Source organism: Somniosus microcephalus, chromosome 1 (assembly GCF_052327205.1).
Source record: "Somniosus microcephalus isolate GS21.2 chromosome 1, FLI_Smic_1.0, whole genome shotgun sequence".
Classification (NCBI taxonomy): Eukaryota; Metazoa; Chordata; class Chondrichthyes; order Squaliformes; family Somniosidae; genus Somniosus; species Somniosus microcephalus.
In genome coordinates, this window is record NC_140987.1 from 355,289,311 (window position 1) to 355,361,207 (window position 71,897).

Sequence of the window (71,897 nt, forward strand, 5' to 3'; positions counted from 1 at the left end):
GACTCAAATCTAAACAAGGGGTGAATGTGGTAAACCACTTTTATCGTTCACTATCGTTACACTATAGTTATCACTGTTATATCGTTACTCTATGGTTATCACTGTTCACACTGTTGTATCACTATACGAGGTCGCCTCTTGTCACGCTGCTATACCTGGGCTGACCACTGCTGACTCCGCCCATGACTCCACCTACCTGCCCAGGTATAAAGGTAGTCGACTGGCTGGCATTCCTCCTTGTTGTATCCGATCACCCACGAGGGTGGGCTCTGTTATTTAGCCAATAAAAACCTATAGTTACTTTCTTAACTCGTCGCTTTTCATTGGATGAATTGATAGGTATATCACAGACCAATTAAATACATACTTTGGTTCTGTCTTCACAAAGGAGGACACAAATAACCTCCCAGAGATGTCGGGGAACATAGGGTCTAATGAGAGGGAGGAACTGAATGAAATCAGTATTTGTAGGGAAATGGTGTTAGGGAAATTGATGGGATTGAAGGCCGATAAATCCCCAGGGCCTGATAATCTACATCCTAGGGTACTTAAGGAAGTGGCCCTAGAAATAGTAGATGCATTGCTGGTCATCTTCCAAAATTCTATAGACTCTGGAACAGTTCCCATGGATTGGAGGGTAGCTAATGTTACCCCACTATTCAAAAAAGGTGGTAGAGAGAAAACGGGGAATTCTGACATCGGTAGTGGGGAAAATGCTAGAGTCCATTATAAAAGATGTAATAGCAGAGCACTTGGAAAACAGTGACAGGATCGGACAAAGTCAACATGGATTTACAAAAGGTAAATCATGCTTGACTAATCTACTGGAATTTTTTGAGGATGTAACTGGTAGAATAGATAAGGGAGAACCAGTGGATGTGTTCTATTTGGACTTTCAGAAGGCTTTCGATAAGGTCCCACATAAGAGATTAGCATGTAAAGTTAAGGCACATGGAATTGGGGGTAAGGTACTGACTTGGATAGAGAACTGGTTGGCAGACAAGAAGCAAAGAGTTGGAATAAACGGGTCTTTTTCCGAGTGGCAGGCAGTGACTAGTGGGGTACTGCAGGGATCGGTGCTTGGACCCCAGCTATTCACATTATATATTAATGATGATCTGGACGAGGGAACTAGATGTAATATCTCCAAGTTTGCAGACGACTCAAAGCTGGGTGGGCGTGTGTGCTGTGAGGAGGATGCAGAGAAACTCCAGTATGATTTGGAAAGTTTGGGTGATTGGGCAGATGCAGTATAATGTGGATAAATGCAAGGTTATCCACTTTGGTGGCAAAAACAGGATGGCAGATTATTGTCTGAACGGCAATAGATTACCAGTCACTGAAGGTAAGCATGCAGGTGCAGCAGGCGGTTAAGAAGACAAATGGTATGTTGGCCTTCATAGCGAGAGGATTTGAGTACAGGAGCAAGGATGTCTTGCTGCAGTTGTACAGGGCCTTGGTGAGACCACATCTTGAGTATTGTGTGCAATTTTGGTCGCCTTATCTGAGGAAGGATGTTCTTGCCATGGAGGAAGTGCAGCGAAGATTCACCAGACTGATACCTGGGATGGCAGGAATGACATATGAAGAGAGATTGGGCCGATTAGGCTTATATTCGCTGGAGTTTAGAAGAATGAGAGGGGATCTCATTGAAACTTATAAAATTCTAACAGGACTAGACAGACTAGATGCAGGAAGGATGTTCCCGATGGCGGGGGAGTCCAGAATCAGGGGTCACAGTCTAAGGATAAGGGGTAAGCCATTTAGGACTGAGATGAGGAGGAATTTTTTCACCCAGAGCGTGGTAAACCTGTGGAATTCTCTACCACAGAAGGCAGTTGAGGCCAATTCATTAAATATATTCAAGATGGATGGAGTTAGATATATTTCTTAAGGCTGAAGAGATCAAGGGATATGGGGAGAAAGCAGGGACAGTGTACTGAATTTGGATGATCAGCCACGATCGCGTTAAATGGCGGAGCAGGCTCGAGGGGCCGAATGGCCTACTTCTGCTCCTATCTTCTATGTTTCTATAAATGTCTAAATCTTCCACTGCTGCAAACCGCACTTTCATGCAAGTCCATTTTCTCTCCCATGGCACATGTAATAAACCAGTGGGTGTACATGCCACTTAAATGATGACAGACCGTGTTAACCTGAACTTTCAGAACTACTTGTTTCCACATGTCATATGTTCAGGACTGTTTTTAAGTGGCCATCTCTTTGTGACAGTCATGTTCTTTTTTGAAGCTGTTGATCTGCTTGTTGACAAGTGTACGTAATAAAACTGTTTTTCATTTGCAAATGTCTCGCAGTAATTCATTTAATTAATTACTCACCTTTAATTCAAAATCTCCAACCAACTGGTAAGCTGTATAAAATACCTTGTATCTAGGCACTATAGTTATGCGGGAAAAAGTCCTACTAAGTGACAATCGGTTCCAATTTCAAATATCCAAATAAAATCTTAAATATTTTAGGCTCTTACTATGTATTACTTAATTCAACATTGAAAATGAAGCTGTTTGCTTTGATCATACCAGGATTGATGTTGGTAAAAATGTAAGCCTGGAATGTGCATTTTGTACATGAGCTAATTTAAATGATTTACAAAAAACATTAACAGTACCAGATCATAACAGGGTTCTGTGTGACCTTACGCTGGACCCCTTTGCTTTGTGCAGAGCTAACCCTTTCAAATACCCACTGGGCAGAATTTCATTTATTTTCAATGATGTACTTGAAATTCTAGTGCAATCTGCATGGTACAGCAGGAACCTGGGTTAACAACGCCTTTCTATGGTAATAGGATTTTGCTACCAGCGGTTTTCTGAGATAACCAAAAACTTAAGACGTTTTAGTTTGAATCTAAATGTTTCCATTTTTATTATGTGGAAAACTTGCCACAAGCCAGCAATCTCATTATAACAGAGGTAGCATTACAGTGACTAGACTTTTGATTGGTCTACTGCAGAAATGTCCAAGCTTTTTCTCTTCACGGCTCAGTTGGGTGCATGCCATAGAGCCTCACAGGACACACGCAAAGGTTAAATGACTGCTCCCAATAATTTGCATATATATCAAGTTGATGAATCAAACAATAAGATATTCTAATTCAGGATTTATCCACCAATGAGACCACAGTGTTATGGGCTAGGAAGTGAAGTCCTTTCCAAACCTTCAGATCCACGTTCTTCGAACAGAGCAAACAAAGTCCAGTAAGATGTACAAGCGCAGATAGAACTAAACTGAAGAGATTTACTAGAATGGTACCAGGGATGAGGGACTTCAGTTATGTGGAAAGACTGGACAAGCTGGGGTTGTTCCCCTTAGAGCAGAGGAGATTTGATAGGTGTTCAAAATCATGAATGGTTTTGATAGAGTAAATAAGGAGAAACTGTTTCCAGTGGCAGAAGGGTCAGTAACCAGAGGACACAGATTTAAGGTGATTGTCAAAAGAACCAGAGGCGACATGAGGAAACAATTTTTTACACATCGATTTGTGATCTGGAAAGCATTGCCTTGGAGGGTGGTGGAAGCAGATTCAATAGTAACATTCGAAAGAGAATTGGATAAATACTTGAAGGAAAACATTTTCAGGGCTTTGGGGAAAGATCGGAGGAGTAGAACTAGTTGAATAGCTGTACCAAAGAGCCGGCACAGGCATGTTGGCCCGAATGGCAGTCTACTGTGCTGTATCAATCTATGATTCTGTGGAAGGGTTGAGAGAAGTGGTGGAGAGGTAGAACTGGGTGGCGTGACGTACATGTGGAAGCTGACCTCTTGTCTGTAGATAATATGAGCATATAGATGAGAAAGAGGAGGGGGCAAAAGATGGACCATTGGTGGGAGTCGAAAGTTGTAGGTGTGGCGGTGAGAAGATGCCAGAGATGCTCTACCTATAATCGGATCCAAGAGTAGAACAAAGCAAGGGCACTCCCACTGAGCTGGACAGTGGAGGAGAGGGGTTGAAGAGGGATAGTGTGGTCGAAATGTCAAAGGCTGTAAAGAGGACAAAGAGTGATAATGCATCGTGGTTACAGTCAGAGAATATTGTTGACGACTGTGGATACCTCTCCAAGTCATATTCATTTCTACTCGCCATATTTGTCTCTTTATAAGCCTTTCCCTCTTTACGTCTCCTTTCCCTCTCTGTAAGGCGGTCATGAATTCCTTCACTGATCTGCTCAATTTCTCTATCTTAACCTTTAATGTAATATGTAGTGAGTAGGTGGTAAGAAATGGGATTGGGTCAGAATGTGCTGATTGGAAACTGGTGCAACACGTACAGATGAGAACAAGTCCAGCAATGGCACAAATTTTAAATTCTCATCCTTGCATTCAAATCCTTTCATGGCCTCACCCCTTTCTATCTCTACCTTCTTCCAGCCCTATTACCCTCAGAGAGTTCCACCAATTCTGACCTCTTGTGCAACTCCGATACAATGGCCCAGAAATTAGGTTCGGGGGCTTGCCGTGCGTGCAAGCCCCCGATGTGCACTCACTCGGCGTGCCGACATCTGAAGCCTGGGCCTGCTTGGAATTCCTGTCACTGGCCCGGTTCAGATGTCGGCGCGCTGTGCTTACCTGATCCAGCGGCGTAGTTAGTTCGATGTGCCGGCTGGGATCAGGTGAGCACTGTGCAGCCAATCAGGGGAGGGGAAACTTCATGAGTTTGATAGTAAGAACTGTCAAACTCATGAAAAGTACGGGCGCCCAAAAGACTAGTTTAACTTTAAATAAAATTTTTAAAAACATCCCAATAATTAAATAAACTATAAATAACTTTAAAAAACCATTTTAAACAAATAATCCAATTTTTGAAAAAAATTATTTTTTTAAAAATCGGGTCTAAAACTACACTTACCTTACTGTAAAGTCCTTAAAAACAATAAAGCTGTGGAAAAAATGTTATAATTTTAAGTAATAGACCACTTACCTTAAAGAATGAAGTCCTTACGTCTCCTTTTTACATTTGTAAAAAGGAGAGGCCCTTACACACGCGCAAACCTGTGGGGAAAAAAAGGAATTTCAGCGCGCACGCGCAGACTTCTGCGCGCACGCGTTCGTCCTCTGAACCCCTTGGTTCAGAGGACAGGAAATGCCGGTTTTCCACGCATGCGCTGTGCATGCTGAAATCCGGCACTTCCAACGGGCCCACGCGTGAGTACCCCGTCCGTACTCAAGCGTTGGGACCGGAATTACTGGCCTAGTATAGATGTAACATTTGCACACAGACCTGTATGCAGACGATGCACATAACTGCAGTAAACTGGGGTGTCCAAATGATGGCTGTGGCCATACCCAGCTGGCGAAGCCCTGCATTCTAGCATACACATCTTGTGCAGTTTAGTTCTTTGCATTTCTACTTCTTACTTGACTTTGTTTGCTGTGTTTGAAGATTGTGAATCTGGAGGTTTGGAAAGTACTTCATTTTTTGATTATAACACTGGTCTCATTGAATATCTTGGAATTAAGTGAAGTGATAATGTGAACCCTGATAACTTAAACAGTTTTATCAAATAACAAAAGTTAATCATGCATCATGTAATTATCCAAATTGTGCGTGAATAAAATGAAATCTTTTGGGGTTCTTTCCCTCCACCTCCGAGAATTGTGTTTCTCTACTTGTGCATTTGTATGTCTTTAGTTACTATTTTTGTCATGTTTAGCCTGTTCTTTGAATAATTTTCAAATCCTCTTGTCAATGCAGCATTACTTCCTTTTGTAGCATAATGAAAGACAGATAGTGATCTAACCTAATGCACTAACCTTGCATCTTGCAGACTGCCAGAATTGTATGCCAGCTGTCAAATATGCAATTGGTTCATTCTGCTAGACCTCAGTTGCCAAACTTCAATGTAGGTAGATGACAAGCTTTGTTTTTATTTCACAGTAGACTTATTTTGTGAAACTTGCAATGACAAGTTTTTCAAATGTAGTGAAAAAATACTATTCAAAAGTAAAAGTTATACTCAAGTGGATTGCTTAGATGTCTAATTTTTCACACCTCACAACTTTTGATTAATACATATAGTACAAAGTATGGCCTTGTGTCCTTTGAAACTTGCTTTCTTCAATCTCGGATTGGCTTTATTTGATGTGATTTAACACAATTATATTAGGTCTATCAAAGGACTTTATTGACTGAAAAGGAAATACCATCTAACCATTGTGCTCATAATGTGGAGTGATGTGAGAAAGATCTTTAACCTTCTATTCATGATGGAAAAGACACATGAGATCTTGATGGTCTGAAGTAATATTTCACTGTCACTGAATTAGATCATTTAGGTGTGAAGACTTTTACTGCAGTATAAGTATATATTCAGTTTATACATGTAAAGTTATTGATTACTGAAAGGAAAATTGATGAAGGTGTAAAGTCTGGATAAATGATCCTTGTTTTTTTTCTAGTTAAAGTTCCAGTGATGAATTTGATCATAATTCTACCTTTATTCTGATATCCACTGACAGACTATTCAAAACCAGGGCACAGAAGCACCATAGAGGTCACTGTCATACAACAGCTTCTCTATGTCCTATTAAACTTTCATCCCAGTTGTTTTTGTAAATTTGTACTCCCATCGATGTGAAAATGTTGATGGTGGAAAAATGTTGTTTTGTGCCCATTATCAGCATCTAACACTGTCTGGTAAAGTATGGCACGAATTAGATATGGAGTAAATCTCCCTGTGCAATGTTTTAGTAATGTACTTAAACCCCAATCTGAGAAAACCACCCGTAATTATACCAGAATTAAGGGCGACATTGGAAAAAAAGACCATTTGATCCAGCAAGCCTAATCCTTCCAACAGACCACTTAAAATTTGTAATTTAATCTCCCCAAAAAGATGCTTAAGCACCGGTAAAGCTTCAAAGAAGACACTGCTCGGTAAATGTCTCCCTGATGTGATGAGGCACTATAAAAATGCAAGTTTTTTCTTGCATCTTGAACTGTGCAGCATGCTATTGCCCTTTAATTTCTTTCTCTTAAATTGCAGTTTGATCAGTATCTTCTATATGCTAGCTTCATTTGCAGGTTGACTAATGATGTACTATGGCAGGAACGTGGCATTTTAAGATAAATTTCCACTTGTTTGGGAAAATATGAAGTCTCTGATATTTTTAATAAATATCTTGTGTGCTTACTCACTTTGTGCCTAAAATATGCCCTTTTGATTTTGCTCAAGGATTTTAATTTTTTTGCATCTTTGGGCCTGATGAAACAGCATTAGTGTTTGGAGCTATACCATTTAATAAGTAGTATTTTAGATCTAATTTTTATTTTCTTGTTAAACTTGAATGTAATTTTCTCTTCATCTGACTATATATCTCTTTAGAAAGCTGTGCCTGTGGATTCTGCCTGGATCTCTGAAAGCATGAGGCAGTCTGGTGTCCTTTCTTGGAAACTTACTCGACCTAGATATCCCCGCTCACAAACACACAGTTTATTCTCCCCGAGAAGGTAGCAGTCGATCAAGTTGAAACCTTCTCTTCCATTCAGTTGGGCCACGATGCGCTTCTACACAGAGAGGATCCTTGAGATTCTCTGCATCAGATAAACCTGAGAGTTACCTCCAACTTAACCTGACCCCCACCCTATGCTTAAATGTATGAACAACCTCCATCTGTCAATATATTCTGTTTTTAAGTACAGCGCAACAAAACAGTATCACTGACCTCAAAATGCATCCATGTATTTTTTTTTAAGAGCATTGTCTGCTGCTTGGTTTGCAAGGCACAAGTAAGGAGTGTGATGGAATACTCCACTTGCCTGGATGAATGCAGCTTCAACAACACTCAAGAAACTCGACACCATCCAGGACAAAGCAGCCCGCTTGATTGGCACCCCCTCAACCATCTTAAACATCCACTCCTTCCACCACCGGCGTACAGTGGCTGCAGTGTGTACCATTTACAAGATGCACTGCAGCAACTCGCCAAGGCTTCTTTGGCAGCACCTCTCAAACTCGCGACCTCTTCCATCTAGAAGGACAAGGGCAGCAGACACATGGCAACACCACCACCTCCAAGTTCCCCTCCAAGTCACACATCATCCTGACTTAGAAGTATATCGCTGATCCTTCATCGTCGCTGGGTCAGAATCCTGGAACAGTAGTGTCAGTGACCTCAAAATGCATCCATGTATTTTTTTTTTTAAGAGCACTGTCTGCTGCTTGGTCTGCACAGAGCTCCACTCCTAGGTCTAATTGGATGGAAATGCAGAATCTGTTCCTAGAATCTCGTGTAATTGGATTCTTGACCTTTTTTGATCTCCTTAAACCAGTCAATAATTTAAAAGTGCTCATTAGATTTTCACAAAATAAAACTTTCTCATCAGCCTGTGTTTATTTTTGAAATTGGCCCTGTGTGGTCCATTGTTATGTAACATGGTGAAATCACATTGATTCGTTTTGGTTTTATGTAGTACTGACAGAGTTAGAAGCTTATATTTCTTTTAAAGTTAGTTGTCAAGGAAACATACTTGTCATTCACCAACACCTGTGAATTAGCCATGACGCCTCCTCAAAAGCGATAAAGTACCTTGTTGGGTGGGAGGAGGAGGTGCGACAGGCTAGCTAGGAGGATCAGAAATCATGGGAAGGAGAAAAATGTCATGAAGAGCTAAAGATGAAAGAAAAATAACTAAGTGGTACTTCTCATCGATGTTTTTTTCTCAACTTGTCAGAAGTAGAACTTTACTACTGATAAGTATTTGAAGCTTTCCAGCATTGTTTACCATTGCCTTGCATTTGTTTAACTGTATAGAATTATACTATAGTGGATAATGATTTCACAGTCATAGTAACTCTCTGTGTATCTCATTGATTTATTGGTCTTCGTCTGGTTTTGTAGTTCTTATCTTGTTTCTTCCATGTAAATTTCAGAATTTTATACACCCTTTTTCCATTGTGAATTTTCATCCACGCCAGTTTTACTCTCCTGTTTGGTCCTCGGCTTGCAAATGCCCAAAAGTGAAAATCGAGAGGAGAGGCTTTTTACACACTCTCAGCTCAGTTCATAGAGTACCTAAGGCCCACAGCATAACTAGGCACAACATTGGCACTAATCTCTCTTAGAGATACTGGCTTCAGGTAGGAATTTTCACACTGGTTCAGTTGAGGTTGCTGTTCTGAGCTTGGAATTAAAGCCGTTAGAATCATAGAATCTTACAGTACAGAAGGAGGCCATTCGGCCCATCGTGCCTGTGCATCTCTTTAAAAGAGTATCCAAATAGTCCTGCTCTTTCCCCATAGCCCTGCAATATTTTCCTTTTCAAGTATATATCCAATTCCCTTTTGAAAGTTACTATTGAATCTGCTCTCACCACCCTTTCAGGCAGTGCATTCCAAATCACAACAACTTGCTGCTTTTAAAAATAAATTCTCCTCATCTCCCCTCTGGTTCTTTTGCCAATTATCTTAACTCTTGTGTTTTCTAGTTACCTGATCTGCCTGCCGGTGGAAACAGTTTCTCCTTATTTACTCTATCAAAACTTTTACTCTGCATCTGGCTCTGCTATACCTCACCTGGGTGTGCTCTGTATTGTCAACCTGGATGGCCTAAAATGAAAAAACGTGTTTAATTTTCCAGTCCTGAGATCCTCACCTGACGGGCACAGAAGTTCTGATGGTTTCTTTTGAGGGGGAAAAAGACAGCAGTTTATGGCTCTGTGACCTATTTGTTTAATTAGTTTGGGAACTGCAAACTATTTGCCAGTGTAGTTTAATGATATTTGATAATATCTTTGTGATCAGCAGATTGCCAGAGGAACTGCAGCCTTAGCAGCACTTTTCATTTTAAAATGCCATTAAATATTTTATGATACTGCTGTATTTTCTTCAGATCTTTTAATGGTTTTAGTTCATTGTTTTCTTGAAAGAACTTGAGGGTAATTCAATTATCACATCATAACAGTGTAGCATATAAAGCAAACAAGAAAGAAGTTTTAATCGTCCATCAAATTGCCGATCAAGAACTAACTTCAGGCTGCTACTATGTAAACTTTGTACTGACGCATGCCTAGATTTGGTTTGAGTGAAATACACCATTACTAAATTTAAAAAGTAAATCACACATTATCATAAAATGTACTGTAGAATATCATTATAACTCCACATTATCTGGATACATTTATGCCTTTCATTAATGGAGAAGCTATCTGTTTGCTATATTTTTTGTTTTCCTCTAAAGATTGTATTGTGGAGACCTTTATTATTTAAAGTCATAAATCAGTAGGTTTTCTTTCCTGTAATTTTCCCCCCCAATAACACTGGTAGTAAATGATTACCTGATTATTTGTTTCGCTTGCAGGTTCAGGCGATTCTGGTGAACATATTTGGTGGCATTATGCGTTGCGATGTAATTGCTCAAGGAATCATTACTGCTGTTTCAGATCTGCACTTGAAAATTCCCATTGTTGTTCGATTACAAGGTGAGAACATTTAAAAGATACACACACACACATCCATAAATTTCAAGCCCTTACTTATAAGTATGTATCAGAATTCTGATGAAGGGCTACACCTGAACTATTCACTTTTATCTTTTGACTGTGCAGAAACTGACTGACTTTCTATGTAGCTTAAGCATTTCCTGTTTTATTTTAAGTAATCAGCACCTTTTGCTAAAATATTAATGTTGCTCTGTCAGTATTTGGTCACTGCATTGGGGAACTGGGAACTAGTAGAAGTTGACGAGAACCGTGTTAATAGATGAGTAGGACTTAGTACTGGATAAGATACTGGCATTGGAATTGTGGGTGAGTTAGAGTTTTTTAATAGGGTGGATGGTGGTTAGTGCACTGAACAAGTAGAGGTGAATAGAAGGGCTAATTATTCTGAAGTTCGCCGAGAGGTCAAGAAGGGCTAATATGCTGTGGTCAGAATCACACAGGATGTTGGCGACTTTGAGAAGCCTGGTGTCAATACTGTGAAGGGATTTGAATAGGGAAAGGTGATTCTGAGGACCTTAAAAAAGAAGGGGGAGGGAAAATGAGCAGTCGTGTGAGAGGTTGGTAAGGTAGACAGTGGGCTTTTTAAAGATGGGAATGATAGCTGTCTTGAAGGTGGAGAAACAACACCTGATGAGAGTTATTAGCAATGTCTGTGAGGGTTGTGTTACGGTGAGTGATTAAAATCATGGAAATTCATGGCACAGAATGAGGCCATTTGGCCCATTGTGTCTGTGCCGGCCGCAAAAGAGCTATTGAGCCTAATCCCAGTTTCCAGCTCTTGGTCTGTAGCCTTGTAGGTTACAACATTTCAGGTGCATATCTAAGTACTTCTTAAATGCGGTGAGGGTTTCTGCCTCTGGTTTCAAGCAGTGAGTTCCAGACGCCCACCATCATCTGGGTGAAAACATTTCTCCTCAGTTCTCCTTTAATCCTTCTACCAATTACTTTAAATCTATGCTCCTTGGTTATTGATCTCTCTCTCCTATCTACTCTATCTAGGCCCTTCATAATTTTATACATCTCAATTAAATCTCCCCACAGCCTCCTTGGTTCCCAAGCAAATAACCCCAGCCTATCCAATCTTTCCTCATAACTAAAATTTCCCAGTCCTGGCAACATCCTCTTAAATCTCCTCTGTACCCCCTCTGTCAATCACATCCTTCCTGTAATGTGGTGACCAGAACTGTATGCAGTACTCTAGCTGTGGCCTAAATAGTGTTTTACGCAGTTCCAGCATAACCTCCCTGCTCTTGTATTTTATGCCTCAGCTAATAAAGGAAAGTATCCTGTATGCCGCCTTAGCCACCTTATCTACCTGTCTTGCTACCTTCAGGGATCTGTGAATATACACTCCAAGGTCCCTCTGTTCTTCGACACGTCTCAGTATCCTACCATTTATTGTGTATTCCCTTGTCTTATTTACCCTTCCCAAATGCATTGCCTCACACTTCTCCGGATTGAATTCCTTTTGCCACTTTTCTGCCCACCTTACCAGTCCATTGATATCTTCCTGCCGTCTAAGGCTTTCTTCCTCACTATCAACCGCATGGCCAATTTTTGTATTATCTGCAAACTTCTTAATCATGCCCCCTGCATTAAAATCTAAATCATTGATATGTACCATAAAAAGCAAGGGACCTAGTACTGAACCCCGCGGAACCCCACTGGAAACAGCCATCCAGTCACAGAAACACCTGTTGACCATTACCCTTTGCTTCCTGCCAGTGAGCCAATTTTGGATCCAATTTGCCACTTTCCCTTGGATCCCATGGGCTTTTACTTTTCTGACCAGTCTGCCATGTGGAACCTTGTCAAAAGCCTTGCTAAAATCCATGTAGACTACATCAAATGCGCTATCCTCATCGACCCTTTTTGTTACCTCCAAGTTTGTTGTAGTGTCAGCTGTGGCTCAGTCGGTAGCACCCTCACCTCTGAGTCAGGGACTGGAGCACAAAAATCTAGGCTGACACTCCCGTGCAGTACTGAGAGTGTGCTGTACTGTCGGAGGTACTGTCTTTCAGATAAGATGTTAAACTGAGGCCCCATCTGCTCTCTCAAGTGGCGTAAAAGCTCCTATGGCACTATTTTGAAGAAGAGCAGGGGAGTTATTCCCGGTGTCCTAGCCAATATTTATCCCTCAATCAACATCACTAACAACAGATTATCTGGTCATTATCATATTGCTGTTTGCAGGAGCTTGCTGTACAACAGTGACTTACACTTCAAAAAGTACTTAATTGGCTGTAAAGTGCTTTGGGGTGTCCTGATGTCATGAAAGGCGCTATGTAAATGCAAGTCTGTCTTTTTCTTCATGACCTTCCTATAACAAATCCATGCCGACTGTCCTTGATTAATCCGTACCTTTCTAAATGACGATTAATACTGCCCCTCAGAATTTTTTCCAACAATTTGCCCACTACTGAGGAACCTGGCCAGGCAGGGGCCGAGGCAGCAAGGGAGGTAGAGCAGGGCAGAAATTTTTAGAGATGAGAAAATCCATGAGATTATTGCACCTCATCCCATCACTACATGAACTCCCCCATGAAGGATCTGATTATATTTTGTGTAACGCCAGTGTGCTTTTCTCTCTTACCTTTTTGGGTAGACCATTTATATTTTGGGAAAGTCGGTTTTCCTTTGTATGTTCTAAATCTCCATTTATGCCCTCTGGTCCTGTTTTCTTGGTATACTTTGAAGTAGTAATCCATGTTTACAGTACATGTACCATTTACTTTTTCCTGCATTTTGAAGAACTGCTTCCTTTCTGTACTATAGAGCTTAATTCTCTAATCTTTCCTCAAGCTTACTCCCTTTAAAATTGGGATCAACCTTATTGCTATTGTCTGTACTCTATCCAATGAAAGTATATTTGAACATCCAAGTCACTTGTATAGATTAGAAACAATGAGGTTCCAAGGACTGACTCCATTCATGACTCCCCTCCGCACCCCTGTAATCAGCAGTCATTCATAAAAGTTTTTTTTGCAAGTCTTAAGTAAATCATATGTGGAGTGTTTAATATCCGCAGAGGTTTGTCTTCCCCCCGCAGTCGCTCGCTCTCTTTTCCCCCCTCCGCCAGTCGCTCGCTCTCTTCCCCCCCCCCCACAGTCGCTCGCTCTCTTCCCCCCCCCACAGTCGCTCGCTCTCTTCCCCCCCCGTCGCTCGCTCTCTTCCCCCCCAGTCGCTCGCTCTCTTCCCCCCCGCTCGCTCGCTCTCTTCCCCCCCGCTCGCTCGCTCTCTTCCCCCCCGCTCGCTCGCTCTCTTCCCCCCCGCTCGCTCGCTCTCTTCCCCCCCGCTCGCTCGCTCTCTTCCCCCCGCTCGCTCGCTCTCTTCCCCCCGCTCGCTCGCTCTCTTCCCCCCCGCTCGCTCGCTCTCTTCCCCCCCGCTCGCTCGCTCTTTCCCCCGCTCGCTCGCTCTCTTCCCCCCGCTCGCTCGCTCTCTTCCCCCCGCTCGCTCGCTCTCTTCCCCCCCGCTCGCTCGCTCTCTTCCCCCCCGCTCGCTCGCTCTCTTCCCCCCCGCTCGCTCGCTCTCTTCCCCCCCGCTCGCTCGCTCTCTTCCCCCCCTCGCTCGCTCTCTTCCCCCCGCTCGCTCGCTCTCTTCCCCCCCGCTCGCTCGCTCTCTTCCCCCCCGCTCGCTCGCTCTCTTCCCCCCCGCTCGCTCGCTCTCTTCCCCCCCGCTCGCTCGCTCTCTTCCCCCCGCTCGCTCGCTCTCTTCCCCCCCGCTCGCTCGCTCTCTTCCCCCCCGCTCGCTCGCTCTCTTCCCCCCCGCTCGCTCGCTCTCTTCCCCCCGCTCGCTCGCTCTCTTCCCCCCCGCTCGCTCGCTCTCTCCCCCCCGCTCGCATCGCTCTCTTCCCCCCCGCTCGCTCGCTCTCTTCCCCCCCGCTCGCTCGCTCTCTTCCCCCCCGCTCGCTCGCTCTCTTCCCCCCCCGCTTGCTCGCTCTCTTCCCCCCCGCTCGCTCGCTCTCTTCCCCCCCGCTCGCTCGCTCTCTTCCCCCCCGCTCGCTCGCTCTCTTCCCCCCCGCTCGCTCGCTCTCTTCCCCCCGCTCGCTCGCTCTCTTCCCCCCCGCTCGCTCGCTCTCTTCCCCCCCGCTCGCTCGCTCTCTTCCCCCCGCTCGCTCGCTCTCTTCCCCCCCGCTCGCTCGCTCTCTTCCCCCCGCTCGCTCGCTCTCTTCCCCCCCGCTCGCTCGCTCTCTTCCCCCCCGCTCGCTCGCTCTCTTCCCCCCCGCTCGCTCGCTCTCTTCCCCCCCGCTCGCTCGCTCTCTTCCCCCCCGCTCGCTCGCTCTCTTCCCCCCCGCTCGCTCGCTCTCTTCCCCCCCGCTCGCTCGCTCTCTTCCCCCCCGCTCGCTCGCTCTCTTCCCCCCGCTCGCTCGCTCTCTTCCCCCCCGCTCGCTCGCTCTCTTCCCCCCCGCTCGCTCGCTCTCTTCCCCCCCGCTCGCTCGCTCTCTTCCCCCCCGCTCGCTCGCTCTCTTCCCCCCCGCTCGCTCGCTCTCTTCCCCCCCGCTCGCTCGCTCTCTTCCCCCCGCTCGCTCGCTCTCTTCCCCCCCGCTCGCTCGCTCTCTTCCCCCCCGCTCGCTCGCTCTCTTCCCCCCCGCTCGCTCGCTCTCTTCCCCCCCCCGCTCGCTCGCTCTCTTCCCCCCCCGCTCGCTCGCTCTCTTCCCCCCCGCTCGCTCGCTCTCTTCCCCCCCGCTCGCTCGCTCTCTTCCCCCCCGCTCGCTCGCTCTCTTCCCCCCCGCTCGCTCGCTCTCTTCCCCCCCGCTCGCTCGCTCTCTTCCCCCCGCTCGCTCGCTCTCTTCCCCCCGCTCGCTCGCTCTCTTCCCCCCCGCTCGCTCGCTCTCTTCCCCCCCCGCTCGCTCGCTCTCTTCCCCCCCGCTCGCTCGCTCTCTTCCCCCCCGCTCGCTCGCTCTCTTCCCCCCCGCTCGCTCGCTCTCTTCCCCCCGCTCGCTCGCTCTCTTCCCCCCCGCTCGCTCGCTCTCTTCCCCCCCGCTCGCTCGCTCTCTTCCCCCCCGCTCGCTCGCTCTCTTCCCCCCCGCTCGCTCGCTCTCTTCCCCCCCCGCTCGCTCGCTCTCTTCCCCCCCGCTCGCTCGCTCTCTTCCCCCCCGCTCGCTCGCTCTCTTCCCCCCCGCTCGCTCGCTCTCTTCCCCCCCGCTCGCTCGCTCTCTTCCCCCCCGCTCGCTCGCTCTCTTCCCCCCCGCTCGCTCGCTCTCTTCCCCCCGCTCGCTCGCTCTCTTCCCCCCCCGCTCGCTCGCTCTCTTCCCCCCCGCTCGCTCGCTCTCTTCCCCCCGCTCGCTCGCTCTCTTCCCCCCCGCTCGCTCGCTCTCTTCCCCCCCGCTCGCTCGCTCTCTTCCCCCCCGCTCGCTCGCTCTCTTCCCCCCCGCTCGCTCGCTCTCTTCCCCCCCGCTCGCTCGCTCTCTTCCCCCCCGCTCGCTCGCTCTCTTCCCCCCGCTCGCTCGCTCTCTTCCCCCCGCTCGCTCGCTCTCTTCCCCCCCGCTCGCTCGCTCTCTTCTCCCCCGCTCGCTCGCTCTCTTCCCCCCCGCTCGCTCGCTCTCTTCCCCCCCCCGCTCGCTCGCTCTCTTCCCCCCCGCTCGCTCGCTCTCTTCCCCCCCCGCTCGCTCGCTCTCTTCCCCCCGCTCGCTCGCTCTCTTCCCCCCCGCTCGCTCGCTCTCTTCCCCCCCCGCCTCGCTCGCTCTCTTCCCCCCCCGCTCGCTCGCTCTCTTCCCCCCCCGCTCGCTCGCTCTCTTCCCCGCTCGCTCGCTCTCTCCCCCTCGCTCGCTCTCTTCCCCCTCGCTCGCTCTCTTCCCCCTCGCTCGCTCTCTTCCCCCTCGCTCGCTCTCTTCCCCCTCGCTCGCTCTCTTCCCCCCGCTCGCTCTCCCCCGCTCTCGCTCCCCGCCCGCTCGCTCGCTCCCCCGCCCGCTCGCTCGCTTCCCCCCGCCCGCTCGCTCGCTTCCCCCCGCCGCTCGCTCGCTTCCCCCCGCCGCTCGCTCGCTTCCCCCGCCCGCTCGCTCGCTTCCCCCGCCCGCTCGCTCGCTTCCCCCGCCCGCTCGCTCGCTTCCCCCCGCCCGCTCGCTCGCTTCCCCCGCCCTCGCCGCTCGCTCGCTTCCCCCCGCCCGCTCGCTCGCTTCCCCCCGCCCGCTCGCTCGCTTCCCCCGCCCGCTCGCTCGCTTCCCCGCCCGCTCGCTCGCTTCCCCCGCCCGCTCGCTTCCCCGCCGCTCGCTTCCCCCGCCCGCTCGCTCGCTTCCCCCCGCCGCTCGCTCGCTTCCCCCCGCCCGCTCGCTCGCTTCCCCCGCCCGCTCGCTCGCTTCCCCCCGCCCGCTCGCTCGCTTCCCCCCGCCCGCTCGCTCGCTTCCCCCCCGCCCGCTCGCTCGCTTCCCCCCCGCCCGCTCGCTCGCTTCCCCCCCGCCCGCTCGCTCGCTTCCCCCCGCCCGCTCGCTCGCTTCCCCCCCGCCGCTCGCTCGCTTCCCCCCCGCCCGCTCGCTCGCTTCCCCCCAGCCCGCTCGCTCGCTTCCCCCCGCCCGCTCGCTCGCTTCCCCCCCGCCCGCTCGCTCGCTTCCCCCGCCCGCTCGCTCGCTTCCCCCCGCCCGCTCGCTCGCTTCCCCCCGCCCGCTCGCTCGCTTCCCCCCGCCCGCTCGCTCGCTTCCCCCCCGCCCGCTCGCTCGCTTCCCCCCCGCCCGCTCGCTCGCTTCCCCCCGCCCGCTCGCTCGCTTCCCCCCCGCCGCTCGCTCGCTTCCCCCCCGCCCGCTCGCTCGCTTCCCCCCGCCCGCTCGCTCGCTTCCCCCCCCGCCCGCTCGCTCGCTTCCCCCCCGCCCGCTCGCTCGCTTCCCCCCGCCCGCTCGCTCGCTTCCCCCCCGCCCGCTCGCTCGCTTCCCCCCCGCCCGCTCGCTCGCTTCCCCCCCGCCCGCTCGCTCGCTTCCCCCCGCCCGCTCGCTCGCTTCCCCCCGCCCGCTCGCTCGCTTCCCCCCCGCCCGCTCGCTCGCTTCCCCCCCGCCCGCTCGCTCGCTTCCCCCCCGCCCGCTCGCTCGCTTCCCCCCCGCCGCTCGCTCGCTTCCCCCCGCCCGCTCGCTCGCTTCCCCCCGCCCGCTCGCTCGCTTCCCCCCCGCCGCTCGCTCGCTTCCCCCCCCGCTCGCTCGCTTCCCCCCCGCTCGCTCGCTTCCCCCCCGCTCGCTCGCTTCCCGCCCGCTCGCTCGCTTCCCCCCGCCCGCTCGCTCGCTTCCCCCCCCCGCCCGCCCGCTCGCTCGCTTCCCCCCCCGCCCGCCGCTCGCTCGCTTCCCCCCGCCCGCTCGCTCGCTTCCCCCCCCGCCCGCTCGCTCGCTTCCCCCCGCCCGCTCGCTCGCTTCCCCCCCGCCCGCTCGCTCGCTTCCCCCCCGCCCGCTCGCTCGCTTCCCCCCCGCCCGCTCGCTCGCTTCCCCCCCGCCCGCTCGCTCGCTTCCCCCCCGCCCGCTCGCTCGCTTCCCCCCCGCCCGCTCGCTCGCTTCCCCCCGCCCGCTCGCTCGCTTCCCCCCGCCCGCTCGCTCGCTTTCCCCCCCCCGCCGCTCGCTCGCTTCCCCCCCCGCCGCTCGCTCGCTTCCCTATTACTTTATAAATCATTGGTACAACCACACTTAAAATACTGTGCACAGTTCTTGTTGAGCAAGAACAAAAGGATATTGCAGCTGTTGGAAAGGATACAAAAGAGGGCAACCAGAATGATTGAGGAGATGGAGAAATTAGATTATGAGGAATGATTATGTAAATTGGGCATGTTCTTAAGAGAGGAGGTGGAGAGGTGATATGTCTGCTGTTTTTACGGTTCTAAAGAGACTAGATAACGTAGACTAGAACAAGCTGTTTCCACCTTGTCCAGAACAGTAGAACCAGAGGACACTGCCTGTGTTTGAAATTCAAACAAACCTGCAGAAACATTATTTCAGTGCAAGAGTGGTGAATCTATGGAACAGGCTCCCTAGGGAGATGGTGGAAGCAGATGGTGTTGATTCATTCAAATGCAAATGAGATACATTGCTTTCAGTAGATAATATCTTGGGATACAGTATATGAGTAATTTGAGACATGACGTGTGGTAAGTGTAGCATACTTGGGTGGAGCAGGTGACTTTGGACCTATGGTTCCCAAAGCTTTTCATCACTGGGAGTTTTCCTCGCCTCACCTGTTGTAGACTAATTGATAGAGATTGATTGCAATGATTAGTCAACAACTCCATTATCATTTTATCACACGACTACCAGGATGGTAGAAGGTGAACTAAACTGACTGTGGTCTTGTTTTGGAAATTTTAAGCATACCTCCATTTGTAATGGAATAACACAGGAATAAAACCTTTTACCCAGTGTACCAGCACAAGTCAAGCTCAAAACTCGCTTTCCAGGACATGGCTATAGTTAAGACTGAACAAAATACTTGCGTTAGGTTTTTGTACGTCATTGTAATTTAAGAAACTTCACATTGCAAATTTAGGGTATGCAAATGCAGTTGCAATTTGATCTTTTGAATACTGAATATTTTTTTTTAAGTACGTACATTTTGTAGTTGCTACAGAATCAATTTTCTGAAAATTTACAGTGATCTGTTAATATTTCTTGAGCATGTTTTAGCTTTAGGACATCCTGCCAGTTTGATTGTGTGATTGACCCCACTCTCGAGGCCTATTGTTTATGCTATTCCACTTTGGTCCTTTTTCTCCTGTCATCAGCACATCAGATTCATGCCAGTGCTGAGAGAAAATGGACTATGCATCACTCCATCTGTTTTGATTAAAGGGTATGAGATCCTCATTAATTTCTACCGATAAAAATCTAACTCATTAAGGGAAGTCTAAGCTTTAAATTTGAGGTTGCAGGAGGGCATTTCTATCACGAGACACCTGCAGTGCTTGCCACTCTCAAACCTCACTGTAAATTAAGTCAAAGATTCTGAAGGACATTGAAATAGATTATATTAAAGAATCAAAAGAAATAACTGTCAGATAGGCCTGCTATATACTTAGTCATTCCTTAGTCCCATTCCAACTACTGTACCAGCTCCAACAAGGGGAAAACTTTTCAAAATGAATCCCACTGGAGTTCAAGTTCTGCTTAAAAGATCATTTCTATTAAGCATGAACATATAAATTAGCTTGAAGGTGATTCCTGTTCTCTGTTTAGGTCGCATCTCCATATGGCCACAGGGTCTGGGAAATAGAGTGGCTGTGCCAATACTCTGGTTTTTATCCTGGGCAGTTCATTACTTCCTTTGCTCATTCTCTATTCTATCCCCTGGGGGTGGGGGGGGGGAAATCCTACTGCTAATGGTTAGGTGAACTAATAGTTAACAATTGATCAGTACACTGGCATGCCCAAGTCATCAGTGGAACTGGCAATGCGCTAATGAGAGTTGTTGGCCACCAGTGACGGTATTCCACGACAACGTGCACCTGGAAAGTGGAGAGAGAGACGAGGACAGTGATCGACACCAATACACACTAGAGAATTTTTTAAAAAGTGTACTAGTTTTTGATGGAAACGTTGCATTGTATCAACTTTTGTTGGGGTCTTTGTCATTCAGGCACACGTGTTGATGACGCGAAAGCAATAATAGCTGCGAGTAGCCTGAAGATCCTTGCCTGTGATGACCTGGATGATGCCGCTCGAATGGTAATATTCATTGCGTAGCCTGGAGTTTATGTACAAATGTAAAACGTTTAAATTTGCCATTGAATGTAATATGCTGCATAGATCTGCAGGAATGCTACATGTGTGTGCCATTTCTTCCCCCCCCCCCACCCCCCAATATCGAGAATTAAACCGCGCGCAGCAGCTTTCTAATTCTAACAGCAAAATCGTATGAAAAGCTCTGTCTGTGATTCTGCTACCAGGATACAGGAACCAATTTTAGCATTTTAAACGGGGAGCCATTATACAGATGCAATGCTGCTGCAATGTGAATTAAACGTGCCCAAACTGATGCAACCAGCAAATAAATATGAACATAAATACAAGCAATAGATTTTTTTGTATTCTGTATATTAATTATTTCTTCTCCATGCAGTTTTGACTGAAAGCAGGGTTGGTTATAGTTATTTATGAGCTTTTCCCAGACTTCTAAATCCTGTCAGTGTCGCGGTGAGCGCTCTGTTAGGGGAATCTAATTTTTTTATGTGCTGAAGTACATCATCTGTCTTGAAGTGCCATGATCACTTCATCAGCACACTCCTACTTGAATAATTTATTTATACGTCTGGACAATTTAATTACTAAATGTTTTTTTTATTAAATTCCAATTCTAATCTTGGTGTATATGCTTTTTCTCATTTTCTAATGGTGTTTCCTCAGTCCACTGCTCTATACTAACTACAGGAAACTCTCGATTTACCGGCACCTAAATAACCGGAAATCTCTGTTAACCGGCAAAATTCAGGAGTAGGTTCAGGTAAGTTTTACTTCATATTAGTGGCCGTTCCTGGATCTGTGGCTGTGTAACCGGGGTTCCTGTACCTGTTGCTATGCAACAGGGACGCCTGGATCTGTGGCCAGGGTTCCTGCACCTGTTGCTATGCAACAGGGACGCCTGGATCTGTGGCCGTGTACGGGGCTCTCGTACCTTTTACTATACCTCTCTGTATTCCGGACTTTTTGATAAACTGGCACCTCACCGGTCCCTTCGGTGCCGGATAAAAAAGAGTTTCCTGTAGTTGGAACCAAAATGTGTCTCACTGTTGTGGAGCATGACTGTGGTACTAACTTTTGAAATTAGCAAATGAAAGTTATTTGTTGTGAGCAAAATTCTTTCATTGGTTGGTTGCCTTCTGAGTCATTATAAAACACTTGGGGGGAGAAATTCGGTATCGCCCCGTTTGGGGCGCTAGTATTGGCGGTGCGCAAAGTTTAGCGCCAGGCGCAATTTATTGCCACCTCGAGCGATATTGGGTAGCTGCGCCCCTGAAGGTGATTGCGGCGCTAAATCAGGCGCTGCACGACAGTCTTAAGGCGCTAACCCGGCGGCGCGACGCAATTTCTCCGCGGGCGGGCGCAGCGCAGGTGCTGTCAATTATCGATTTCAGCCAGACACGCTGGTGCCGGCCAGCTCTTAAAGGGGCAGATCGATTATCATCTCCAGCCACACCCTGCGCCTCGTAGGCCTCAAACTCGGCGGTAACCTACCTGTGGCGTCGACAACCGCATCAATATGGAGAGGGCCAGGGAGAGAGCACAGCGCTTCAGCGAGGGGGCATTGGATGCTCTGGTTGGCGCGGTGGAGCGCAGGCGATCTGTACTCTACCCAGAGAATGGCAGGAGGCCTCAACACAGCGACTATCGCAGGGCTTGGAGGGAGATTTCCAACAGTCACCTCCAGCAGCATGGTTCCCAGGACTCCTGTGCAATGCAGGAAGAAGTTCAACGACTTCACTCGGGTCGTCAGGGTGAGTGCCTTTTTCAGAATCATCTTCATCCCTCCATCTGGACCTCACTTTATGGCCAGAGGGTGTGCAAAGCCCCAATGGCCAGCTGTCATCCAGCACCCATGGCCCTTTCTGGAAACACACACGCACATTCAGCTCTGTGCATAATGTAAGGGCTCCTGGACCATGGGAGGCATGTCATGCCAGATCAGGGCAGCATAATGTAAGGGCTAATTGACCATGGGAGGCATGTCATGCCAGATCAGGGCAGCATAATGTAAGGGCTAATCGACCATGGGAGGCATGTCATGCCTGATCAGGGCTGCAGGTTTCATCACACCCCATCCTTTCTCTTGCAGGCCAAGCTGGCCAGTAATAGAAGGCAACAGCATCGGACCGGAGGAGGCCGGCCTCACCTGCAGACCCTTACAGACCTGGAGGAGCGAGTCCACCGGATTGTGGCAAGCCGGATGATTGGCCCCGTCGCCTCTGGAGATGCCGACCCCATTGTGGACAGCAATGGTAAGGTCATCACCTTTTTGACCTCTCTCCTTCCACTTGTTCCCCACACCAGTATGCTTTTTCACTCTCGACCCAACTCAGAGCATTGCAGCACTCCTGCATCCCTTGCTGCCACCCTGTCCTTTCGCTAAAGCCACTCTTGAACCTCCCTGCTTTCAGATGCTGCATCACCAGCTCGGGAGGCGGGCCCTCAAGCTGCCAGTGCGAGTGACTCTGGAGGCGAGGAGGAGGAGGAAGCCGGACCATCCGTACCACCCTCAGGCGAGCCAGCCCATGTCCAGACTGGGGAGACGCCTTCCCTGGAGGGGAGGGGGGGGGAAATGGTCTGAGGAGGATGCAGCTCCAGGACCCAGCGGCCTGCAGCAACGCGAGGGGAGTAGGGAAGCTCGGGGGCCGTCTCCCCGGAGGGCGAGTCGGGCCGTGAGTGCTGCTGCACAGAAGAGGTGCGTGCCCTCGCAGAAATGAGCGCCCAGGCTGGGCTGAGGCACACTGAGCTCATGGCTGCAGTGGCAAGGAAGCGACTCCATTGAGACACTGGCAAGGAGTGTCCAGGACTTCAGCGCAGCACAGGCAAGGAGTGTGCAGGACTTCGGCGCAGCACTGGCAAGGATTCTCCAGGACTTCAGCGAAGCACTGGCACCTGCCACGCAAGTGCTGAGTGCTGCCACGCAGTCCGTGGCTGGTCTCATGCAGACGCAGATTGAGGCCACGCGAGCACTGACTGCTGCCACTCTCGCTGGATCGGGCAGGATTCCCCAGGGCCCTCGCCGCACCACAGCAGGCCAGCAATCTGTGCACCAGCCGATTGCTGCGCATGCTGCGGTGCTGCCCCGTCAGAGTGCCAGTGTGTCGGCCGACCAGGGAGCTGCTGTCCGCTCTCAGGATGACAGCATTCCTGATGCCACCACTGGCACTTCTCCACTGCAGCTGCCACCACCTGTAGGACAGACTGCTTCCGCCCATGCGGAGTTGGAGCAGTCAGCAGCCGGGCCCTCCAGGCCCAGAGCTGGTCCAGGCCGTACCTCAAGGGCATCTGCGGTCTCAGTTTCGGACAGTCAGCAGGCCTCCCCCAACCTTGCTGCAGCCACTGGGGTCCCATTACGGAGGAGCTGTAGGGCGGGAAGGGCAATTCCGCAAGGGAAGCAGATCACCATCGAGGGGCAAAAAGTAGGAGGTGCTGCTAAATTATGTTATTTCTTTCATTCAAGGCCGAGGATGCTGGTCTGAATGTTGGTTATGTTTTGGACATTGTCTCCAGGGTGTGAGACAGTTATGTGGCAGTCTGTTTGTTTTGCTGTTTGTTTCCATTGCTTTGTCATGCGGGAAGGATACACATTTTGTTAAATAAAGAAGTTGATTTATTCACAATGTCCATGTCTGTTCTTTGCACTAATTGTTGCCTTGACCGGCTTAGGGGTAGCAGAACGGTTCCATTCATGTTCTTGGAATGGCAGAAAGCATTCCCTCAGAGGGGCCTAGAAGCGACTTGCTATAAGCCTCTGACGGACAGCCCTTGCCGTTTGTGCCCCCCTCCTCCTCCTCCTCCTGCTGCTGCTGCTCCTCCTCCTGCTGCTGCTGCTCCTCCTCCTCCTGCTGCTGCTGCTCCTCCTCCTCCTGTTCCTGCTGCTCCTCCTCCTCCTGCTGCTGCTCCTCTTCCTCCTGCTGCTGCTCCTCTTCCTCCTGCTGCTCCTCTTCCTCTTGCTGCTGCTCATCTTCCTCCTGCTGCTGCTCATCTTCCTCCTGCTGCTGCTCCTCTTCCTCCTGCTGCTGCTCCTCCTCCTCCATCTCCATGGCTCTCAGTGTAACATTCTTCAGCCAGGGGGACAGAGGATAGCCCTTGTCCCCGAGAAACCAGCCTCCTGGGTGAGCCGGGGCTTCGAAAAGGTCTGGCGCAGGATGAAGGCGTCGTGACTGCTGCCTGGAAAGTGGGCATTGACAGCGAGTATCAGCTGTCGGTGGTCACAGACCAGCTGCACATTCAAAGAATGGAACCCCTTTCGGTTGCGGAAATCCTCCGCATTCTCTAGAGGCGCCCGCAAAGCCACATGCGTGCAGTCAATGGCGCCCTGCACCATGGGGAAGCCCGCTATCCTTGCGAAGCCCTCTACGCGCTGTCGCTGCTTGTCCGGGGTCATTGGGAAGGAGATGTACTGCCGTCTCCTTTTAAAGAGGGCATTAGTCACTTGATGGATGCAGCAATGCACCGCGAACTGTGAGATGTTGGCAATGTCCCCAGCAGCGGCCTGAAAGGAGCCGCTGGCATAGAAGTTTAGAGCCACAGTGACCTTCACAGCCACCGACAGAGATGTCCTGCATCTTAGTTGAGGCTGCAGATCTGGCTGAAGCAGGTGGCAGAGCTCAGTGACCACCTCCTTACTGAAGGCAGCCTTCGGAAACACTGCTGCTCCGACATGTTGATTTCCGAAAACTGTTGGCGGAAAACCCTGGCAGCGTAAGGTCTCGTGTGCCGACGTCTGTAGGCCCTCCTCCATCTGGCCATGCCTGCGTCTCTGTGCCCTGTCAATATGATTGAGAAGGACGACGTTCCCATCCAATGCAGCCCCCATAGTAAGTGCGCACTGAAAGTTATGCCGGTTGAGAAGCTTACCAACTGCAAAGTAATGTTCAGAAGGCTAAAGTTCCTCAGCCAGCCCAGCGCTGGCTCACTGCAGAAATGGCTCTCCGTTTGTCTCTGAGCAACTCTCTCTCTCTCTCACAGAAGGTGTGGTCCAACCATGGCTGCCACTAATGATCCAGGAAGAGTCCCCTTTAAATAGCACCCCCCAGCCCAACAGCGACTGCGAAACGTTCAAGGTAACCTGTCCTTGTTAGCGCCAGGCGGAACGGAGGGGGGCGCCCCAAGGGCGTTGCACACTGAAATGACATCATGATCTGCGTGCGCAGGTGAGCGGGCGCAACGGTTTAGCGCCGGCGCTAAATGTCCGCTCAATTTGGGAAGAGGCGCAGGGTTCGCTGCGCCTGGGCGCTAGTTGGTTAGCGCCCCACTTCTCGACCTCTTTAGGCGCTAATGGGTGACGCAACCAACCGAATTTTTCCCCCTTGATCCCAGTAATCCACAGCCTTTTTTGATGTCTTGTGTAGTGACTGATGAGTGCTTTTAAGTGTGTTGCAGAGCTTGGAGCATGGTTGAGTAGTTGCATTGAAGTCTTGAGTGTGCTGAGTTTGTTGATGGGAAATGGACATTTTGTATGGCTCCATCAGCATCAAATCATGGGAAGGGATGTTTTTTGCTGAAAAATAATACTGTGAACTCTAATTTATCAATCACACTGCTACAAAAAGTGCTCCCTCTGTTTAGAGGATGTAATTATAGGCAGTGTTTACTGTTGCAATGATTTTCATTGCTTCAACAATATAGACAAGACAAAGAAATTATTTCTACAGACTACTTCTGGGGCAGGAGGGACCTGGTTCACGGTGGACGGATTGCACCTCAACAGAGCTGGGACCAGTGCCCTTGAGAAAGTTAACTAGTACTTTGGGGGAGGGTTTAATCTAATTTACAGGGGGTGGGCACCAGGGTGACACATTAGAGGGGAGAAACAAGGTGCACAGAGGACTGAGAGAAGCAAATAGCACTAGAGTAAAGAATAGTTCAGAAATAGGAGGGACTAGACAGGGGCAAATGCGAAGCAGACTAAGATGGGTTTGGAGTGCATGTAAATGCATGGAGGATGGTAAATAAGCTATTATGCTACTGGGTGTATATTTTCGGCCAAATAGTGGGAAGGCGATACAGGTGCAAATTTGCAGGTAAAGATGCAAGAACTACAGAGTAGTGATAATTGGGGGACTTCAATTATCCTATTATAGACTGGGATAGTAACAGTGTAAAGGGGCAAAGAGGAGGAGGAATTCCTGAAATGTGTAGAAGAGAACTTTCTTGATCATTGTGTTTCCAGCCAAACAAGGAAGGATCTAGCTCTGGGGAATAAAGTAGAGCATCTTTCAGTGGGAGAGCATTTTGGGGAGCAGTGATCATATCACCAGGTTTAGAATAGTTATGGAAAAGGACATGGTACAATAAAGCGTAAAAAAACTTAACTGGAGGAGGACTAACTTCAGTGAGTTGAAAAGGGATCTGGCCCAGGTGGATTGAAATCAATAATTGGTAGGCAAAACAGTAATTGAACAATGGGAGGCCTTCAAAGGGGAGATGGTTTGGGTACAGAGTAGACACATTCCCATGAGGGGGGGGAAAGGAAGGGCTTCCAAAGCTAGAGCTCCCTGGATGACTAAAGATAGAGGTTTAAATGAGACCAAAAAAGGAGGCTTATGACAATTGTAATACAGTGGAGAACGAAGCTGAATATAGAAAGTATAGAGGAGATCTAAAGGGAATAAGTGTGGCAAAGAGAGAGTATGAGAATGGTAAATAAGCTAACATATAAACGAACATAAAAGGAAACCCAAAAGTCTTTTATAAACATGCAAATAGTAAAGGGTAGTCAAAGGAAGGGTAGGGCCGATTCTGGACTAAAAAGATCTTCTTGTGGAGGCAGGGAGCATGGCTGAGGTACTAAATGAGCACTTAGCATCTGTCTTCACTAGAGAAGAAGATGCTGCCAATGTGGCAGTAGCAATATTTGATAGGATAAAGATAGGTAAAGAGGAGGTACTTAAAAGGTTGGCAATCCTCAAAGTGGAAAAGTCACCTGGTCTGGATGGGATGCATCCTAGGTTACTGAGGGAAGTAAGGGTGAAAATTGCAGAGGCTCTGACCACAATCTTCCACTCTTCCTTGGATATGGGGGTGGTGCCAGAGGACTGGAGGATTGCAGATGTTACACCCCTGTTTTAAAAAGGAAGGAGAGGGGTAAACCCAGCAAATACAGGCCAGGCAGCCTAACGTTGGTGCAGAGGAAACTTTTAGAGATAATAATCTGGGACAAAATTAATTGGCATTTGGAAAAGTAAGAGCTAATAAATGAAAGTCAGCACAGATTTGTTAAAGGCAAATCGTGTTTAACTAACTTGACTGAGTTCTTTGACGGAGACGGGTGATGAGGGTAGTGCGGTTGATCATAGAATCATAGAAATTTATAGCATAGAAGGAGGCCATTTGGCCCATTGTGTCTGCACCAGTCGAGAAAGAGCTATCCAGCCTAATGCCACTTTCCAGCTCTTGGTCGGTAGCCCTGTAGGTTACAGCACTTCAGGTGCATATCCAAGTACTTTTTAAATGCAGTGAGGGGTTCTGCCACTACCACCCTTTCAGGTAGTGAGTTCTAGACCCCCCACCACCCGCTGGGTGAAAACATTTCTCCTCAACTCCCCTCTAACCCTGCTACCAATTACTTTAAATCTATGTCCCTGTCTATTGACCTCTCTGCTAAGGGAAATAGGTCCTACTTATCCACTCTATCTAGGCCCCTCATACTTTTATACACCTCAATTAAAACTCCCCTCAGCCTCCTCTGTTCCAAAGAAAAGAACCCCAGCCTATCTAATTTTTCCTCATAGCTAAAATTCTCCAGTCCTGGCAACATCCTCGTAAATCTCTGTACCCTCTCTAGAGCGATCACATCCTTCCTGTGATGTGGTGACCAGAACTGTATGCAGTACTTTAACTGTGGCCTAACTAGTGTTTATACAGTTCTAGCATAACCTCCCTGCTCTTATAATCTATGCTTCGGCTAATAAAGGAAGGTATCCCGTATGTCTTCTTAACAGCCTTATGGACCTGTCCTGCAACTTCAGGGATCTGTGGACATGCACTCCAAGGTCACTCTGTTCCTCCCACACTTCTCCATATTGAATTCCATTTGCCACTTTTCTGTCCACCTGACCAGTTCATTGATATCTTCTTACAGTCTACAGCTTTGTTCCTCACTATCAACCGCAAGGTCAATTTTTTGATCATGTGTAAAGTTGTTAATCATGCACCCTACATTTAAGTCTAAATCATTGATATATGACACGAAAAGCAAGGGACCTAGTATTGAGCCTTGCAGAACCATGCTGGAAACAGCCTTCCAGTCACAAAACACCCGGCGACCATTACCCTTTGCTTCCTGCCAGTGAGCCAATTTTGGATCCAACTTGCCACTTTCCCTTGGATCCCATGGGCTTTTACTTTTCTGACCAGCCTGCCACATGGGACCTTGTCAAAAGCCTTGCTAAAATCTGTGTAGACTACATCAAGCACGCTACCCTCATCAACCCTCCTCGATACTTCCTCAAAAAATTCAAATCACATTAGTCTGACATGACATTATCTCAACAAATCCACGCTGACTGTCCTTGATTAAGCCGTGCCTTCCCAAATGACAATTAATACTGTCCCTCTGAACTTTTTCCAATAATTTGCACTTCACCGAGGTTAGGCTGACTGGCCTATAATTACTCGGTCTATCCCTTTCTCCCTTTTTAAACAATGGTACAATGTTGGCAGTCCTCCGGCACTACGTCTGTAGCAAGAGGGGTCTGGAAAATAATGCTCGGAGCCTCCGCTATTTCCTCCCTTCCTTCTCTTAACAGCTGGGATACATTTCATCCAGGCCTGCCGATTTATCTACTTTCAAAGATGCTAAACCCATTAATATTTCCTGTCTCACTGTTTAACCCATCCAATATTTCACACACCTCCTCCTAAATACAACGGCTGCATCATCCCCCTTTTTTGTGAAGACATACGCAAAGTATTCATTAAGAACTATACCCACATCTTCCGCCTCCACACGCAGGTTACCTTTTTGATCTCTAATAGGCCTTACTCTTTAGTTATCCTCTTGCCCTTTATGTATTTATAAAACATCTTTGGGAAACTACGATGGCCTGAGGCGCGAATTGGGTAGGATTGATTGGGGAATGTCACTCAAAGGGTTAACGGTGGATAGGCAATGGCAAACATTCAAAGACCGCATGGATGAACTACAGAATTTGTTCATCCCAGTTTGGCATAAAAATAAAACAAAAAAGGTGACTCAACCGTGGCTAACGAGGGAAATTAGGGATAGCATAAGATCCAAGGAGAGGACATATAAATTGGCCAGAAAAAGCAGTAATCCAGAGGATTGGGAGCAGTTTAGGATTCAACAAAGGAGGACAAAGGGATTAATTAAGAAAGGGAAAATAGAATATGAGAGTAAGCTTGCAGGGAACATAAAAACTGACTGTAAAAGCTTTTATAGATCTGTGAAGAGAAAAAGATTGGTGAAGTCAAGCGTAGGTCCCTTGCAGTCAGAATCGGGAATTTATAATGGGGAACAAAGAAATGGCCTACCCATTAAATACATATTTTGGTTCTGTCTTCACAAAGGAGGACACAAATAACCTCCCAGAAAGGTCGGGGAACATAGGGTCTGATGAAAGGGAGGAACTGAATGAAATCAGTATTTGTAGGGAAATGGTGTTAGGGAAATTGATGGGATTGAAGGCCGATAAATCCCCAGGGCCTGATAATCTACATCCTAGGGTACTTAAGGAAGTGGCCCTAGAAATAGGAGATGCATTGCTGATCATCTTCCAACATTCGATGGAATCTGGAACAGTACCCATGGATTGGAGGGTAGCTAATGTTACCCCACTATTCAAAAAAGGTGGTAGAGAGAAAACGGGGAATACAGACCGGTAAGCCTGACATCGGTAGTGGGGAAAATGCTAGAGTCCATTATAAAAGATGTAATAGCAGAGCACTTGGAAAACAGTGACAGGATTGGACAAAGTCAACATGGATTTACAAAAGGTAAATCGTGCTTGACTAATCTTCTGGAATTTTTTGAGGATGTAACTAGTAAAATAGATAAGGGAGAACCAGTGGATGTGGTGTATTTGGATTTTCAGAAGGCTTTCGATAAGGTCCCGCATAAGAGATTAGCATGTAAAGTTAAGGCACATGGGATTGAGGGCAAGGTATTGACTTGGATAGAGAACTGGTTGGCAGATAGAAAGCAAAGAGTTGGAATAAAGGGTCTTTTTCCGAGTGGCAGGCAGTGACTAGTGGGGTATCGCAGGGATCGGTCCTTGGACCCCAGCTATTCACAATATATATTAATGATCTAGACATGGGAACTAGATGTGATATCTCCAAATTTGCAGATGACACAAAATTGGGTGGGCGTGTGTGCTGTGAGGAGGATGCCGAGAAACGACAGGATGATTTGGACAGGTTGGGTGATTGGGCAAAAGCATGGCAGATGCAATATAACGTGGATAAATGTGAGGTTATCCACTTTGATGTCAAAAACAGGAAGGCAGATTATTATCTGAATGGCAATAGATTGGGAGAAGGGGAAGTGCAACGAGACCTGGGTGTCCTTGTGCACCAGTCACTGAAGGTAAGCATGCAGGTGCAGCAGGTGGTTAAGAAGGCAAATGGTATGTTGGCCTTCATAGCGAGAGGGTTTGAGTACAAGAACAAGGATGTCTTGCTGCAGTTGTACAGGGCCTTGGTGAGACCACATCTTGAGTATTGTGCGCAGTTTTGGTCGCCTTATCTGAGGAAGGATATTCTTGCCATGGAAGTAGTTCAGCGAAGATTCAGCAGGCTGATACCTGGGATGGCAGGAATGACGTATGAGGAGAGATTGGGTCGATTGGGCTTGTACTCGCTGGAGTTTAGAAGAATGAGAGGGGATCTCATTGAAACTTATAAAATTCAGGCAGGATTGGACAGACTAGATGCAGGGAGGATGTTCCCGATGGTCGGGGAATCCAGAACCAGGGGTCACGGTCTAAGGATAAGGGGTAGGCCTTTTAGGACAGAAATTAGGAGGAATTTCTTCACCCAGAGAGTGGTGAACCTGTGGAATTCTCTACCACAGAAGGCAGTAGAGGCCAATTCATTAAATATATTCAAGAAGGAGTTAGATATATTTCTTAAGGCTAAAGGGATCAAGGGGTATGGGGAGAAGGGAGGGGCCGGGTACTGAACTTGGATGATCACCCATGATCGCATTGAATGGCGGAGCAGAGTAGAGGGGCCGAATGGCCTACTCCTGCTCCTATCTTCTATGTTTTCCTTGATTTTACTTGCCAAATATGTTTTCATGCCCTCTCTTTGCTTTCCTGATTTCTTTTTTAAATTTGATCCCTGCACATTCTATACTTTTCTAATCTTTCTGCAGTATTGATTTCTTGGTATCTGATGTAAGCTTCCCTTTATTGCCTTATCCTACCCTGTATGCTCCTTGACATCAAGAGTGCTCTCGATTTGGAAGCCCTATCCTTCTGCTTTGTGGGTACATATTTGCACTGAGCCCTCACTATCTCCTCCTTGAATGCCTCCCACTGCTCTGATGCTGATTAACCTTCAAGTAGCTGTTTCCAGTCCACTTTCGCTAATTGAGAACATTTACTCCTGATCTACCTTTGTCCTTTTCCATAACGATGCTAAATCTAACTGAATTATGATCACTACCACCAAAATGCTCTCCCACTAATGCCCCTTCCACCTGCCGAGCTTGATTCCCTAAAACTATGTCCAGAACTCTTGTTGGGCTTGCTACGTACTGGCTAAAAAAGTTCCCCTGAATGTATTTTAAGAATTCTACGCCCTCTATACCTTTTACACTGATTCTATCCCAGTTAATAATTGGGTGGTTGAAACCCCTTACTATTACTGCCCTATTGTTTTTGCACTTCTCAAAAACTTGCCGACATATTTGATCTCCTATCTCCCTCTGACTGTTTTGGGAGTCTATAGTACACTCCCAGCAGCGTGATTGCCCCTTTTTTGTTCTTCACATCAACCTATATGGCCTCATTTGATGATCGTTCTAGCATATTATCCCTCCTGACTGCTGTAATTGATGTGCATAAATATTTTTAAAAGGAGTGTGACAAAGTACCACATAATAGACTTGTTAGCAATATTAAAGCCCATGCGATTAAAAGGAGAGTAACAACATGGATACAAAACTGGCTAAGGGACAGAAAGCAGAGAGTAGTGGTGAACAGTTGTCTTTCAGACTGGAGGGACGTGTACAGTGGTGTTCCCCGGGGTCGGTATTGGGACCACTGCTCTTTTTGCTGGTAAAATGGCAGACACATGGCAAATGAAATTCAACGCAGAGAAGTGTGAAATGATACAATTTGGTAGGAAGAATGAGGAGAGGCAATGTGAACTAAATGGTACAAGTTTAAAGGGGGTGCAGGAGCAGAGACACTCTGGGGAGGGGTGTATGTACACAAATCTTTGAAGGTGGCAGGACAAGTTGAGAAGGCGGTTAAAAAGGCATGCAAGATCCTTGGCTTTATAGAGGAATGGAGTACAGTACAAAAGCAAGGAAGCTATGCTAAACCTTTATAAAACACTGCCTAGGCCTCAGCTAGAGTATTGTGTTCAATTCTGGGCACCACATTTTAGGAAGAATGTCAAGGTCTTTGAGAGGGTGCAGAAGAGGGATAGTGTACCTGTAGTAACATTCGAAAGGGAATACTTGAAGGGGAAAAATTTACAGGGCTATGGGGAAAGAGCAGGGGAGTGGGGCCAATTGGATAGCTCTGCCAAAGAGTCAGCACAGGCACGATAGGCCAAATGGCCTCCTTCTGAGCTGCATTATTCTATGATTCTATTAAATACAATCTTGGATAATCATTAGTAATTGGATGGTAATGGTAGCTATTTTCTTTTTAAAGGAAACCGTAATGCTTCGAAGAATAGCTGCCAGCATGAATTATATTCTGTACACCAGTTTTAAAGAGCAAACATACCAAAAGTTAAAAGAACTGCGAATGTTTTCAATCTGCTCTTGTCGAAATCTGTGGTCGTTACAATTTATGGGACATCTGTTTTTGGAATCACTACTTTTATCTCTCCTCTCCAAACAGGTTGTAAAACTTTCAGAAATTGTTTCACTGGCCAAAGAAGCTCAAGTCAACGTGAATTTCCAGCTCCCTATCTAATCGCGAAACTCCAACCTCAAAGCTAGAGGCTTTACTGGACACAGTTATAAAATAACTATTTATTTTTCATGTGGTTATGTTTCTTGAAATGATTGCTTAATAAAAGGAATGTGGTTAGCAGCCTAGAGTTATTTATTAGCTTGTTCTTGGAGAAGACCAAAGTACATTAAAAGGCACAACACTCCTTATTACGATCCTATCAAGGCTGCATTAAATCACCAAGATGTTTCTTCTCAGTTCAGTAGTATGAAAATTCAAAACAACTGCATAATTGGCACCATATATTTATACCGGTTACCTACTTAGCACCAGGCATTTTTTATTTTGTTCATGCAGCATGATGCATGTGATCAGTAAAATGACCATATTTTTGAACAATCTTCACTATTGGCTTCTAATATGCAACCTCAGGCTAGCAATTAAAGTGGACGAAATTTGAACAGCTGCATTAAAATAGTGAAGAGCTGAATGTTGTATGAACGCATTCAGTGTTTTGTTTGCTAAATCTCCTACAGTAATTTCTAGCTTTTAGTTCCTTCACATAATGGCCATACAAGGGCTCTCCCCCTGTGCTCTAGTTTTGCATGTGCAAACACAGTTTTGTCACCGCTGTAATGTTTGATTTCTGGACGCTTTTTACTTCAATTCTGCTTTTGTGGAGGCTTCAGGGAATGGGGCATTTTTGTGACTATTGCCTGCCACTTATTTACACTAGGCCAAACAATGTATGAATCACTTCGGCTTGCACAGAAGATTGTAATATCAGCATTTTTAATAAATTGTTACTAATGAATTTTTCCAACCTGAATGAAGCAGCACTAATTACATGTTGACTTAGTAAGCTTATTAAACAGAATGTAGTCTTTGCATGTGACCATCATTGTTTTTGTTTGTATATGATTAAGAATATTCAGTTTTAGTGTGACAGTTAAAATGCTGGTCATCAGAGACTCCCACCCGCTACGAACCTGATTATAGTAGGGTATTAGAAATCCAGAATTCTCTAAAAGGCTGTGGATGCTGGGACAATTGGAGCTTTCAAGACTGAGATCGATAGAGTTTTACTGGGTAAAGGTATCAAAGGATATGGAGCTATGGCGGGTAAATGGAGTTGGGGTACAGCTCAGTCATGATCTAATTGAATGGCGGAGCTGGCTCGAGGGGCTGAATGGTCTGGTCCTATTCCTATGATTAACCTAGAATGAACCCTGGCTGACCCACTCCAATTTGTTGGAGATAAATACTGTACCGCAGAACTAGCTCAAAAACATGTCTAGAGATCAGAAAGACTTCAATATCACTGAGAATTTGTGAGAAGTAAATAACTAGAGCTTGCTTGTTCTTCTATAGCCAAGAGGCAAGGAAAACAAAATAGCGGACTTCTCCCTTGCGACCTCAGTTGGTAGAACATCCATTATATTTCAAAAACTTACGAAGTATTCACACAAGAAAGGTCTGAGGAAAAGTGGATTTTAATGTTGTGAGGTGTAATTGGGAGGGAGTCTCAACATCATGATGGTTCCCAGTATGCTGTACAAAATCCTAAATGGTTGACTGGAAAAATTGCCTTATTTAACTCTTGCTGGAACAGCTGTGGCCGTGCATGTTTTCCGAGAGTAGTGCTAAATTCTGGTTGTGGTATTCTCTGTTGTATTTGTCTGGTGATGTTTTATTTCTGACTCAAATTTTCATTAAACTGTGTCTGTTTGATTCACTGAATATTACACAATTGTGATGCTATTTATGCAAAAAGTGAAAATGCCAGCTCAAAATGAAATGTAGACTTATGTCATCTGGGCTGCAGTTCGTCTTAAACATCACTGCAGGTTATGTGCCTGTGATGGGATTAGTGGGGTTATTTTATTGCCACAGCAACACTTTATAATGAAAATAATTTCAAAAACCTTGTGTCAAGCTGCCCTTTTCATTGTTACGAAACAGAGAAGAATTTTGAATATTGAAGATCATTTCATTTTCAAGGTTTTAAATAAGCCAATATAGCAAAATGAGAAATTGTTTCTAATTAATTGTTATTTTCAGTTTGAAGGGGAATTTCAAATTAAGCGCACATATATTTAATGAATAATCTTAATAAGTGCATATCTAATTATGAGGAAAAAATTGCAGTTTTACAGCATAGAATTTGAAGATTTTATTGCAGTGTTTTGAAGGGTAGTATAAAAAAAGTGAATGACATGAACGTTAGCAAATAATCTGAAGTTGTTGGCATTATACAAACATTCACATTTCTGTAAGTAGATAGCATAGCCTGAGAACATCTCTCTCTATTCCTCCAGAAGTACAATCAACTGGTTCCTGAAGCCATGGAAAGCCAAGATCCTGTCTCTGGTGTTTGATGGCATGTGAGAGATATTTCACCTATTTGGAGTTTCTCTTGCATTTTGAAATGATAGTGATAGTTTGGTCAGTTTAAACAAGCAAGGTTTCAGGGTAAATGTATGTTATTGAGGTATTTAGTGAGAGGTCAAACTGATGAATCTATGGTGGGATAGATTGAAAAATTGTAATTTGAAAAAAAAATTAAAAGACCATTTGATTTTTACAAACATTCAAAACTCTTCATTTGTCGTAACTTACTGGTTTAGGTTCACTTTTCCTGTCTTCCTGTTATTTTGTAATTTATGGATTTAATGGCATTGGTGGCACTGCTTGCCAAGAAACCAGTCTATTCACCACCCTTCTATCCTTCAGGCTTTAGTTTGAATTGCCTCTCAGTATTGGCTATTAAGAGGTGACCAAACCTTGGCTGCCATAGTCCAATTCTGAGAATATTTGCCAGCAACAGTTTGGCAATCCTGATATAAAAAGTACTGGGATTAAGTTTTGCGAGCATGGAAATAACATCCGTTACCACATCTGTGGGAAAGTGTATTGTGTGAAGTTTTTTGTTTCTACTCGCGGGCAGCATGTATCGTTTTGATGAGTCAATGACCAAACACGTCACGGTTAAAACACGCATTAGAGTGGTGAGCTTTGACTAGTTTATTTTAATAATTTATGTTATCCACAGTATAACAACCTCTTGTCAAGACTAAAGGGGCCTTGTTATCCTATTGGACTGGTTGGGTGCCAGAGTAAGTACATTACAACAGTGACTACACTTCAAAAGCACTTCATTGGCTGTAAAGCACTTAGATTCGTCCTGAGGTCGTGAAAGGTGCTATATAAATACGTCTTTCTTTTCTTTGTGCTCCAGTAGGCAAATTATCAGTTGAAGCACAACCTTTTGCAATGCATTTCTTTAATTTTAGAAATTAAAAAAAGTCTTGGCAGATACGTCTTTAGGTATCGTTTTAAATATTGATAACTTTGCAGCCTCGCCAAAGTTACCTTTTAAAGAAATGGCATTTCATCAACTTGTTCCTCCACTATTTGTTCTCCAATAATTTTCACTTACCCTGCAACATCATGCATCATTTTGTAGCTCAGAACACAAAGCAGGCAACCTGCTGCCCAACCTTGACCAATGCAGTTCTTGAAGCAGCCATTAGGTGAACAAGAACAAGCCGTCGGTCTCTGCATTTGTGTGTGTATTTGTGTTGAATCATGGAAATTACAGCACAGGATAGGGCCATTTGGCCCATCACACTTGCTGGTTCTAGTCCTTCAGCTGGAGCTATGTACTCCAATCTCACTCGTTTCAGTTTAACTTTTGCTTCTCTTTTTTTCCTTCTTTCATTGTCTTGCTTGTACTTGCTATTTTGGTTAAGTTGGTTCCTGCAACGTAAACAGATTACACATTAGGGCATGGTAGATTACTGAAGTTATTTCTTGTAAACAAAAAAATACATATCTTGCAAAAACATGATTGAATTTTACCCGTTGAATTCTCTTTTGTGTCTTCAAATATCTTCACTGAAGTTTTAGCTTGGCCTCTCAAAAGCCTGGCTGTGACTGCATGGGGATAATTTCCTGCCCCAGTTAGGCAGGCAGGGGTTAAGAATTGAGTAGGGGCCCATGTAGCTGGGCCATGCCTATTTCTCCTTATTCGTAGATAGTGATCGTCAGCATCAGTTACCCATGATGCCATAATTGCTTGAAATATAGATAGTTATATTCAAGTAAGGCAGTAATGATGGGAATGGACATTCCAGTTGTTTCTCCATGCATAACTATTTCAGTATGTGTGTTGAGAATATGGTCTGAATACAAACAAAAATGAATTGGAGTAGGTATTAAACAAAATGTTTAAATAAATCTATTTAAGTGTTGAACAGAGAAACGTCTTTTCTCATCTTAAATTGAGTATTTTCTTTTTGCCAAAAGAAAGAATAAAGGAGTTGACTTGTGAAAGCTTCTCATAGAAAATGTAAATGTTTGAATTAGTGACAGCTGTTGGACAGAGAAATGTGCCCCCCCTCAAAAAAAAAAAATCACAAAACACTGAACTCAATGTTTAGAGAGATCTCTTGGAAACTTACAAGCCAATAGTTCCAGATGCTGGACTTCCTACCCTCCCCCCACCCCACCATCACCATTCCTTGGGCTGTTTTGAAATGCCTTCCTTCTCCCTTCATTGATGTTCTTCCAAACCACAGATCACAGAGCTCCCACCAATGTCACCAAACCCCAACATCCACATCCCAGTGTCGCCAAACCCCAACATCCACATCCCAGTGTCACCAAACCCCAACATCCACATCCCAGTGCTGTCAAACCCCAACATCCCCAGTCCAGTGCTGTCAAACCCCAACATCCCCAGCCCAGTGCTGTCAAACCCCAACATCCCCAGTCCAGTGCTGTCAAACCCCAACATCCCCAGCCCAGTGTCACCAAACCCCAGGTCCCCAGCCCAGTGCTGTCAAACCCCAGGTCCCCAGTCCAGTGCTGTCAAACCCCAACATCCCCAGCCCAGTGCTGACAAACCCCAACATCCCCAGCCCAGTGCTGACAACCCCCAACATCCCCAGCCCAGTGCTGACAAACCCCAACATCCCCAGCCCAGTGCTGTCAAACCCCAACATCCCCAGTCCAGTGCTGTCAAACCCCAACATCCCCAGCCCAGTGTCACCAAACCCCAGGTCCCCAGCCCAGTGCTGTCAAACCCCAGGTCCCCAGTCCAGTGCTGTCAAACCCCAACATCCCCAGCCCAGTGCTGACAAACCCCAACATCCCCAGCCCAGTGCTGACAACCCCCAACATCCCCAGCCCAGTGCTGACAAACCCCAACATCCCCAGCCCAGTGCTGTCAAACCCCAGGTCCCCAGCCCAGTGCTGTCGAACCCCAGGTCCCCAGCCCAGTGCTGTCGAACCCCAGGTCCCCAGCCCAGTGCTGTCGAACCCCAGGTCCCCAGCCCAGTGCTGTCGAACCCCAGGTCCCCAGCCCAGTGATGTCAAACCCCAACGTCCCCAGCCCAGTGCCGCCAAATCCTGGGTCCCCCAGCCCAGTGTCACCAAACCCCAGGTCCCCAGCCCACTGCCGACAAACCCCAGGTCCCCAGCCCAGTGTCACCAAACCCCAGGTCCGCAGCCTAGTGATGCCAAACTCCAGAAAGAAAGACTTGCATTTATATAGTGCCTTTCACAACCACCGGACATCCCAAAGCACTTTACAGCCAATGAAGTACTTTTTGAAGTGTAGTCACTGTTTTAGTGAACGCAGCAGTCAATTTGTGCACAAACAGCAATGTTTTGGTCGCCTTATCTGAGGAAGGATGTTGTACTGGAATTTTTTGAGGATGTAACTGGTAGAATAGATAAGGGAGAACCAATGGATGTGGTGTATTTGGACTTTCAGAAGGCTTTCGATAAGGTCCCGCATAAGAGATTAGCATGTAAAGTTAAGGCACATGGGATTGGGGGCAAGGTATTGACTTGGATAACGAACTGGTTGGCAGACAGAAAGCAAAGAGTTGGAATAAACGGGTCTTTTTCCCGAATGGCAGGCAGTGATTAGTGGGGTACCGCAGGGATCGGTCCTTGGACCCCAGCTATTCACAATATATACTAATGATTTGGACGAGGGAACTAGATGTGATATCTCCAAATTTGCAGACAACACAAAGCTGGGTGGGCGTGTGTGCTGTGAGGAGGATGCCAAGAAACGACAGGATGATTTGGACAGGTTGGGTGATTGGGCAGAAGCATAGCAGATGCAATATAACATGGATAAATGTGAGGTTATCCACTTTGGTGTCAGAAACAGGAAGGCAGATTATTATCTGAATGGCAATAGATTGGGAGAAGGGGAAGTGCAACGAGACCTGGGTGTCCTTGTGCACCAGTCGCTGAAGGTAAGCATGCAGGTGCAGCAGGCGGTTAAGAAGGCAAATGGTATGTTGGCCTTCATAGCGAGAGGATTCGAGTACAGGAGCAAGGATGTCTTGCTGCAGTTGTACAGGGCCTTGCTGAGACCGCACCTTGAGTATTGTGTGCAGTTTTGGTCACCTTATCTGAGGAAGGATGTTCTTGCCATGGAGGGAGTGCAGCAAAGATTCACCAGGCTGATACCTGGGATGGCAGGAATGACGTATGAGGAGAGATTGGGTCGATTGGGCTTATACTCGCTGGAGTTTAGAAGAATGAGGGGGGATCTCATTGAAACTTATAAAATTCTGACAGGACTAGACAGACTAGATGCAGGAAGGATGTTTCCAATGGTCGGGGAATCCAGAACCAGGGGTCACAGTCTAAGGATAAGGGGTAGGCAATTTAGGACAGAAATGAGGAGGATTTTCTTCACCCAGAGAGTGGTGAACCTGTGGAATTCTCTGCCACAGAAGGCAGTAGAGGCCAATTCATTAAATATATTCAAGAAGGAGTTAGATGTATTTCTTAAGGCTAATGGGATCAAGGGGTATGGGGAGAAGGCAGGGACAGGGTACTGAATTTTGATGATCAGCCATGATTGCATTGAATGGCGGAGCAGGCTTGAGGGGCCGAATGGCCTACTCCTGCTCCTATCTTCTATGTTTCTGTAATGACCAGATAATTTGTTTCTGTTATGTTGATTGAGGGATAAATATTGGCCAAGCCACTGGGGATAACTCCCCTGCTCCTCTTCAAAATAGTGCCATGGGATCTATTACATCCACCTGAGAGAGCAGATGGAGCCACGGTTTAACGTCTCATCCAAAAGACGGCACCTCCAACAGTGTAGCACTCTCTCAGCACTGCACTGGAGTGTTGGCCTGGATTTTTGTTCTCAAGTTTCTGGAGTGGGACTAGGAAGTCACAACCTTCTGAGTCAGAGACGAGAATGCTACCCACTGAGCCACGGCTGACACCAGAACCACCTCCTTAGTACTACCAAAGTCCAGGACCATCTGCAGTGCAGCTAACACCCATCCCCTCCCTGTACTGCTCTACCAGGTACTTGCTTCCAACTGGTACATCTTGCATACCATCTTGCTGTGTATTCTCAGTTTTAAAACGGTAAAGCGTATACAATCTTAGGTAAAGAAATTTATATAAATCAAGACCACTCATGGTTTTCACACAATAATGGAGAGTTGTAGAATTCAAATCTCAGCGCACCCATAAAAGTCTCAGAATACTATGTAATAAAAATGGAATTTGACTTGTTCAGTCAGGACAAATCATGCATTAATGGCTATTATAAAACAGTTTGGGGGAGGAATTTCATACCTTAGCGCCTGGCGCAGGAGCTAATGGGGCGCTGAGGCAGCGCTGCAGCGAGGCGAATCCAGCACCGCACGCCAAATTCGGCCCCCCCCCCCCATAGCGCAGTCGCTCCGAGTTAGCGCCAGGGATTTCAGCGCCAGGCAAATCGTGATGTCAGCGAGCGTGCAATGCTCACTGGGCACCCGATCTGCCAAACATATTGCCCCCTGCCACAGCGCCTACTCCTAACAGCAACAGGGAGAGGAGGTGTCAAGTAGGCAGATGCTGGTTCCAGGGGTGCTATTTAAAGGGATCATTAGTAATAAGTCACAGCTGTCAGGTTAGTGGTGTTGCAGTGCTTGTCAGTTTGAGATTGAGTTCAGCTCTTGAACTGTCATTCAAAGGTTGTTTAGTCTCCGGAGTGTTGCGGCTTCTAAAAGTTAGTTACATTTATTCTCTCAAAATATCAAAGTGCTGCACTTCCTTATATTAATGGGGGCTGTATTGGCAGTCGACCTCGCCCTCCAGGATCTACTGCAGAGGGAGCATAGGCAGTGAGAAAGATTGGAATATATGGCCAGAGGAAGGAGGAGGGCCATCAGGGCTCTCAACAGCAGGCCTTGCCCTCAGAGTGTCTTCCGACAGCAATTCTCCTACATTCAATTAAGCCAGGAGTAGTGTATTAGAATGCTCCACTTCAGCAAGGAGGTGGTCACAGAACTCTGCCACCTCCTGCAACCAGACCTTGAGACTCGGATCAGGACAAGGATGGCTCACTCAGTGGCATTCAAGGTCACCGTCACACTCAATTTCTTCACCAGCGGATCCTTCCAGTCTGCAACAGGAGATAAAAGTAACATCTCGCAGTTTGCCATCTAGCGGGGAGGTCACAGACGCTCTCTACAGTAGGAGAAGGGACTACATTTCCTTCCCCATCACCAGAGAGAAGCAGGACGAGCGTGCTTGTGGCGTTGCCAGAATAGTGGGATTCCCCCTGGTGCAGGGCACCATTGACTGCACCCACGTGGCTTTGCGGGCACCATATAACATTCCTGAGGTCTTCCGTAACTGCAAAGGCTACCACTCACTTAATATCCAGTTGGTGTGCGACCACAGACAGCGAATCCTCAATGTGAATGCCCGCTATCCTGGCAGCAGCCACGATGCCATCACCCTGCACCAGACTATTGTGCCAGCACTCTTCCAGCTGCCACATCAAGCTCGCAGCTGGCTGGTTGGAGACAAGGGGTATCCACTCTCCACCTGGCTCGTGGCTCCCCTCCGCAACCCCAACACTCCTGCTCAGCATTCATAATGAGAGCCATCCTGCCACCAGGAACATCATTGAGCAGACCATCGGCCTGCTGAAGCAACGGTTCCGCTACCTTGACCACTCGGGAGGAGCCCTCCAGTACTTGGTGGAGCGGGTGTCCCATTTTGTCGTGGTGTGCTGCATGCACCACAATCTGGCCATCATGAGGTCCCAGTCCTTGCCAGCAGGGGTTGTGGGACCACCTCAGGAGAAGGAAGATGAGGAGGAGGCAGCCACTCAATCGGCCTTCGGGAAGGGTGGTCCATGACCGCCTCATCAGACTGCGGTTCCAATAAATTCAACCCCAGGTCCCCGTTGCTCACCACATCCCCATCATTCCATCCAGAGACCAGGTAAGGCCTCACAGTGTCAGCAGGAAACTCGAGCGGCAGAGCGGGGCTATAAAAGGCCCCAGAGACCAGGTAAGGCCTCACAGCGTCGGCGGGAATCTCGAGCGGCAGGGCGGGGCTATAAAAGGCCCCAGAGACCAGGTAAGGCCTACCAAACTCGGAACTCGGAGGGAAGGAGAGAGGTAAAAAGTAATCCAAGTGTGATGTCACCAGAAAGCGGGTAAGTGATTGGTTGGTAAGTATTTCTCTTTTTTAAGCTTAAACTCTGTGGTTTATAGTTTCTAAGGTGTGATATTCACCATCTAGAATCGGGGCAGAGGGGATTTAAGAATAATATTAATAAATTTAATTAATTACATAGAATGGGAGATCAGGTGATGTGTTGCTGCTGCAATATGTGGGAGCTGGTGGACACCATTGATGCTCACGGTGATCACATTTGCAGTAAGTGTTGGCTGCTCGAGGAATTCCGGCTCCGTGTTGAAGAGCTGGAGTCCGAGCTTCAAACACTGAGACACATCAGGGAGGGGGAGAGTTACCTGGACTCTGTATCAGGAGGTAGTCACACCAATTAGATTAATTAATTCAGATCTAGTCCGTGGCCAGGGTCAGGATGGTGTGACTAGAAGTGAGGCAGGCACAGGGATCCAGAAGGTAGTGTTGGAGGAGCTGCAGCCCTTGCTCTTGTCCAACAGGTTTGAGGCTCTTACTCGTTTGAGGCTCTTACTCCTGTGAGGATGGGAACAGGGACTGTGGGGAGGATGAGCAACCTGGCCACAGCACCGTGGAGCGGGGGGCCATTCAAGTGGGGGGAGTTAAAAGAAATGTTGTAGTGGTAGGGGATAGATAGAGTTCTTTGCAGCTGAGAGCGAGAGTCCCGAAGGCTGTGTTGCCTGCCCGGTGCCAGGGTTAAGGACATCTCCTCTGGGCTGGAGAGAAACTTGGAGTGGGAGGGGGAGGATCCAGTTGTCGTGGTCCATGTTGGTACCAACGACATAGATAGGACAAGGAAGGAGGTTCTGCTGAGAGAGTTTGAGCAGCTAGGGGCCAAATTAAAAAGCAGAACCACAAGGGTAATAATCTCTGGATTACTACCTGAGCCACATGCAAATTTGGCTAGGGTGAATAAAATTAGAGAGTTAAATGCGTGGCTCAAAGACTGGTGTGGGAGAAATGGGTTCTGCTTCCTGGGACACTGGCATCAGTACTGGGACAGGAGAGAGCTGTTCCGTTGGGACGGACTTCACTTGGCCAGTGCTGGGACGAGAATCCTGGCGAATCGAATATCTAGGGCTGTAGAGAGGGCTTTAAACTAATTAGTGGGGGGGAGGTTTTAAGAGAGCGAAAAATAAAAATGACAGCGGAGAAGGCAATAGAGCAAGGTACCAGTGGGGGAATTAAAAACCAGAGCGTGTCAGGAAGGGACAGAATGTATATAATGATAAAGGTAAAGTAGTAAAAGGGGTAAAAGCAGGAATAAATTGTCAGAAAACATATTTGAAAGTTCTTTATCTGAATGCACGCAGCATTCGTAACAAAATTGACGAGTTGACGGTGCAAATAACTACACATGGGTATGATCTGGTGGCCATTATGGAAACATGGCTGCGAGATAATCATGACTGGGAACTAAACATACAAGGGTATTTGACAATTAGGAAGGACAGACAGGAAGGAAAGGGAGGTGGGGTTGCTATGTTAATCAAGGATGGAATCACTGCAATAGTCAGAAATGATATTGGGTCAAAGGATCAGGATAATGAAACAGTTTGGGTGGAGATAAGGAATAATAAGGGGAAAAAGTCACTAGTGGGCGTAGTCTATAGGCCTCCTAACAGTTGCAACTCTGTTGGTCGGAGTATAAATCAGGAAATAGTTGGGGCTTGTAATAAGGGAACAGCTATAATCATGGGGGATTTTAAATTTCATATTGACTGGACTAATCAAATTGGGCATGGCAGCATTGAGGAAGAGTTCATAGAGTGTATTAGGGACGGGTTCCTTGAGCAGTATGTAACTGAACCAACCAGGGGGCAGGCAATCTTAGATCTGGTCCTGTGTGATGAGAAAGGATTAATAAAAAATGTCCTAGTAAAGGATCCCCTTGGAATGAGTGACCATAATATGGTTGAATTCCAAATTCAGTTTGAGGGTGAGAGAGTTGGATCTCAAACCAGCGTACTAAGCTTAAATAAAGGAGACTATGAAGGTATGAGAGTAGAATTGACTAAAGTGGACTGGGAAAACAGATTAAAGTGTAAGACGGTACAAGAGCAGTGGTCTACATTCAAGGAGATATTTCACATCTTGAGGAAAAAGGGGAGTAAAAGAAAAGACAGCCATCCATGGCTTAGTAAAGTAATAAAGGATAGTATTCGACTGAAAACAAGGGCATATAAATTAGCCAAATCTAGTGGGAGGATAGAAGATTGGGAAGCATTTAAAAGCCAGCAAACAATAACTAAAAGATTAATTAAGAAAGGGAAGATAGATTATGAAAGTAAACTAGCAAAAAATATAAAAACAGATAGCAAGAGTTTCTACAGCTATATAAAAAGAAAAAGGGTGGCTAAAGTGAACGTTGGTCCCTTAGAGGATGGGACTGGGAAACTAGTGGTGGGGAACATGGAGATGGCAAAGACGCTGAACAAATATTTTGTATCAGTCTTTACAGTAGAGGACACTAAAAATATCCCAATACTGGACAAACAGGGGGCAATGGGAGGGGAGGAGCTAAACACGATTAAAATCACTAAGGAGATGGTACTCAGTAAAATAATGGGACTTAAGGCGGATAAATCCCCCGGACCTGATGGCCTACATCCTAGGGTCTTGAGAGAAGTGGCAGTAGGGATTGTGGATGCATTGGTGATCATTTTCCAGAACTCCCTGGACTCAGGAAAGGTCCCGGCAGATTGGAAAACTGCTAATGTAACACCCTTATTTAAGAAGGGAAGTAGACAAAAAGCTGGAAACTATAGACCAGTTAGCCCAACATCTGTGGTTGGCAAAATGTTGGAGTCCATTATTAAGGAAACAGTAACAGAGCATTTGGATAAACATAATTTAATAGGACAGAGTCAGAATGGTTTTATGAAGGGGAAGTCATGTTTGACAAATTTGCTCGAATTCTTTGAGGATGTAACATACAGGGTGGATAAAGGGGAACCAGTGGATGTAGTGTATTTGGACTTCCAAAAGGCATTTGACAAGGTTCCACACAAAAGATTACTGATCAAGATAAGAAATCACGGGATTGGGGGTAATATTCTGGCATGGTGGAAGATTGGCTATCTAACAGAAAACAAAGAGTTGGGATAAATGGTTCGTTCTCGGGCTGGCAATCAGTAACTAGAGGTGTTCCGCAGGGGTCAGTGCTGGGACCCCAACTCTTTACAATCTATATTAACGATTTGGAGGAAGGGACCGAGTGCAACATATCCAAGTTTGCCGACGATACGAAGATGGGAGGGAAAGCAGCGAGTGAGGAGGACATAAGAAACCTGCAAAAGGACATAGACAGGCTAAGTGAGTGGGCAGAGATTTGGCAGATGCAATATAATGTTGGAAAGTGTGAGGTTATGCACTTTGGCAGAAAAAATCAAAGAGCAAGTTATTATCTAAATGGAGAGAAACTGCAAAGTGCTACAGTACAAAGGGATCTGAGGATCCTGGTGCATGAAACACAAAAAGTTAGTATGCAGGTGCAGCAGGTGATCAGGAAGGCCAATGGAATCTTGGCTTTTATTGCAAGGGGGATGGAGTATAAAAACAGGGAAGTCTTGCTGCAGTTATACAGGGTATTGGTGAGGCCACACCTGGAATACTGCGTGCAGTTTTGGTTTCCATATTTAAGAAAAGATATACTTGCTCTCGAGGCGGTTCAGAGAAGGTTCACTCAGTTGATTCCAGAGATGAGGGGGTTGACGTATGAGGAAAGGTTGAGTAGGTTGGGACTCTACTCATTGGAGTTCAGAAGAATGAGAGGCGATCTTATCGAAACATATAAGATTGTGAGGGGGCTTGACCGGGTGGATGTGGTGAGGATGTTTCCACTGATGGGCGAGACTAGAACTAGGGGGCATAATCTTAGAATAAGGGGCTGCCCTTTCAAAACTGAGATGAGGAGAAACTTCTTCACTCAGAGGGTAGTAAATCTATGGAATTTGCTACCCCAGAGAGCTGTGGAAGCTGCAACATTAAATAAATTTAAAATGGAGATAGACATTTTCCTAGCAGATAAGGGAATTAGGGGTTACGGGGAGAGGGCAGGGAAGTGGACGTGAGTCTAGATTCAGATCAGCCATGATCCTATTGTAAGAAGTCACACAACACCAGGTTATAGTCCAACAGCTTTATTTGAAATCACAAGCTTTCGGAGCGCTGCTCCTTCGTCACCTGACGAAGGAGCAGCGCTCCGAAAGCTTGTGATTTCAAATAAAGCTGTTGGACTATAACCTGGTGCTGTGTGACTTCTTACATTTGTCCACCCCAGTCCAACTCCGGCATCTCCACACCATGGCTATGATCCTATTGAATGGCGGAGCAGGCCCGAGGGGCCGTATGGCCTACTCCTGCTTCTATTTCTTATGTTCTTATCTTCTTATCCCTGTCGCAGGCCATATCACAGAGCACAGCTGAAATAAAAGACAGTACAAAACTATCCAAAATGTATTAATAAATTTCTCAATAATCAGTGAACACATCTTTACAACAACAATATTTACTATTCACCCATATGCAATCCCTTAGTGCCTCACGTTACTGTGCCTTTGCCTACTCTAGTGCTTCTACGAAATGTTGACCCAATGGCTGCGGCAGGGCTGGTGGAAGGCTGCTGAGTGTCCATGCGGGAGACTTCAGATGGCCTTGCAGGACGTCCTCTGCCAGTTCTGGACCTGGAAGGCCCAGCTATAGACGGTACCACCTCAGCATGGGCGGCAGCAGTCTGGGCTGGCTGGATGACTGGAAGTGACATAGGCAATGGTGGAGTGGCAGTGGTGGGAGCAGGAATGCTGTCATCCTGAGAGAGGACAGCAGGTTCCTGCTCCACTGACCCACTGCCACTCCCCCGGGACAGCACCTAAGCATCCCTAGCAATCTATTGGAGCACGTTGAATTTTACATTAAGTTTGAGAGTGCTGTAGTCCAATCTGAAACTAAGGTCTTCAATCTACACAGAGGAAACTACAAGGGTATGAGGGACAAGTTAGCCATGGTAGATTGGGAGACTACACTAAAAGGTATGAAGGTGGACATATAATGGCTAACATTCAAGGAAATAATGCATAATTTGCAACGAACATATATTCCTCTGGGGCATAAAAACCCAAAAGGAAAAGTGATCCAACCATGGCTAACAAAAGAAATTGAAGCTAGTTTTAAGTCAAAGGAGGAAGCTTATAAAGTTGCCAGAAAAAGCGGTCAGCCTGAGGATTGGGATCTTTTTAGAAATCAGCAAAGAGGGACCAAGAAATTGATAAAGAAAGGGAAAATGGAATATGAGCACAAACTAGCGAAAAATATAAAAATGGATTGTAAAAGCTTCTATAGGTATGTGAAAAGGAAAAGACTGGCGAAGGTAAATGTAGGTCCTTTACAGTCAGAGACGGGGGAATTTATAATGGGGAATGAGGAAATGGCAGAGAAATTAAATAAATACTTTGTTTCTGTCTTCATGGAGGAAGACACAAAAAACCTCCCAGAAATATGAGAAAACCAAGGGTGTGGCGAGAATGAGGAACTTAAAGAAATTATTATTAGTAAAAAAACTGTACTAGCAAAATTAATGGGACTTAAAGTCGATAAATCCCAAGGACCGGATGACCTACATCCTAGGGTTTTGAAAGAGGTGGCCATTGGGATAGTGGACACATTGGTTGTCATCTTCCAAAATTCTATAGATTCTGGAATGGGTCCTGCAGATTGGAGGATAGCAAATGTAACCCCGCTATTTAAGAAAGGAGGAAGAGAGAAAACGGAACTACAGCCCTGTTAGCTTCACATAGTAGTTGGGAAAATGCTGGAATCTATTATAAAGGACGCAATAACTGGACACTTAGAAACTAATAGTAAGATTGGGCAGAGTCAACATGGATTTATGAAAGGGAAATCCTGTTTAACAAACCTTTTGGAGTTCTTTGAGGATGTAACTAGACAAAGGGGAACTGGTAGATGTGGTGTATTTGGACCTTCAGAAGGCCTTTGATAAGGTCCCACACAAGAGGTTGGTGAACAAAATTAGGGCACATGGAATTAAGGGTAATATACTAGCATGGATTGAGAATTGGTTAACAGACAGAAAACTAAGAGTAGGGATAAACGGGTCTTTTTCAGGGTGGCAGGCTGTGACTAGTGGGGTACCGCAAGGATCTGTGCTTGGGCCCCAGCTATTCACAATCTATATCAATGATTTGGATGAGGGGACTAAATGTAACATTTCTAAATTTGCTGATGATACAAAGCTAGGTGGCAGTGTCAGTTGTGAAGAGGATGTGAAAAGGCTTCAAGGGGATCTCGACAGGCTTAGTGAGTGGGCGAGAACATGACAGATGGAATATAATTTGGATAAATGTGAAATTATCCACTTTGGTAGAAAAAACAGAAAGGCAGAGTATTTCCTAAATGGTGAAAAATTGGGGAATGCAGATGCTCAAAGGGACCTGGGTGTCCTTGTACATGACTCACTGAAAGTGAATGTGCAGGTGCAGCAAGCCATTAGGAAGGCAAATGGTATGCTGGCCTTCATTACAAGAGGATTTGAGTACAGGAGTAAAGAAGTCTTACTCCAATTATATAGGGCCTTGGTAAGACCACACCTGGAGTACTGTGCACAATTTTGGTCTCCTTACCTAAGGAAGGATATACTTGCCATAGAGGGAGTGCAACAAAGGTTCATGAGATTGATTCCTGGGATGGTGGGACTGTCGTATGAGAAGAGATTGAGTAAACTAGGCCTGTATTCTCTTGAATTCAGAAGAATGAGAGGGGATCTCATTGAAGCATATACAATTATTACAGGGCTTGATAGGGTGAATGCTGGGAGAATGTTTCCATTGGCTGGGGAGTCTAGAACCAGGGGTCACAGCCTCAGGATAAAGGGTAGGCCATTCAGGACTGAGATGAGAATAAATTTCTTCACACAGAGGGTGGTGAATCTTTGAAATTCTCTACCCCAGAGGGCTGTGGAGGCTCAGTCATTAGGTATATTCAAAACAGATGTCGATAGATTTCTGACTAGTAAAGGCATCAAGAGATATGGCGATAGGGCCGGTGAATGGAGTTGAGGCAGAAGATCAGCCATGATCTCATTGAAGGGCAGAGCAGCCTCAAAGGACCGAATGGCCTACTCCTGCTCCTATTTCTTATGTTCTTATGGCCCGCTGCGACACCGTGAATGCCCCGGTCGACGGTGGTAGACCCAACCACAATAGCAGCAGTCAGAGCTTGTGTGGCATCAAGCTGAGACTGCATGAGAGCAGTCTGAGATTGGATGCTACCCAGCAAAGACTGCATTACAGCACGAAGACGTTGCGTCGCTTCCATCTGTGCTGCAATGGAGGCTGTCAAATCGCCCATCACACGTAGCATCAGGTCTGGGTCGACACAGTCTCTCTGCGAGTCTAGCATCCTTTGCAGACTGGAAATGAATGGCTCCATGGTGTGCACAGAGTCTTGTACAATGTTGGAGGTGGACTCCTCCATGCTCCTTACCATTGCCGACAGGCTCTCGGGCACCCTTGCCATTTCACCTATCATCTCCGTGTGCATGCCAATCACCCTTCTTCTAAAGGCCTCCCCATTGAGGTCCTCATCAGAGTCCTGTGCCGCAGAACTCGCCCGCGAGCTCGTCCTCCGGGGAACTGGCTCCTGAGCACCCTTTCCCCCAGTCCTTGCTACAGCCCACTCGTCCCCGGTGCCTCACCCTGTACAGATCCCACTACTATACTAGCCTCTAAAGAATGCGTAGTGCCAGTATCTGACCTGGTGCCTGCGGGTGAGAGATGCAGTGACGGGGTGTGTTCTTCCTCCTCCTCTTCTCCTGCCTCGCTCTCTATGGTGCCCTCAGGGACAGGCTGCTCAGGTGCTTGCTCATCATCTGAAAGCATAAAGGCACAAAAGACGGGTTAAGGTGAGGGGAGGTGGGCAGGAAGGAAGAAAGGCATGCATGCAGCATGATTAGCTGGAAAGTGCGAAAGTGGGGTGAGGGGGAAGTGGGATGTGAGAAGAGTAGGGATGAATATACCGTTGTTGTCCCCAAGGGGGTCAATGTCGCCGGTGGCCACGGTGCCCACCATCTGCCACCTAATTATCTGCATCACTCGAGTCTCCAGCTCAGACAGTGGTTGGGTGTCGGCTTGTCCCCCGCCTGTGCGCTCCTGCTCCCTCCTGTTGTGAGCCACCTTGGCCTACAAGAGAAAGGAGAGTGTGTGAGTGAGTGTGGAGCAATGCGTTTGGGTGATGTGCCTGCCATAGTTGAATAGCTGTCATTGTGTGCAAGGTGTGAGATGTGGGTGTGAGTGCTGGTAGGTAGAGATTGTGGGTGAGTGAGTGCTGGGGTGTGGTGCTTTGGCCAGTGTGTGCAGACTGTTGTTCAGATGGTGATATGTAGCATTTGTTGAGGCATTGACTCACCCGGACCACCCGAGTGTGGTCGTTAAATTTCTTCCTGCACTGTGTATGGGTCCTGGGGACCACAGTGCTGCCCGAGACCTGATGAGCAACCTCCCTCCACATGGCGCGGAAGACTTGCGGGAGGGCCTCCTGCCACTTGCCGGGTAGAGCACCGCCCTCCGTCTCTCCACAGTGAAGGCCAACTCTTCCAATGCTCGGTCATAAGACCTGTGGGCTCTCTCCTTGGGGCGTGGATCTGCCATGAGTACGGCTGGTTGAGTCGTCCGTTACCTTGGACTTGGCCTGCTCCTGCTTGCTGACACAGGTTCACAGGCAGCAATGCAGCATGAATGAACCTCCCCTTTAAGAACTGGAAAGAGCCTGTGGCAATGATGACTTGCGATTAGACTGAACCTGATATTGGTTAGCGCTTTGAGTCTAACACCGCTGAGCTAGGCTGTTAGCGCTTGATTTAGCGCACCCATTCTTTCTTTGAGCAATGACACTGAATTTTGCGTGCAGCGAGATTCATTAGCGCCTGGCGCTAAATCTCAAACTTTCCAAAGTTAGCGCCCACTCCTGGGTTATAATGAATTTCTCCCCCTTTATCTTGTGATCAACACAATGGGGAGATCTGCTAGTTTATTATGTCTTACAAGTCTCATCTGTGCACATTTCCTATTGTATAATGCACCCATTCCTGTTTTTTTTTATGCACTCGCCCTTTTGTCGAGCTATTTCCATCGCGCTCTCCTGATTTTTTACTTGCCTCTCAAGTCCTACATTACTTGATGTCCAAGGTAGGTGGCACTATTACCTACTTACCATTCTAAACCAGCCACAACATCTCCAGCCTTGGTGGTACTGTAGAAACCAGCTTTAGGACTTTCACATCTTCCAGGTAAGTTCTTTTTATATTAATTACATCTAAAATCATCTAAGTTTTAAAAAGAAATTTGCAGCCCCAGTGTTCCTGCTGCTGTTGGAGCCCCAATAGTTCCTATTGTAGCCTCCCCTGGCTTGTTCACACCCCATTACCTTTCTCTGGCCTTAAGACCTACTCACTGTCAACTCGGAGCTTGGGCCTCAGCCACTTTGCTTCCCACTCCACGGTCTTTGGGCTAAGCCACTGTGGTTTCTGTCCTTATCGTGATCCTCCCTCTTCCCTAATTTGCCAGCACTAACCTCGGAAACTGGCAATTTGTTTTTTAAAAGTGCTTATCATGGCGTACTCTAGATAAGAGAGAGATCGAATGCTCGACTTACCATCAGCAATGCCATGGGAGATCAACTCCCCTTTTAGAAAACTAAAAGTTTTGCACCCGACACATGTCCATCTCACTCCAGATGTCACGCTTCAAAATCAGTGTACTTTTAATAGCCTGGATTTTGCAGTTGGTGGCTAACGAAGGATTACGCCGCCGGCATCCGAACCAAATGCGCACTTGCCTGCTGGGAACCCTTCTCCGAGAAGTTGCTGTCAGACGCTGCAGAGTAGAAGGCAGCGTAGTGGCCCACGGATCCCAGGGGCGCACCATGTGTGGGAGCATACCTGGGATCACGTGGGCCAGTGCTCAAATCAGCAAACAGAAGGTCTCTCATTAATACTATTAGAGATCGTAGGGCTATTCTCCATTTAAACTTCAGTACTTAAAGAAATATACTTACATTTGTGATTTGGGGGTCTGGGGTGTTTCATGAAAAGTTTGGATAGCTCAAAATTGTGGTGTTACTTTGCTTTTTTTAAAATAGTAATGATTTAGAGCAAGTTGCATTTCCAATCATTTAGATTGAAAATCACAATTACCCTTCTGGGCTGCTCACAAACAAGTGTTCTCCAGTTAGAATGTTTCCAACCAGACAGGACTGACCCCAGGCCTGCTGTGAGTAGAGCTGGAGAAGTTTTCTCTCTGCAAAACAAATTTGAAATGCGGCTTTTCTTATACACAGGGGAATTCCTATAGTCTCTGGGAACTAAGCTTGATCTTCCATAATACACATTTCAGAATCGTCTAAGCAAATCATTAATTTTTTTCATGCACAAATTGGAAAGCTATTTTCACCACTTCGTATTACTGTTTAATCTTCCCTTTTAATTAATGGAGTGCAACTTCTTAATTATCTTGTCAGGAGGTATCTCCTTACGGTGTGTAAACAGACCCTGCGACCGTTTGCACCAGCCATAAAATGTTCATACGTGATTGCTGGGCTGTTCGTGGACAATTAGCCCAACTCTGCGCCAGCGATTAGGGTTTCAATGTCGGTGCGGATCAGCTGTCAAGTCGGAACTTGACAGATCGCAAGTTCGGGATTTAGAGCATGCTGAAATCCCAAACTTGCTGACCATTTCAAAGGCGGTATGACGGCGTACTCTGAGAGTGCACCGTCATACCGACCGCAAATTCTGGCCTATTAAAATAAAAGAAAGCCAGTCATTTCGTGCTGGATCCTTCTGAGCTAGAGCCAGAAATTTACAGACTGCTACCATGATTGACAGAAAGTTACAATTGATTGGATTCTCCCCACAGTGGTTTTATACCATCAGGCTAGAGTAAACAGAGAGAGCAGGTGAGCAGTGGCCTTAAACTGACAGGCCAAGGTAAACATCTTCTTCTTAGGCAGTCCCTCGGAACCGAGGATGACTTGCTTCCACATTAAAAATGAGTTCTCAGGTGACTGATGAGTCCAATGCAGGACCTACAGTCTCTGTCACAGGTGGGGCAGGCGGTGGTTGAAGGGGTGGGTGGGTGGGGTGCTTGGGTTGACGTGCACTCCTTGCACTGCCTGTACTTGGCTTCCGCTTGCTCCCGGCGAAGAGACTCGAGGTGTTCGGCACCTTCCCGGATGCTTCTCCTCCACTTTGTGCGGTCTTGGGCCAGGGATTCCCAGGTGTTGGTGGGGATGTTACACTTTTTCAAGGAGGCTTTGAGGGTGTCCTTGAAGTGTTTCCTCTGCCCACCTGAGGCTCTCTTGCTGTGCCGGAGCTCCGAGTAGAGCGCTTGTTTTGGGAGGCTCGTATCGGGCATGCGGACAATGTGACCCATCCATCGGAGCTGATTGAGCGTGCTCAAAGCTTCGATGCTGGGGATGTTGGCTTGAGCAAGAACACTGACGTTGGTGCATCTATCCTGCCAATGGATTTGCAGGATCTTGCGGAGGCAGCATTGATGGTACCTCTCCAGTGCTTTGAGGTGCCTGCTGTACATGGCCCATGTCTCTGAGGCATACAGCAGGGCGGGTATCACTGCTGCTCTGTAGTGTTAAGTATGTGTATTGTATTGAACAATTAACACAAAGACTTAAACGTATAACTCAAACAGGCCTTTACTGGTTGGAGGTAGGGACTATACATAGGTCTTTACTTCATGCCCACAGGCGGGAACTGAGGGGGATCAGTACCCACAGTACTATTTATACCCCTATGGCCAGGAGTGGTACTGCGTATCACTACGCCCAACAAGTAGTGCAGTCCTGTCCATAGGTTCAAAGTAGCACACATATTACATACACAACATTCCTCCCTTCCTAGCTTTACAGTCATCTCCCCATTTAACATAACGTAATAACATATATACATATATAACTTCAGGTTTACATAACAGAATAACATAGATACATAGATAACTTCATGTCAAAAACAGATCACAGATTCAGTCTCTGCGGAAAACAGTTCACAGATTCAATCTCTGTGGTGTAGTCGGTTCACGTTGCTAGAGTGACTCATTCAATAGTCCTTCCATGGATTTAACAGTTTGAACTTCCGAACTGAATTGGCTCCGTTCGGAGGGACCACGTGTGTGATCTGGTAGAGGTGATAATGGTTCAGATGGGTCATCTTCTGTTTTTACTTTTCCTTTTCTGCTTCTTGGAGACTCTCTGGGCTCCATTGTCAGCTGCCACAGCTGCCAGCTGCATGCGCAGTTCCTCCTTCTCTTCCTCCTGTTTCCGTCGTAGAGCCAGCTTCTCCCGATGTTCCGTAGACTTTTGGTGCTCCTCCATGATTTCTGCACTTTGGGAGTCGAAGTTACAAGCTGGGCAGGACAGGACATCGTAATATTCGGTGTCGTCCTGAGCTAGACCAGTGAGAGGGTCGTCTATTTCCTCCATACCTAGCTGGACGTTAGCCAGCTCTTGTTCCAAATCCAGACATCTTTCCTGAAGAGACTTCTTCATGTGTACCTCTGCATCCAGCTTTTTCTGGGCTTTCAGCAAGTCGTTTACTAGTGACCTCATTTGTGATTTTAATACTTCAACTTCCTTTGGAGATTGATTGATCGGACTATGCAATCCCTCTACCGGAGCAGCTGTTTCAGCGGTCTGTTGTTCTACGTTGACGTGAGTCAGCGTACTTTTGGCATCCAAGGGCTGCTCTGTTGCAGTCATCTCAGTCTGTGTTGCCACCTCAGCTCTTCCAATAACCTTTGAGAGCTCCGAACCCCTTTCGTTTGAATATTGAAGTTCATGTTCAAGTTTTTCCCATTTCAGAGTCCTGTCCTTCAGTTTTGAGTGGGGTGTTGAGGATTGAAACCTCTCTTCAACGTCCTGTCTTTGGACGAAGCCGCCTGGAATAACTGCCGCAGGGTAAGAGCCTGACTCGTCGCCAGTGTTAAGTATGTGTATTGTATTGAACAATTAACACAAAGACTTAAACGTATAACTCAAACAGGCCTTTACTGGTTGGAGGTAGGGACTATACATAGGTCTTTACTTCATGCCCACAGGCGGGAACTGAGGGGGATCAGTACCCACAGTACTATTTATACCCCTATGGCCAGGAGTGGTACTGCGTATCACTACGCCCAACAAGTAGTGCAGTCCTGTCCATAGGTTCAAAGTAGCACACATATTACATACACAACATGTAGACCATGAGCTTAGTGCCCGGTTTGAGGTCCTGGTCTTCAAACACTCTCTTCCTCAGGTGACCGAAGGCTGCACTGGCACACTGAAGGTGGTGTTGGACTTCATCGTCGACGTCTGCCTTTGTTGACAGTAGGCTCCCGAGGTATGGAAAGTGGTCCACGTTGTCCAAGACCTTGTCATGGATTTTGATAATCGGGGGGCAGTACCGTGTGGCGGGGGCAGGTTGGTAGAGGACCTTTGTCTTACGGATGTTTAGTGTAAGGCCCATGCTCTCATACGCTTCGGTGAAGGTGTTGACGATAGTTTTGAGTTTGACCTCCAAGTGAGCGCAGACACAAGCGTCGTCTGCATACTGTAATTCGACGACAGAGGATGGGACGACCTTGGATCTGGACTGGAAGCGACGGAGGTTGAACAGTTTCCCGTTTGTTCTGTAAGTTAGCTCCACTGCAGCGGGGAGCTTACTGAGGGTGAGCTCCAGCTTAACAACTGAACATGACGACTGCTTCAGATAACCTGTCATGAGCTGTGTCACTATATTTTAACTGATTTTGAAAGAATTGCTAGACTTAATTAGGTTTTGTTATATTTTTTATTTTCTTGGAGTGAATAATTATGATTGTTTTTGATGAGAAAGCTGTCCAAACGGGTACTTGTTGCCATTCATGCAGAATTGTAATAATTGAATGATTTTGTTACTGAGAAGGCTCATCCCATTATGCATAATTAAGTATTCTTTTGAAATGCAATGAATTCAGTTAAGCTAAATAATGCTGTTAACATGATGTATTTATCAGGGTTGAGGCAAATCATTTGGAGATGTTACAGAAATATCTTGAAATTCAATCTTCACTATTTGTAATCTGACTCTTGAGACTGAAAATAAATCAAACTGAGAGATTGTTTTCGTAATAGATATTATTCTATTAAATTTGTTTGTTATGTGCCAAGTACTTTCAAAACCCATTAACTTTAGAGCCCTGGCTATGTTTCACCGAGATTGTGAAATATCTTATTTTACAAATGTGACAAAACTAAATATGAATCAAATTTTAATGCAGTGAATTGAGGTACAGTAATTTCTAAGCTGTGGACAAACTCTATCCACAAGTAAGATTGGCACAGGAGGCATTTTGTTTAATACTAATGCTTGTTACCTTTACCTTGTCCTCTCCCTCACGATTTTACCATTTCACAGCTACTCCCATCAAGACTTTCCTTTTCCAGGTAGTGGCATCAGTTTACTCCAGGATTTGTGGCTTAACCAGGATGCACGAATGTGGAGGTGCGAGAAACACCATTGCCCAGATTTCGCTCGTGTTGAGATTCCAGATTTAGCTCGACAGATTGAGTTCTTGGCACCTACAAGTTGCAGGTTGATTATTGCTCTCTGCATGGACTATGATTGATGACATCAATTGGCCTGTCATTGAGTAACTTGGGTTTTTTGATTTTTCAGTTTCAGTAAAACAACTGAGAAAAGAATTGTGACTTACAAACACTTATAGCTCATGAAACCATCGGAATTTCAGCACAAAAGGTGGCCATTTGGCCTGATCACATTGGAGCTGTCTACTCTAATCGCACTTAAATCAATATTCCAATTATAATTGTGAGGAACCTTTATTTACTATTGAGGAGTAGTTGCTTCTGCCACCGCACAAAATGCTTCCAATAAATGCCTGCTTTGTAACTTGAGGTCACATAAATTTTACAGCAGTTAAACTGAATGTCACTATCATCACCACATATTGTGAGTAGGCAACCTCTCTGACCAGGAGAAAGCACAGGGAACTTTTCCTTGGAGACAAGAGGCAGAGTGATTTTTCCCCGTGCCTATTTATAAGACCAAGGCTTCTGGACAGGCATCGACAGTTCTCTCGTTTTCACCTTTGCCCCGGGAGAATTGTGTTTGCTCCATTGGGAAGACAGTTTTCTACTTCTTTTGTCCAAAATGTTGGTCTTAATCTATTTTTACAATCGTCAAAGCCAAGACATTGATTATTATTTCAATTTTTTTCTATGTGCGAGGGTAGGGTCCCCTCATTTCGTAGTTATTTAACCTTACATTAGAAGTATTAATAATAGTCATGGATCTGAATTTTTACTGGTTAAAGCTGTAATACATAACATGAATCAGTTTTCGCCATTTCCTGCCAACGGTTTGCAAACCTAGCCTCGCCTTCCAGGGGTCCAGTGGAGGAAGCTGTAACAGAAAGTTGCATAGGTCACTGGTATTCTTCAAATATTCTATTTGTGATTAGGTTACATGTTTAACCAGGAAAAATCAGAGCAGGGGAGTGGGAGTAATTGGATAGCTCTTTCAAAGAGCTGGCACATGCATGATGGGCCGAATGGTCTCCTTCTGTACTATATCATTCTATGATTCTATGTTATCTATTCAAAATTGGTGACTTTGGGAAAAGAAAGAGGCACTTGCATATGTAAGTAGATTTGGCTTCAGAAGACGCTATCTAGAACTCACGTTTCTGTAGCGCCTTTCACGACCTTAGGATGTCCCAAAGCACTTTACAGCCAATGAAGTACTTTTTGAAGTGTAGTCACTGTTGTAATGTAGGAAATGCGGCAGGGAATTTGCGCACAGCAAGCTCCCACAAACAGCAATGTGATAATGACCAGATAATCTGTCTTTGTTGTTGTTTGAGTGATAAATATTGACCAGGACACCAGGGAGAGCTCCCCTGCTCTTCTTTGAAATATTGCATGGGATCTTTTGCATCCACCTGAGAAGGTAGACAGGGCCTCGGTTTAACGTCTCATCCGAGAGACGCCACCTCCAGCAATGCAGCACTCCCTCAGGACTGCACTGGAGTGCCAACCTAGATCATGTGCTCAAGTCCCTGGAGTGGAACTTGACCCACAACATTTTGTGCTATCAACTGAGCCACTTAAATACAATGGGAATCCAATCTTGAAAAAATCTGGAAACTCTCAACAGGTAAGGCAGCAGCTGTAGACAGAGAAAATAAGGTTACCATTTCAGGACGATGACTTTAGTCAAAATGATCATCGTTCTGAAACATTGACCCTACCTTTCTCTACAGCTGCTGCCTGACCTGCTGAATGATATCAACAGTTTCTGTTTTATTTCAGATATCCAGCATCTGCAGTATTTTGCTTTTTGTTTTATTCTTTATAAAAAATAATCTGCTAGTTCATGGGGCTAGCTACAATCCACCTCTATGGTCATGAAAAGGGAATACCTCCCATCAGAGAATAACTAAGGAAAGAGTAGGGCCTATTAGAGACCAAAAAGGCAACTTATGTGTGGAGGCGTAAGACATGGGTATGGTTCTTAATAAATACTTTGCGTCTGTCTTCACAGAAGAGAGGGAGGATGCAGACATTATAGATAAGGAGGAGGAGTGTGAAATATTAGATGGGATAAATGTAGAGAGAGAGGAAGTATTAAGAGGTTTAGCAACCTTGAAAGTAGATAAATCGCCAGGCCCGGATGAAATGTATCCCAGGCTGTTAAGAGAGGCAAAGGAGGAAATAACAGAGGCTCTGACTGTCATTTTCCAATCCACTCTGGCTACAGGTGTGGTACTGGAGTACTGCTAATAATGTGCCATTGTGCCATTGTTTAAAAAGGGAGAAAGGACCAAGTAATACAGGCCAGTCAGCCTAACCTCGGTGGTGGGCAAATTATTGGGAAAATATTCCAAGGGATAGTATAAATCATCATTTACGAAGACACAGATTAATCAAGGACAGTCAGCATGGATTTGTTAAGGGAAGGTCGTGTCTGACTAACTTGATTGAATTTTTTGAGGAGGTAATAAAGAGGATTGATGAGGGTGTAGTGCATTTGATGTAGTCTACATAGATTTTAGCAAGGCCTTTGACAATGTCCCACATGGCAGGTTGGTCAAAAAAGTAAAAGCTCATGGCATCCAACAGAAAGTGGCAAGTTGGATCCAAAATTGGCTCAGTGGCAGGAAGCAACGGGTAATGGTCGACAGTTGTTTTAGTGACTGGAAGGCTGTTTCCAGTGTGGTTCCACAGGGCTCAGTACTCAGTCCCTTGCTTTTTGTGGTATACATAAATGATTTAGACTTCAATGTGGGGGCATGACTAAGATGTTTGCAGATGATACAAAATTGGCCGTGTGGTTGATAGTGAGGGAGAAAGCTGTAGACTGCAGGAAGATATCAATGGACTAGTCAGGTGGGCAGAAAAGTGACAAATGGATTTCAATCCGGAGAAGTGCGAGGTAATGCATTTGGGGAGGGCTAACAAGGCAAGAGAATACACATTAAATGGTGGATACTGAGAAATGTAAAGTAACAGAGGGACCTTGGAGTGCGTGTCCACAGATCCCTTAAAGTAGCAGGACAGGTAGATAAAGTGGTTAAGAAGGCATACGGGATACTTTCCTTTATTAGCTGTGGCATAGAATATAAGAGCAGAGAGGTTATGCTAGAACTGTGTAAAACACTCGTTAGGCCACAGCTAGAGTACTGTGTACTGTTCTGGTCACCACATTATAGGAAAGATGTGAATGCACTAGAAAGGGTACAGAGGAGATTTACGAGGATGTTGCCAGGACTGGAGAATTTTAGCTATGAGGAAAGATTGGATAGGCTGGGGATAGGCTTTGGAGCAGAGGAGGCTGAGGGGAGACTTAATTGAGGTGTATAAAATTATGAGAGGCCTAGATAGAGTGGATAGGAAGGACCTATTTTCCTTAGCATGGGGGCATAGATTTAAAGTAATTAGTAGAAGGGTTAGAGGGGAGCTGAAGAGAAATGTTTTCACCCAGAGGGCGGTGGGGGTCTGGATCGTACTGCCTGAAAGGCTGGTAGAGGCAGAAACCCTCATCACATTTAAAAAGTACTTGGATATGCACTTGAAGTGCTGTAAACTGCAAGGCTACGGACCAAGTGCTGGAAAGTAGGATTAGGCTGGATAGCTCTTTTTCGACCAACGCAGACATGATGGGCCAAGTGGCCTCCTTCTGTGCCATAAATTTCTATGATTCAGATTCATAAATCCCGCTCCTAACTGATGCAACATTGAAAAGAAAGAACTTGCATTTATATAGCACCTTTAGTCTTCAGGAATCCCAAAGCACTTCATTGTCAGTAAATTACTTTTGAATTGCAGTTGCTGTTATATGGGCAAATGTGGCAATCAAGCTGCACACAGCAAGTCCCACAAATAGCAATGACTCATAAATGAGCAGTGAATCTGTTTTTGGTGGTGTTGGTTCAGGGAGGCATGTTGACCAAGATACCGGGAGAACTGCCTGCTCTTCTTCAGGATCCCGATTTGTATCTTTAAAGAAGAAGCCCACCTGCTTTAAACAGGTGCCTTTGCCACCTGTTCAGAAGAAAGTTGAAGATGGGTGGATCCAGGCAGGATGCTGGTAAGTCATGACAGAGACAGATTTTATCTGCCCACTAGCCCGGTCTCCGCCAGGCGGCTAGGGTCAAAATCGCCCCTAATGTAACTTTTATTAATTTCCCACAATCAACATGGCATCAGCAATACTATGGAGGCTAACAAGTCCATTAGAGAAAAATACAAAGATCACCTATGTAAACTTTTACATGTATTACGTCAAAGTGCCAAGAAATATTTGAATGGGTTCATTGTGCACTGGTCTCTGATACCATCCCGAATGATATTCATAGGGGACTTACTTAAACTTTGGAGATTGTTGTTGCTATTCCATTCCTGAAACTCCTGTTGTAGGAACTCGGCAGGTTATAACCAGCAGCCTTCATTTTGAAATGCATAGAAACACTTAACTGCTGTGGAGCTCACGGGCTCATTACAATGCCTATTAAGAAAATTCCCTTACAACTTCCTTCATTAAAAGGTTGAAGGAGAGATCTGCTTTGCAGGATATTGAAGGCCCAGGTAGCGGCCGGTGGCCAAAGTACAGGATTACTTTGAAAGAGTCTATCCGACTTTCATCACTGCAGTCTTGCTTTCTGGATGAGAGGCAATCAGAAATATGAAGAGCATTGAACACCCCATTAGACATCTACAGTGGAAGGCTGTATTTATCATTTATTGTACCTTACAGTTGTTCGGTATTTTGTATTTCTGTGCCACATCCGAGAATTCATCAATTAAATATCCATTATTGAATGTTCCTTCAGTTGTGGCAAGAGTTCTATCAAAACCCTGTTGGCAGTCATGTAACTAGTCCTACTTGTTATGCTGAATGTTAAACCAGAGTGCCTAGGAGAATTCCAATTTTTCAGATAAGTTGAAAAAGAGGAAATGTAACCCAGGAGAAATTGAAAATAATTCACTGTCAATCATATTAATTTATCTCTTATGGAGTTCCTATAGTTGCAGGGCTTTTTTAAATTGTATTCATATGCGGGCATCGTTGGCAAGGCCAGCATTTATTGCCCATCCCTAATTGCCCTTGAGAAGGTGGTGGTGAGCCGCTTTCTTGAACTGCTGCAGTCCGTGTGGTGAAGGTACTCTCACAGTGCTGCTAGGTATGGAGTTCCAGGATTTTGACCAAGTGACGATGAAGGAACGGCGATGTATGTAATTTTGAGGAAATGCATAAGAAAGGTGAACTGTAAGTGCAACTATGCTTTTATAAAAGTAATTTCCTTGGTGCTCCTTTTGAGTATATTCAAGACAGTGATAGATAGATTTTTGGATATTAAGGGAATCAAGGGATATGGGGATAATGCAGGAAAGTGGAGTTAAGGTAGATGATCTGCCACGACCTTATTGAATGGCAGAGCAGGCTCGAGGGGCCACATGGCCTACTCCTGCTCCTATTTCTTATGTTCTTATGTAGATCTTATTCTTTTATTATTCTCCACATAAATGTCTCGGCTGCCCAACCAACCAGGCATAATGACAGGGATGGCAGTGATTTAAGAGAGTTTTTGCCTGCATTTATTTTCCCCGTTCTTCTACAATATGAAGACATGCTGCCAAACGGAGATCTTCAGTTCACAAAAATAAGTACAAATGAGTGAGGTTATTTGGCTCATTTAGTTCACCGTCCAAATAGTCGACAATCTCCCTCTCTTAGTATCTAACTGCTTCTTACAACCATAGAAGTTTACCACTCAGGAGGTCATTCAACAACAAATTGCATTTATATAGAGGCTTTAATATAGACAAGTGTTCCAATGTAGAAAATACAGGGGGTGTTTTTGGTGTAATGGGGTTATTGTCTCTGGCCAGTCAAAAGTATCTGAGCTGCTCCAGAGCCCTGTGCGGTTTTGAATCACTCCCCTTTTCTGGTTCTGACCGCCGGACTTATTTCAGTAGCGATGCAGACAAAACGAGACTCATGGTTGGGTGCAAAGAAGACCAGTATTTATTGAAAATAAGAATAAATTGAAAATAATGATGAATACACTCTGTTACTTAATAGGAGAGGAGAAACGGACACATCGAGGGAAAATTGACTAAAGGGGAATCTTGTTAAAATTGTAATTTTAATTACCACCCCTTATACCTATCTAGGTTGCCTTGTAATGGGCCAGAAAGTTTTATGCTCACCAGTAAACACCTGCTCCATGCCCCTGCGGTCCTGCCTTGGATTCTTCACCGCCCCGAAGTAGAGATACTCCAGTAATTCAAAAGTAACTGCTGGTATTCCACTTCTTTGGGCGGGCTGCTGAGCTGTTCCTCATGTAGGCAGGGCACAGAGGCGAGGTGGCACAGAGAGAGAGAATGGCTTCCTGAGGGGCTATCTTTATACCCCATTGGGAGCCGTTGTCTTTGCGCCCAAATCTGGATGTATCTGGGCTATACAGAAGGGATCGATCTGTCCCCATTGACTGTAATGGGTTTGAATGTGTTACCCATTCATTTTAATTGGTTTGCGACCAGCTTGAAATGTCTCACTGAATCCTTAAGTGTTCAGTCAACAGCACTCAAGTGGTTTGTAAACAATCCATTGTCCTGCGCTCACCGCCCAACTGCAACTGATTGACAGCTTTAAGTACTTAAGCCCTTGAGTCAACATTGTAGAGGGCTTGTAAACAAACAACTCTTTGTCCTGTGAGTGAAACTTCCTAAACTGCAGTTGATTGACAGTTTCAAGTACTTCAACAAATTCACACAGGCTGGTATTTTTTTCAAATCCTTTGTCAGCCAGCGATGGGAGAGGCTGTCTTTGTCTTCTGCCACGAGGCCTGACAGCCATTTTGATACCCTGGGTTTTTAAGGTATATTCCACCCAGGTTTTCTTTAATCAAAAATAATCTTCGGGGGCCGTAGAAATTTTCCAAAATTCTTGCAAACCTTACAGTCCCCCATCGGATACTAAAACTTGCTTGTAGTATCCTGTTTAAAGCTGAGCAATAATTTCTGACCCCCCACAAACAACCTTCCCTCATACTTATCTATATCTATCTTTGATCCCCCGACACCTCCATCCCCCTACCCAGAGAGAATCACAGTACATGGTAGGCATCTATCGATAGAAAAACATGATTAGTAACAATAATTCAAACATGGAGGGGTCCAATGCCCCTGCACCACTGAGTATTTACAATAATTCAAGCATGGAGGGGTCCAGTGCCCATGCACCACTTGTGACATAGTTTTAACATGATACAACATCTTAGAAAGGTCAAGATGGCGACCGAGACGGTCCGGTGCTAGCGCGCTCTCTCTGCTTTGGGCGGCCCGCTCTCGCCGCTCACTCCCGCAACCGGAGCGAGGTGTTTGGCGAGTCGGGCGGAGGCAGCGCAGTGCATTGAGCAGCAGCAGCAGCCACATCAACCTGCTAGAGCTCGTCGGCCGGCAGCTCCTCAGCGGGAAGGCATTCCGACTGGGAGGAGGGGAGACGAGCATAGCGGCCAGAGGCCGGACTGGAAGCGGGAGAAGCAGGCCCCGGGCCATCGGATCGTGGAGCCGGCGACGGTGAGGTGGAGGCCGTGGCGACTGGAGGATGGCGAGTCAGGCGGAGGCAGCGCAGTGCATCGAGCAGCAGCAGCAGCCACGATGACTCGCAGTCCGACTGGGAGGAGGGGAGCCGGGAATGGTGGCCAGAGGGTGAGCGGGAGAAGCAGGCCACCACACGTGGAGACGAGCCGGCAACAGTGAGGAGGAGGCTGTGGTGACGAGGAGGACGGAGCAGCTGAGGGACATCATGCTCCCACTGCCACTGGATGCTAAAGAATTGACTTTCTGAACGCGGCGCTGTAAGAATAGCTGACGTGTCCCTACGGGGAGTAAACATTCCATTGTAGTAGGTACATATGGCAAATAAAATTGAATTGAATTGAACTGAATTGAATTAATGGGATTACCACCAAGCCAAAACATATCTGATAAAAATACAAACGGAAGAAAACGAGCTTCCTTTTCTCTTTTTTTAATGCAATTGCCTGACACTTTAATAAATGGCACCATTCTTCAGCCATAAATGTATTTCAAACTTTCACAATCTACGGACACAACAATTCATAGGCGTATGCAATTTGTTCAATTAACTCTAAACAAGTAGTACAATCTCACAGTTAGGAACTAAACTCACACATTATTTCCTTTGGAGTTGGGACCAGTACATAATACAAAACATAAAATAATTAACAAGCTTTTGTAAACTCTTGATCTTAATCTGGATTTCCAATAACAGTTTAATAGCTGTGGGCATCTGCCTCCTGCACACCCCTCCCTTCCCCAAGCATCCAAAGACACGATGGTCCTCTGCACCTCCCGAAACTCTGAAAAAGACTTTAAAAAAAATACATCTAGCCAGTTTCCCTGGCTCGGGGGAATGTGATCGGGTCCTGCGACCTTGGCTCACATAGACAACACTCTGGAATGGTACCCTACTTAAAACTTATACTCTAATAATTAACACTACCGAATTGCAATATAAAATTAAAATTAACACATTCTAACTTAATCCTCTATACATATTACTTAAACAAAGCTATATACAAGCGCCGCCCGTCTCCGGGCGGCCAGCCTAATCCCTGTTTGGACTGTTGTAGGCTACTCCCTGTGGCGTGGCTGGACTGATCCCAACTTCTTGTCCCTCGCAGCTTATGGCTGCTGGTTGGGGACTTCTGCCTTTTGGCTTCTCCCTGACTCGGGAGTCCACCCTATTCCACTGGAAAGTGGGTGACCATACTTTCTTGGGCTGGGGTACCCAAAGAGACCTCCTAGGGAGTGTCACTGGTGGGGCTACCCTGGCGAGCGGCCCCTTAGCTCGGGTCACACTCCTTGCTGGCTGGGGACCTTCTCCCTCGGGTCCCTCCCTTCCCAAACCTGGGCTGGGGACAGGCAATCCCTCGCCACCGGCTGCTGGTGGCTGAGAGTTTTCCCCTTCAGGTCTAAAACCTGGTTCAGGCTCCTCCCCGGAGTCCCATAAGAGAGGGGGAATCGCTCGGGTGAAGTGCTGGGGCACTTCTCCTCTCATGCATGCGCCTGCGCCTGCGTGTGCAATCTGTGTGAGTGTACGCGCTGCAGGCTGAGGATTTCTAATCTCAGGTACAATCCCAGCTGCCTGTTTCCCTGCCTCCGGCTTAAACAATTTGCATTGTTTAATATAGCTAGCAGTCTGCCAGTAACCCTGTTCTGAACTCCTTTCCCTTACCAGGGTGGCCTTAAAGGTGGAATCTTGGGCTTGGACCTGCTTTTGGTCTGGGGCCAAAACTATCCCGTGTGCCTCCCTTGTCCTGGATTGCTGCTACCGGACCTGCACTACAGGGGTCCCAGCACTCTCCTTCCCTGTCCCCCTGCATGGCCACCTCGTTGGTCTTGTGGTTACCTTCCCACATGGTATGGAGGGATCCTAAACCCATGGCCAAAGGTATTGACCTTTCCCCAGCCTGCTCGTTCCCTGTGGATCCCATTAAGCTAAATGGGACCTTGTTAGACCGGGGTGAATTGGTCAGGTCTTCCGAATGGACCACTGTGCTGGAAGCTTCAGTGTCCACTGAATATCTCCCCTGCACCACCTTCACCCCCATCCTAACATAGGGCCTGCTTCCCTCAGCATTTTCGCGGGGACACAGGTCGACAGGCTGCGCTGGCTCTAGTCATTGCTGGGAGTGGGATGGGGCAGACGGGGTCAAAGCACCGGTGGTGGCTGCTACTCTCCCCTGGCCAGTCAGAAGAGACCGTAGGGACTGTAAAAATGACTCGATCACAGCGGGAGGGATATCTGGCCCTGCCTTTTGGGCTGGGGCTGTGGGATCCTTTCCCTTGTTATCCTTCCAGGGATTCTTACAGCCTTTTCTCCAGTGACCATCTTTCCTGCAACCATAACAATTTAACTTAGCCTGGGAGGGACGGTTCCCCTCCTGGTGCCACTCTTTCTTACTCTGGCTCCCAGGTTTAACCTCATGGACTTTTCCCTTGGGTTGGGGCACCTCAATACACCTCATGTTTCTAAAGGCTACTGTGAGCCAGCGGATCACCGCTTCTTCGGTGGTCTGGGGGTTTCGGGGGTTAAACCAAGCCGCGACCTGGGCTTGGATCTGGGGTAGGCTGTTTGTCATAAGAGAACGGAGCCAGTGAGTCAATTGGACTGGGTTCAGTGCTGCCCGCCCTGGCATTCCCGGGCATGCGCTCCGGTAGACTGGCCACAGCCTGTCTGTGAACGCCTGCGGGGACTCCCCTGGGAGCTGCACCGTTCTTTCTACCCGGGTGAACGGACTACCATCGTTGAGTCCCATGGCCTCCAACATCTCATTCTTCAGATCCTCATAATCCTTCTGCCCCTTTTTGCACTCGCCAGATAGGGCCTGGAGGAGATCACCTCCCAGGGAAAACAGCAGCATTTTTGCTTGCTCTGCGTCATCGCAGTCATTAACACAAGCTGCTTGTTCTATCTCCCTGAAGTGCAGTGAGGGGTCTCCCTTTTTAGCGAGCTTGCGGATGTGGCTAACCATGTCCCTGAGCTGGTGGGTGCCATACGGCACCACAAACTGATTCTGGATGGCCCCTGGGTCATCTTCATCAACGGGCGGACTGTACCACCGTTGTTGGAGGGGGTACACTGGCCCTGGTCCTGGCCTATCTATTGGGGCCTGCTGTGCTTCCTCTACCACCTAATCCTCCACCCCCCTTTGCTGCCAGAGCTCCTGAAAGCTCGGAGCTGTGGGTGGCGGTCATGGGACCTCTGATTCCCTGACCAACTTTGTTCTGGGTGTTGCCTGTGGGACGGTTCTATTTGGGTTGCCGGTAAAATCCGACTGGCCTATCTTCGGGCTGATAAGACATATCATGCCCTTTGCCCTCTTTAAAGCCATATTCAAGCTTTCTATCTCTTCTCTACAGGGGCTATGATCTGCTTCCTCAAACCCTTGGTCACAGGCCAGCTTATACGCTGCCTTTACCTCCCTAACCTTTTCCTCCTGCTCTTTTACTTCTTGTATGAGGCGGGCATTCTCCTCCCACACCCTCATCTCATTGCTCTTAGCCTCTGCAACTAGGCACTTCAGTTACTCTAATTCGTACCTCGTGTGGCTTTTGCCCTCACTAAGCTGGTCCACCAGGCACTCTATCTTGGCCTGGTATTCTTCAATCTCCATTTTCCTATCCCAACTCTTTGCTCTAACTTCCCTAAGCTTGCGGGAACCTAACCACAAACAGATCAGTGGGATAAAAAGAAAACCAATAACTGCTGCTCTCTCCAGACCCAGACCACCGTCTGCTACATCGCATACTGTTGCCGATGGTCCTGCCGCGGTCGCCATTTTGTAGAAAATACACGGGGGTGTTTTTGGTGTAATGGAGTTATTGTCTCTGACCAGTCAGAAGTATCTGAGCTGCTCCAGAGCCCCGTGCAGTTTTGAATTGCTCCCCTTTTCTGGTTCTGACCGCTGGGCTTATTTCAGTAGCGATGTAGACAAAACGAGACTCGTGGTTGGGTGCAAAGAAGGCCAGTATTTATTGAAAATAAGAATAAATTGAAAATAATGATGAATACACTCTGTTACTTAATAGGGGAGGAGAAACGGACACATCGAGGGAAAATTGACTAAAATTACAATTTTAACAAGATTCCCCTTATACCTATCTAGGTTGCCTTGTAATGGGCCAGAAAGTTTTATGCTCACCAGTAAATGCCTGCTCCATGCCCCTGTGGTCCTGCCTTGGATTCTTCACCGCCCCAAAGTAGAGATACCCCAGTAATTCAAAAGTAACTGCTGGTATTCCACTTCTTTGGGCGGGCTGCTGAGCTGTTCCTCATGTAGGCAGGGCATGGAGGTGAGGTGGCACAGAGAGAGAGAATGGCTTCCTGAGGGGCTATCTTTATACCCCATTGGGAGCCGTTGTCTTCGTGCCCAAATCTGGATGTATCTGGGCTATACATTGACTGTAATGGGTTTGAATGTGTTACCCATTCATTTTAACTGGTTTGCGACCAGTTTGAAATGTCCCACTGAATCCTTTAGTGTTCAGTCAACAGCACTCAAGTGGTTTGTAACCAAGCCATTGTCCTGCGGTCACCGCCCAACTGCAACTGATTGACAGCTTTAAGTACTTAAGCCCTTGAGTCAACATTGTAGCGGGCCTGTAAACAAACAACCCTTTGTCCTGTGAGTGAAACTTCCTAAACTGCAGTTGATTGACAGTTTCAAGTACTTCAACAAATTCACACAGGCTGGTATTTTTTTCAAATCCTTTGTCAGCCAGCGATGGGAGAGGCTGTCTTTGTCTTCTGCCACGAGGCCTGACAGCCATTTTGATACCCTGGGTTTTGAAGGTATATTCCACCCAGGTTTTCTTTAATCAAAAATAATCTTCGGGGGCTGTAGAAATTTTCCAAAATTCTTGCAAACCTTACACTAATGGACTTCAAAGAGGCATAATCAGAAAAAAATGGTTCAGGGAGGGATTGCTAGAGTGTGGGGCCTAGATGGCTGAAGGCCAATGGAGGGGTAAAGGGGTGACCAGGAATTGGTGTGGAATAGGATGTAGCAGAGTTTTGGATGATCTGAAGTTTATGAAGGATGGGAGGCCAGCATTGGAATAGTTGAGTCTGAAGGTGACAATGGTATGGATGAGGGTTTCAGCAGCAGTTGGGCTGAAGCAGGGGCAGAGGTGGGTGATATTATGGAGGGTTATTTGATGGAAGGGATATGGGGTCAGAAGCTCATCTCGTGGTCCAATAGGATACCAGGATTGGCAATAGTCTGGTTCAATCTAAGACAATGGCTAGGGAGTGGGAGGCAATCGGTGGCAAGGATACAGAGTTTGCAGCAGGGGCTGGAGGGCTTTGCTCTTTCTGTCCAAGCTGCCATGTTTTTTCTTCCACATATGACTGAACTTTACTAACAAACCTCTTGTGAGACATCTTATTGGAGGCCTTCTGAAAATCCATATACAATACATCAATTATATTCCCTTTATCAATCACTTCCTCAAAAAGCTATATTACATTTGCCAAACATGACATGTCTTTAATAAATTTGTTATTGCTGTCCTTGATTATCCCACACACTTCTATATACTCATTAATTTTATCTTAAATTATGGGTGTTGAGTGTTTGCCCTTTTAATCCTTCTTGAATAGAGGTGTTACTTTGACTAGCCTGGATATCTAAGGAGGATTGAAAAATTGTGGTCAGAGCCTCTGTTTTGATCTCTCTGACTTCAACAGCCAAGGGTGCAAGTCATCAGAACCCATGACTGATCTCACCTTGGGTTCTGCTCCTTTCTTCACAACTAATTTACCAATCCAGAATATTTGCTTCTGCTACATTAGCTGAAAGACCGTTCCAGCTACAAAGTTTGTTTACTTGCCATTAATAATAAGGACATAGATTGCAAATTCAAAATTAGCTCCACTCCTTCGAAATGCCCCCATTCCTTCAGAAATGCTGCCAATCCCCAACACGTGCTCTGACGCGTTTTCTTAGGAGTTTTGTGGGCACACTCCCCTGGTGTATACTGGCTAATTTCAGAACATTATTTTTGCCTCCTAGGTGATTGATTTTTTTGTCACTTTAAAATTCTCTTCCACTAATTTTTGAGGTTGGTTACTACAGTATCTTAAATCAGACATTGAGGGTCACAAGGACTGACAGCACTCTACTGTTAGAGTTCAGCCCTTTTTACTGATTAGTATGTGCCTCTTTTGAATTCCATCAATTTTTACAATAATTTTATTAAATAGTTCTATCAATATTTTGCTGAGATATCCTCACTGTTATGGTTCAAGGTGTGCATTTGTGACCAATTTCAGTCGCCTTAAACTCACTCCATATAATTTAACACATTTAAAATTACCAAATGATATTCCCACCTCTTCCAGAGGCTGCCACCTGCTCAATATTTTTTTATTCGTTCATAGGATGTGGGCATCTTGAACCGCAGAGGACAGTTAAGAGTCAACCACATTGCTGTGGGTCTGGAGTCACATATGGGCCAGACCATATGGAGGGTTATTTGATGGAAGGGATATGGGGTCAGAAGCTCATCTCATGGTCCAATAGGATACCAGGATTGGCAATAGTCTGGTTCAATCTGAGACAACAGCTAAGGAGTGGGAGGCAGATTTCTTTCCTTAAAGGACATTAGTGAACCAGGTGGGTTTTTATGGCCACCATTACTGATACTAGCTTTACATTCCAGATTTATTTAATTAACTGCATTTTAAAGTCCCCAGCTGCTGTGGTGGGATTTTGAACTCACGGGCTCGATTTTCAATGGGCCGTGGAGGTGGGATTGGAGGCGTGTGGGGGGTTAAAATCACAAAAACTGGCGTGCGGGACCCCCCACGCCTGGTTCTGGACTCTGAGCAATTTTAACTCAGTCGTGTCTGATGGTCCTGACTCTGTCCCACATCCCACAGGCGGGACTGGTCGTTAAGGCCCTTAACAAGCACTAAATGGCCTCTATAATCCTGTTTTGAAAGGCCCTTGCGAATTTAACCCTTTTCCCACGTTAAACACGTCTGGTGGGAAACACGAATGTGAAACCTGGCGGGAGCACTATTGGATTGCTGACTATCAACTGCAGGTCAACCATT

At 46.6% G+C, this 71,897-nt stretch overlaps 1 protein-coding gene and 1 long non-coding RNA gene across 2 annotated transcripts; both read left to right on the top strand.

The window, feature by feature from the left end:
* Window positions 1-9,919: 9,919 nt before the first annotated feature.
* LOC147124984 (succinate--CoA ligase [ADP-forming] subunit beta, mitochondrial-like) lies at window positions 9,920-34,946 on the top strand. Its single transcript, XM_085995661.1, has 3 exons — window positions 9,920-10,438; window positions 19,993-20,081; window positions 33,143-34,946. The coding sequence occupies exons 1-3, from the start codon at window positions 10,354-10,356 to the stop codon at window positions 33,215-33,217; spliced, it is 249 nt and encodes an 82-aa protein (XP_085851787.1). The 5' UTR covers window positions 9,920-10,353; the 3' UTR covers window positions 33,218-34,946.
* LOC147124985 (uncharacterized) lies at window positions 20,088-23,710 on the top strand. The gene is made up of 2 exons (XR_015079353.1): window positions 20,088-22,348; window positions 22,508-23,710. It is a non-coding gene; the product is annotated as an uncharacterized LOC147124985 (long non-coding RNA).
* Window positions 34,947-71,897: the final 36,951 nt, after the last annotated feature.

What these genes read in the sequence shown, in the direction of transcription:
- LOC147124984 (XM_085995661.1), top strand. Translation starts at nt 10,354, where the DNA reads ATGCGTTGCGATGTAATTGCTCAAGGAATCATTACTGCTGTTTCAGAT. An exon ending in CATTGTTGTTCGATTACAAG is followed by an intron (nt 10,439 to 19,992) that starts GTGAGAACATTT and finishes TTTGTCATTCAG; the next exon opens with GCACACGTGTTGATGACGCG. An exon ending in TGGATGATGCCGCTCGAATG is followed by an intron (nt 20,082 to 33,142) that starts GTAATATTCATT and finishes CTCTCCAAACAG; the next exon opens with GTTGTAAAACTTTCAGAAAT.